The sequence below is a fragment of the Magnolia sinica genome, chromosome 13, assembly GCF_029962835.1.
Source record: "Magnolia sinica isolate HGM2019 chromosome 13, MsV1, whole genome shotgun sequence".
NCBI lineage: Eukaryota > Viridiplantae > Streptophyta > Magnoliopsida > Magnoliales > Magnoliaceae > Magnolia > Magnolia sinica.
Genome location: NC_080585.1, coordinates 40,014,092 through 40,086,180, shown reverse-complemented (window position 1 = coordinate 40,086,180; position 72,089 = coordinate 40,014,092).

Genomic DNA, 72,089 nt, shown 5'->3' with positions numbered 1-72,089 from the left:
AATATGGGTCCCTAGGGTTATTATAGGGTTATGAGAGGTATTCTAAGGTATATGCAAAGAATTTTTTCATTACATCTAAGGGGAAGAGGTTAGTATATTGCTTGTAATCTCATTTTTCTTCATAGTGGAAGTTTACACCCATGGTTTTTTACCCTTGTTGGGGTTTTTCCACGTATTTTCTATCTTGTGGTTTGTTTGGAATGCTTTGATTCTTCTTCTAGATTATATTTCTTTCTGTTTATCGTTTGTGGGTGAGACCGGAGATTGGATCTCAGTTCACTGCGTTGTTGGCATGCTGCGTAATAACTGCTATCAAAGTTATTGGTTTAGTTCAAGTGGGAGCGATGACGGAAGAAGGGAAGACTAGAATTGAAAAGTTTGATGGTTCAAACTTTGCCTTCTAGAAGATTTAGATGGAGAATTATCTGTATCAGAAGGACCTCTATATTCCTTTATGAGGAAAAGAGAAGAAACCAGAGAAAATGACAGATGATGAATAGTTTTTATTGGATCAGGAGGCTTTAGGAACAATCCGACTCTCTTTATCTAAGAGTTTCTATCGCCTTCAATATATCTAAGGTAAAGACCACAAAAGAATCAATGGAAGCCCTAGCTACGATGTATAAAAAATCCTTAGCGTCCAACAAGGTTCATCTTATGAAACAACTATTTAACATGAAGATGTCAGATGGTAGGAGCGTGACTGAACATCTAAGCAAGTTCAATACAGTCACGAGCCAATTGGATTCTGTTAGCATCACTTTTGAGGACGAGGTCAAGGCGTTATTGATCTTGTCCAGTTTGCCAGATAGTTGGGATGGTTTAGTGATTGCTGTGAGCAATTCTTCAGGGTCGACAAAATAAAATTTGATGATGTGGCCGGTCTAATTCTCAGCGAAGAATCTAGAAGAAAAACATTGGGAGTTTCAGGGGATTCAGGGAATGCTCTAAATGTTGAAGGAAGAGGAAGATCGCTGAACAAAGGAGGCAATAAACACGAACGTTCTAAGTCGAGGAAGAAGTTTAAGGGATCGAAAGACAAAGACGGGTGTTGGCATTGCGGGAAGAAGGGGCACATGAAACGTGATTGCATGACGCTTAAGAAACAAGAAGAAAGCTCTCAAGGTCGGAAGGATTCAGTGAATTTATCTGAGGAAAGTGACACAGAAGCGTTGATCTTGTCTCTTAATGCAAGGAATGAGTCTTGGGTCATAGACTCAGGTGCTTCGTTTCATGCCACTTTATGTAAGGAAGTTCTACATGATTATATGTCAGGTGACTTCGGGAGAGTCTACCTGGGTGATGATGAGTCGTGCAGTATTGTTGGAAAGGGAGACGTTCATATAAGTCAGAAAGATGGAACGACTTTGAAATTGAAGGATGTCAGACCGTTGGCAGATAAGGGATATGTGACGACCTTTGTCACGCCTCAAACCCAAAAATCGGATTCACAGGAATCCCGATTGCTGAATCTAGTGCCGACAGCCTCCGTAGTGCCCTATTCTTGGCTCCCAGCGCCCAAATGCCATGTTCCGATCGTAGGATCCTACAAGGAGGATTTTCTAACGTACATTTATCTCGTAAGAGGCATAACCACAAGTTTACCCAAATCACAAAGGCAACAACATCATCATCACATATCCACTAATATAAACATTTGAATACAATGCTAAAAGGGAAATACATATGTTAAAATCAAAACTCCAGAAGTGAGCTACATGCTCCACGCTCCACGCTGCTGCAACTTAACATCACCTGCACGTATCTATCGCGCATAAGCTTATAGAAAACTTAGAGGGCGGTGTAAGTGTGTGCACAAGATAAGTGCCAAGTATTCAATATAATGCCATAATCATACAATATCGAAAATACTAGTAAGATCATGAATCATATGATATCAGAGTAAGTGAAAATACTGACAAATCCATGAGTCAAACAATATCAGAGTATGCAATACAGATCAGCTATGCAAATGAGGAGTCATAAAGAACCAAATATCAGATGCCGTATCTAGACCATATAAATGCAGAAACACAATAACCCAAAATACCATATGCTGCGGATATAATGCAATATGCAATGTGAATGGAATGACCATGCCGGATTGTGAAGTCGGGATGATAGTACGTAGTATCGCAGGCTATGGGGTCCATCACAAGGGACTTTTATCCAAACCAATCCCATACCTAAATTTGAATAGTTAAACTCAATGTGGTAAACTCCTAATCTTAGGTTAGACGTGCGCCCCAATCGAAATCCTGGCCATTGCGAAGGCACACATAACAAATAGTTGCGCACCACCAGCCCGAGTGGATAGTGAATGAATATGTAACTCCTGCCCAATAAGTCCACATATCAGTACTGTTCATCTCTGGGATCATCACCGGGGTCTAGTACACTCTACACCAGCTTGTCACCCCATCAAGCGCACAACTGGATAAGTGGAAAAGATCTAAGATCGATACAAATGCGGTCCATTCGGCCCAGATGACTTCTGATTTGAATCTGAAATAGTGCTTCATGTAGATCATGTGGTAGCTACTTGTAAGACCCGTGTTCTAATCCGTACCATTCCGTTAGCTTCCGCGATCCTTCTGGTCAAATTCCGGCAACCTTCGCACCGTATTCGGTGTTTGCGCATGATCCTAAGCCAGGTCCCGCGCACCGACATCGGCTTGGTCTGAAAGTTATATCATAGCGACCGCGTCATCGCCGCGGTTCCAACGCCGTGACTTGCGCACCGAACCGATACCCAGGCAAGAAGATGCCGATCAGCGTTTATTCCGAAGAAACACCGCGCGTTGCGGATTTCGAGGGAATCTCTACAATTAGTCTCATCAATCAACCATTAAAGCATCCCATACCTTAAATACAACAACCCATCTCCACCTTTTACAAAAGTCTACCCTCTTTCCACCTCACCACTCCTCTTTTTCCCATTTTCAACATCAACCATACCTCCTTTTACAATTTTCAACCCAAACCATCCCCCATCACTCCATCACCCATCTCACTCCCTCTCTCTCTCTCCCTTACAAGTCTCTCTCATTTTCAAACCCTCCCTTAAGTAAAAATCCATACGTATGAGTCCCCCATGGTGAGAAAATTTTATTTGTGAGGTTCACCTTTCTCACCCCTTCATCTCTCATCTCAACCATCCATTTCTTATCTTCCTCCATCAAAGAGGAGCACAAGGAACTAAGGAAGCCAAGGGAGCAAGAAGATCAAGCGGTGGGTGTTTGGATAGGATAGTTTTTGATGTTTTTAAGATGGACCAAGTGAAGCCAACCAATCAATGGTTCGGATCTCACTTTGGACCCTAAGATATGGCCGATGGCCCATTTGGATCATCATGATCATTCCATGATGGGGCCATTCTCCATGGACCCCATCATGATGTTTATTTCTTTATATGCTTAGGGTCATCTAGACCATTTATTTTAGTGGAGAAGGGATCTTCACCGTTGGATTTCGATTTCATGGATCCACATGTAACGGGACCCACTTGATGTATGATTTAGTGCAAGGGAGGGCCCATAGTGCCGGGGTCCCTCCATCACACGGTCTCACTCTCTATCTCTCTCCCTTTTTCCTTTTTTCTTCTTTTTTTTTTATTTTATTTTTTTCTTTGTTGTTATGATGATGAGGTTATGTGGCCCACTTGAATGGACCCACCATGAGGTAGGTATTTATTCCAAACCATTTATAAGTGGAGCCCACCTTATATGTGTGGTTCCATGCCACCCATCACTTGGTGGCCCACCTAAGCAGGGCCCACCTCCAACCTATATGCCAAGTCCAGCGTCCAGGGACGCTGGACGTCTGTTGGGAGAAACACAAATACAAGCTTTTTCCCTAAGCTTGGAATGGTCCACTCATGTAGGCCCCACCTTGATGCATGTTTTCAATCCATGCCATCCATTCCCTTCCCAACCATCTTTTAGGCGTTGAGCCGAAATATGGGACCAATCAGACCTTCGGGCGGGCCATACCGTAGCAAATGGTGGTCTTCACCATTAAAACCTCCCCTATTGCTTTTATACGCCGAAACAGGCCCAATATTGGGCTTGTTTTGTTTGTTTAGAGCCATGGAGGGCCATTGGATGGGGTGGATTGCTTGGATGTGGACCCCACCGGTAAAATCCTCAAGCAAAGGGAAATCAAAAAAAAAAAAAAAAAAAAAAAAGACAACAGCAGCCGCTGCTGCTGTGTCAGGAGCGCAGCAGCGCTGCCAGCGCCCGGGCTGGCGGACGTACAGCCTCCCACGGCTGTAGCCATGGGCCCCACTTTGATGTTTATATGTTATCTAAACTGTTCATAGGGTGGGCCACTACCTGACATGGGCCCACCCCAAAAATCAGCCTGATCCAAGACTCAGGTGGCCCACACCGTGTGAAATAGTGGGATTGAACATTTACCTTTGAAACCCTTCCTGGGCCCACAGAAGTTTGGGATCAAGGTGAAATTTGTTTTCACCCTTCATTTGGGCCCATGTGACCTTATCAATGGTCTGGATGGATTATAAACATTATGGTGGGCCCCACATGGAGCCCACAGTGATGTATGTGTTTAACGTCCACCGTCCGCCCGGACGGTGGAGCCCACTGTGCTGTGTGCATGTGTGCTGTGTGCGTGTGTGCCGTGTGCGTGTGTGTGTGGGTGCGTGTGTGTGCTGGTGTGTGTGTATATATTTATATATAATATTATATTATATAATATTATATGTTATATGTATATATATAATATTATATTACATATAATATTATATGTTATATATATATATATATATGTATATATATTATATTATATATAATTTATTGATGGTGGGAGGCCCACCTCAGTACTTGTGGCCCATGGTCAAGGCCCACTTTGATGTATATATAGGGCCCATGGGTCGAGGCCCATTTAATGTATTAGGGGCCCATGGGTCGAGGCCTATTAAGATGTAATGTGGCTAATGGGTTGAGGCCCATTTGATGCACGTATGGGGCCCAACTGGCGAGGCCCATTTGATACATATAAGGCCCATGTGAGTAGGCCCATTTAATGCATATATGGGGCCCAACTGTCGAGGCCCATTTGACACATGTAAGGCCCATAAGATTAGGCCCATTTGATACGTTCTAAAACCCACGCGTTATGGCTCATTGCAATGCACATAAGGCCCATTGGTGCGGCCCAATGATGTGACCCACTTGATGAATACATGGCCCATATGATATGGCCCATTTGACGTATTTAAGGCCCAATGGGATGTGCCTAAGGTCCATTGCAATGTACGATCCCAACATGATGATGTTTACGTCAGGGCTATGCCTTGGGAGCAATGGTGGTTTGACGTCCACATTGCAAGTATAGTGTGGTTAAATGTCCGCATTATGACTTTCCTTAGGGCCCATTGTTAGGCTCGTGCGTGTTATGTGTAGGCCGTCTAGGCCCACCTTCGTTATGCGCATCATCCATCCTATATAGCATGTTTAATTCCATGATTCATGATCATATGCATCATACGTATGCTTGATATGAGAAATGACTGATCATAGCATATGCCTTTGGGCAGATTGTTTAGGGGCTCCCGTACAGGGGGTGCTGCCCTACATGAGCGCATGATACGCGCAGGATTGCTGTATGACTGGGTAGAGTGATTCATGCATTCGCATTGTGTGATATGGTTACTATACGCCCTAGCGACATCAGGGCCGTAGCCTCCACAGACGTATCGTGGTTGGCAGGATTGGATACCGGAAATACTGTTCTACATGGGGTGCGATAGATATCCCTGGGTGAAAGTCCCTAAACCCTTATGGTACCAGGAGGTTGCTCCAACGTCTAGACCGAGTGGGTGCATGAGCGCTGGGTGCCGATTACCAGACGGTTGCGCTTTCCACTGTGTCGTGGTCGGTTGGAAGGGGGTGCGGCCTTACCCGCCCGAGAGTAAGGGGCAATGCTAGGCTGAGTCTGACCAGCTCGAGGAATGGGTCCGCTATTGACGAGCCGAGCCCGATATTGGCAGGCGGATAGTGAGGTCTTTTTCACTCACCTTATTGCGCGCGATGGGGCGGCAATCTGGCTTGGAGTGTACTAGACCCCGGTGATATTCCAGATTTGAGCCGTATTGACATGTGGACTTAGATGAGGATTTGTATGCTTGACTTGCATTTTGCATTGCATGGCCTTGGTATGGCCGACATCATTCTTTGCACCGCATGGCCTTGGTACGGCTAATGGGATTCTTAGCATTCATCAGCATGTTCCGCATTACTCTGATACCGCATAACTACATTACCACCTTGAGCATACACTTTCACCACCCTTTAAGCTTTCTATAAGCTTATGCACGACCGTTGCGTGCAGGTGACGTTGGATCACAGCAGCGCTGAGGCTTGGACGCGTGGCTGATCTTCTTTTGGAGTTTTGGTCTATCTTCATTGTATTTCCCTTATGCTCATTGTACTTGTAAAGTTTTTCTATTATAGTGGAAATGTGATGGAGTTTTTGGTTGTTGTTTGTGGGTTATGCCTTTGGTTATGCTTATTACGAATCAAACTGAAGTTGAAAATCCTCCTTGTAGCATCCCAGGATCGGAACCTGGCGAATGGGCGCTGGGAGCCGAGAATGGGGTTCTACGGAGGCTGTCGGCGCCGGATTCGGCGATCGGGAATTTTGTGAGCCCGGTCTCCGAGTTTGGGGCGTGACACAAACCCCCTCCCAACCGACCACGAAAGAGTGAGAGATGTGGCCTACTGGCATACGCCCCTTGTATGCTCAAATGTATCCACTCGGTCTCGACGTTGGGGCGTCCTCTGGTACAAAGAGGGTTTAGAAATTTTCACCCAGGGCCATCTATGGTAGCCCAATGTTAATAATATATTTTTGGTGTCCCATCTGGCCATCCATAATATGCCTGTGGAGGCTACGATGTTGATGTCGCTAGGGCGTACAGTAATCACCACACATAATGCCAGATGCATGAGTTATACGATCCAATCATGCATCAATCCTGCGCATGTCATGTGCTCATGTGAGATAATCTCCGCCTATCAGGGAGTCTCATAATAACCTGCCCAATGACATATGCAATGATCAACCACATCTCATAACAAACATACAGATGATGGGTATGGGCATGTATCATGATGCTATGCTATCACGTACTCATAATCGGCATCAATAACTGACATCGACAATCGGCCTCGACAATGTGGACATTTAACCAACATTGTCTCCAAGGAATGGCCCGCATAGAGCCTAACATATAGTGGACCCATGGCCTCACATAAGGGCCTAATATACAATACTATGGACCTCACTTAAGAGTTTAATATACATTATGATGGGGCCTAATATTCAACACAACGGGCTCCATCGCCTGACCCTCAAATACATCACAATGGGCCTCATCACATAGGCCTCATATACATTACATAGTCTCAAATGCATTAAGCCGAGGCCGAATGCTTATCATAATAAGCCTTAAATACGAGCTGCATATACATCACAATGGGCCTCGACAATCGGCCTCGACAATCGGAGTTGGCCTCGATAATCAGAATCAGCCTCAGTAATCGGAATCGACCTTGATAATAATCGAAATTAGCCTCGACAATTGGAGTCGGCCTCAATAATCGGAATCGGTCTCGATAATAATCGAAATCGGCCTCAATAATCGGAATCGACAATCGGTCATGATAATCGGCCTCGATCGCTAATCAGTCAATCGACCACGATAATCAGAATCGGTAAACGGCCACGACAATCGGAATCGATCGATAATCAGCCTTGATACTCGGAATTGACAATCGGTCACGATAATCGACCTCGATCGCTAATCGGTCAATCGACCACGATAATTAGAATTGGCAATTGGTCACGACAATCTTAATCGATCAATAATCGATCTTGATAATTTGAATCGGCAATTGGTCACGATAATCGGCCTATATCGTTAATCGGTCAATCATCCACAACAATCAGAATCGGTAAATGGCCACGACAATCTGAATCAATCGATAATCGGCCTCGATAATCAGAATCGAAATCGATAATCGACCTTGATGAGAATGGACCAAACAAGGCCTAAGGAAAGGTCGCAATGTGGACATTAAACCATTATTGCCCATTAATGTGGCCATTTAACCAACATTGCTTCTAAGGAGTGGCCCACATAGAGCCAAATATAATATATAGTGGGCCCATAGCCTCACACAATGGCCTAATGCACATCACTTATGAGCCTCACTCATGGGCCGCACATACATCACAATGAGCCTTGGCACATGGGCCATAAATACATCATATCGGGCCTCATATACATCAAGTGGGCTGCTTCAACGGGTTGCACCAATGGGCCTCATAAACATCAAATGGGCCGCATCAACGGGCCGTACCAATGGGCCTCATAAACATCAAATGGGCCGCATCAACGGGTTGCACTAATGGGCCTTATAAACATCGAGTGGGCCGCACTACTTGGGTCGCACCAATGGGCCTCATAAACATCGAGTGGGCCGCACTACTTGGGTCGCACCAATGGGCCTCATAAACATCGAGTGGGCCGCACTACTTGGGCCGCACTAATGGGCCTCATAAACATCAAATGGGCCGCATCAACGGGCTGCACCAATGGGCCTCATAAACATCAAATGGGCCGCACTACTTGGGCCACACCATTCATCCATCAATACAGATCATTTTAAAGCATTATCCAAATAATGAATCGGATCAAAAGATCATCTGGACCATACCACAAATAATAGTGGTGATAATGATTTCCACCATTAAAATTTGAAGGGGCCCACCATAGCATTTATTGTCCATCCAGTCAGTTCATAATGTCACAAAAACCTGGACTGAGAGGAAAAACAAATTTCATATTGGTCCAAAACCTCAGTGACCCAAAGGTTGCAATGGTAGACGTTCAATCCCACTATTCTGCAGTGTGGTCCAAGTGATAATGGATCTGTCTTATTTTTATTCCCTAGCCTTGAGACACACTCGCCAGCTAGATGGATGGTTAGGATGCAACATATGCATTAGATTGTGGGGCTCACCATCCAACCATCTGGACGGTGCGGCTAAGACCCAAACATCACGGTGGCACCACATGATGGATGGACAGTAGGGATTACAACACGTGCATCATGGTGGGGGCCATGCTTGGCACGCTAATCTATCTAGCAAGTGGGTCCCACATGGGGGCCCACCACACACATGTATATATATATATGTACATCATATATATATATATAATATAATATATTATATTATAATGATATATGCACATCATATATATATAAATATAATATAATATTATATCCTTTTAATAGGACCAGTGTCCAGGCCCTGGACTAACGGCCTGCATGCAAATCACATATATCACGTAGGTCCCACGTACGTGGCCCACCATAATCACATATTTTAATGTATTTTACATTATATACTATAATATAATATATTGTATATATATATATATATATACCCTCTAAATCCACCGTCTAGATACATCTGGATGGTGCAGATGATGTAAATTAAAGGTGGGTCCCATGTAGGAGTGGCCCACCATATCCTTTAATATAAAATATTATATTTATAACATAACATGTATCATGATATAATATATTATATACGTATACATGAGTGTGTGGGAGGGTGGGATTGTCAGCGTCTAGCGTCCAGAGACACTGGACGGTCGGCCTGGATGAAGCTCATCCATCATAGTAGGCCCCACATGAATGGACGATCTGGATGATTCCATGCAACACGGTGGCCCCATATTCAGTGGGCCACGCAGTGGGACAAGTTGATTTTTGTGTTTTTACTTCATCTGGGTCTGTCACATGTGCGGATACAATGCATCCATCACGGTGGATCCTACCATTTCGACAGCGTGTGGATCATCCAACAAAGTGGGCCATCACACACACACTAGGTGGGCCACATACCTTACCATCATCAACACACAAAAAAATTAAATGAAAGAGATATAGAGAGAGAGAGAGTACGGTGGAGATGGGAGGGACCCCGCCATTATGGGTCCCTCTCAATATAATACATGATCAATGGGTCCCACATCAAGTGGGCCCTAAAATTTGAAAACGACGGTGGATCACCCACCCATCGGCCTTCTCCCTTAGTTCCTTGGACTCCTATGCTCCTTGCCTTCCATTTTAATGGAGGTTGATGGAGAATGAGTGGTTGAGATGGGAGATGAGAAGGTGGGTCACACTTAGTTTTTGGGAGAGAGAGCTTGGACGTTGGAAGCTCTCATGGGATTTGGGAATTGCTTAGAGAATGAGAGGGAGAGAGGAATAATTGATTGATATGGAATGAGTGTTATAAGGAGAGGTATGAGTTTATTTGAAATTTTGGTAAAAGAGGGATGGGTAGGGAGAGAGAGAGTTGACTTGTGGGAAAAGAGGGAGTGGTCATTTGTACTTGGGATAGGGTGAGGTGGCATTGAGGTATGGTGATATACTTGACTTGATAGATGTGACATGTTATAGAGATTTCCTTAGAATTCGCAACGCGCTGCGTTTTCCTTAAGATGAACGCGGGCCCATATCTCCTGGCCCGAGTATTAAATCGGTGCGCGAGTCACGGCGTTGGAACTGTGGTGATGGCGTGGTCGCGAGGGTACAAGTTTTGGGTCAAGCCGACTTTGGTATACAGGACCCGGCTTATAATCACGTGCAAATGTCGGATACTGGTTGAGGTTTACCGAAATTCGACCGAGAGGATCGTGGAAGCCTACGAAATGATACGGTCTAGGATACAGGCCTTACAACCTTTACAAGTGATTCCTGATTCATGGAAGATTACAAAAGGTGCCTTGGTGATATCTCGAGATAAGAAGGAAGGTGCTTTGTACATGACTTCAGGATCATATAGTTCACTCGCAGTTTCATCAACTGGAGTGAATGGGCAGTTATGGCTCAGAGTTTAGGATATATGAGTGAGAAGGGGATGAAAGTGCTATTGTCAAAAGGGAAGTTACCAAGGCTGAAGACTATTGACTTGGATTCTGCGAGGACTTGGCAAGCAGAAGAGGGAAAGTTTCAAAAAAATAGGACGCGCTCCAAACACACATCTGTTGGAGCTTGTACACACTGATGTGTGGGAAGCGGCATAGGTTTCATCTCTTGGTAGCTCACGTTATTTTGTTTCTTTTATTGATGATGCTATTAGAAAACTGTGAGTCTATTTCTTAAAACATAAATCTGATGTATTTGATGTATCTAAGAAGTGGAAAGTAATGGTAGAAAACGAGACAGGTAAAACAGTAAAACGTCTCAGATCAGATAATAGGGGAGAGTACTGTGATAAGAGATTTGAGGAGTATTATGCAGCAAATGGAATCAAATATAAGAAAATGATTCCAAGGACACCACAACTGAACGGTGTGGCTGAGCGCATTAACAGGACTATTCTTGAGCGCGCCAGGAGTATGAGGTTACATGCAGGGTTGCCTAAGATGTTTTGGGTAGATACTATGAATACTGCCACATATCTCATCAATGGAAGTCCCTCAGTACCATTGGATGGTGGGCTACCAGAAGAAACGTGGACTGGAAAAGAAGTGAACCTTGCACCTCTCAAAGTGTTTGGTTGCACTTCATATGTTCACATTAATGTAGAGCACAGAAACAAGCTGGATGCAAAGTCCAAGAGGTGCATGTTTATAGGCTATGGGCATCATGATTTTGGTTACCATTTTTGGAATACAAAAAACAGAAAAATCATCAGAAGTAAAGACGTAGTCTTTAATGAAAAGGTGATGTATAAGGACAATGTGCAGCAAAATAAGGCTGATGAGAAAGAATTCGTAGAGTTGGAAGAGTTATCAGACATGGGTGTTATAGTGCCATAGGATGATCATGCACAAGAGCATTATGAGGCAGAGCCGCAGACACCGGTTGTGAGGAGGTCTACTCAGGAGAGGAGACTTATGGTCTAATACTCACCCTCCTTACATTATCTACTGCTGATAGATAATGGTGAACCAGAGTGTTTTAAAGAGGCATTACAGTCAAATACACGGGTTAAGTGGGAGCAGGCCATGGATGATGAGATGGACTCTCTTGAGTTTAATCGTACATGGGAGCTAGTCATTCTACCTAAGGGTAAGAAAGCTCTTCATAACAAGTGGGTTTACAGACTGAAGGAGGAGCACGATGGTTCAAAACGGTATAAGGCTATATTGGATGTGAAAAGGTTCTAACAAAAGGCGGGTATCGACTTCACTGAAATATTTTCACCAATGGTGAAAATGTCTACGATTCACATGATCTTGAGTATAGTGGCTACAGAGGACTACATTCAAAGTAGCTAGATATTAAGACAGCCTTTCTTCATGGGGACCTTGAAGAAGATATATATATATATATATATATATATATATATATATATATATATATATATATGCATCAGCCGATAGGATATGTGGCACCAGGAAAGGAGAACAATGTGTGTAGACTGAAGAAGAGTCTATATGGTTCGAAGCAAGCCCCGAGGCAGTGGTACAAAAAGTTCAACAGTTTCATGTCGATAAACGGTTTTAGAAGATGTCATGCAGACCACTGTTGCTATCTAAAGATCTACTTGAAGATCTTTAGATACGTGGTAGGTACTAAGGATGTAAGGTTATGCTATGAAGGATTGAAAATCAAGCTACAAGGCTATGTAGATTCAAATTTGAAAGGAGATATCAACAGTAGAAGAAGCACTACAGGGTATGTTTTTACTCTAGGCAATGCTGCAGTTAGTTGGATCTCTCAGTTACAGAAGATAATATCTATCAATACCAGCTACAGAAGTATGCAAGGAGATGGTGTGGATGCAAGGTTTCATGAAAAAGTTGGAAAAGAAGCAAGAGGATTGCAAGCTATACAGTGACAGTCAGAGTGCAATAAACTTGGCTAAGAATTTAGCCTTTCATTCAAGGACCAAACATATTGACATCAGATATCACTTCATACGGTCATTAATGGAAGATGGATCGGTTGTTCTAGAGAAGATCTATACAAGTGAGAATCTTGCGGATATGCTGACCAAGGCGGTCACACGGGAGAAGCTGAAGCTCTATTCAGCTTTGATTGGTCTTCAGGCTTAAAGACGGGGAGGTGGTGTACTTTGGATGTAGAAGATGAATGTTTATGGTGATGTGTCTCCAAGTAGGAGATTGTTGAGATGTGAAGCCACATCTGGACAGGGCTGCTCGACTATTCGAGGGTTCGCTCGACTCAAAGTCCTGCGAGCTGCAATTTCTGAGGTCCGAGGTGATCGACCGGTCGAGGCCCATGCTCAACCAGTCGAGGGTCCGCTCGATCAGTCGAGGTTACACATATTTGTTTACGGATTTAATGCAGACTGTGTAAATTTGAGGCGGTTTCGCAAGGGTACGAAAGGAAAGTTACCTAAACTATAAATAGGGATCCCTAGGGCTATTATAGGGTCATCGGAGGTATACTAAGGTGTATACAAATGGTTTTTTTCTAAACATCCAAGGGGAAGAGGTTAGTATATTGCTTGTAATCTCATTTTTCTTCATAGTGAAAGTTTGCACTCGTGGTTTTTTACCCTTGTTGGGATTTTTTCACGTATATTCTATCTTATGGTTTGTTTGGAATGCTTTTATTCTTCCTTCTGTTTATCGTTTGTGGGTGAGACCGGAGATTAGATTTGGGTTCACTGCGTTGTTGGCGTGCTGCGCAACACATCCATGTCATCATCCCTACCATTATCCGTATCATCATCCATGCCATGATCCACATTATCATCCATGACTCATGAGATGGCATGGTCTACATCCAAGCTTAAGGCTCGTGGTAGCCGACCCTCCCCACATGCCTATAAAAGGGGGCTTTGGCTTTCACAATGAAAAATGAGGGGGGCTTTGATGTGAGGGCATGCATCATTACTTGCACTCCATTCTTGCATTAATAAAAGTAGCTAGGAAGTGATTTTTATGTTGCTTTATCATTACTGCTTCATTGACTTGATAACATATTAACCTTTGTCTTATAGTACCACTGAGTTGATCACTCACTCCCACTCTGGGACAGTATTTTAAAACACCAACCAGACTCTGGTTTAGATGCAAGTGATGATGAAGTCTATGCGACAGAGCAGGACTTCATGGACGAGGAGGAGGAGTTCTCCTACTGTCAGCTCTCAGGCGGGTCTATGTATACTTTGTGCTAATACGCGAGGAACACTGGGATTTTTTAGTTTAGATGGATATCTTACAGTTCCACATTTTGTATATTTTAAAACAATACATGTACATATTCAACCTGGTTACATCATCATACTCTTGAGGTTGTGCAATACTTCCGCTTGCTTAATTAAATTGTCTCTGGAGTATGATACGTTGTTTTAGTATAATTTCACTCATGCTTAACTCATTCATATAGACGAAAATTGAACATCATTATCCATATTGCATAAGTGATGTTCTGGATCTCAGGAATAAAGCTTTGCTCGACCCTCGAAATTCAGGGCGTTACAGGGACTGATCGAAAGAGGAATTTTGTTTCATTTTCCTGTGCTTTTACAGAATTCAGCTGACTATGAAGTTTCCTGTTGAGGCGTATCTCGAGGTGAAACAGAAACTATATTATTCACTAGTGCTTTGCCTTTCTCTTTTCTTGTCCATCAAGTCTTCATAACAGGTAATGCCGGGAAATCTTGTGATGTCAAGGAAGGAAAAGATCTCCCTGAATACAAGACCAGAGGAGCGAGTTCAGGATTGTTTTTATCCATATTCTATGTTATTGGTCCTCTAATCTTACGTAGAGATGAGTTCATCTTGGCAGTTACTGTGTTTCGGACCCTTATTCTTCGAGATGTTAGGACAATCCAATTATCATCATTCTCTTGTGCCAATGGCGAAGCAGATATAACGCCAACCATAGCTTCGAGCTTGTCATTCTTGTTTGTAGTAAGCTGGGCTTTGTGATTTATAAGCTGGTTCGTTGCATATTCTATTACAAACCCATTCGCTGTGAAGTAGAAGTTCGTCTTCTTCATTATGCTTTCCATTGATTGTAATTTGAAATTTTGTTTTCTTCAGATTCCTTCAAAATAAGAATATAAAATCAAAATTAGTATTTAGATAATGAAATATTCTATCTTAGAGATGAAGGGGAGGATGTTCCCATTAAGAGTTACCATTTTGGCGTCGGAAAGACGCTAAACTTATGACGAAAGTTCCCGTAACCTTCTCAATGTTGTTCTTAAATAAGACATCCCTAGTGGAGTCGCCATTTTATTTTGACAAGAAACAAATGCATTTGATTTGGGGGAATATCTTACTTAATCATAACAGAAAGAGTGCATGGAGAATAATCATCATATTTATTCATACTGAGTTCATTTACATCCTTTGATTTCCCTTGATTCTAAGATAGAATATTTAGAAGATTTAAAAGAATTCGAATATTGAATCTGAATATCCAATTCGGCCGCATTTCGGCTTCTATTTCGGCCATCTCATTGAGAGGAATGTTATACGGATTTGAACATCTGATCTCTCATTCAACTCATATCTATATCCTTGTGCAAGAGGAAGACCAAAAAACTGCATTTCATCAGACATTTCAGCAGCATTTCGGCCTATATACTGATACCTGCACAACCAATATGGTTTGCGCGGGCCGGCGCAACTGCCCTCTCCTTCTTCTTCTCTTGAATACTTTCAACTCTCTCTTCTTTTTCAGAGACCTGATCTTCCTCGGAATCTTCCACCTCCCAAATGAGAGGGGGAGTGGGGTAATTATAGGCCTCCACACGTGTGAACCCTCGATCTCTGTGCCATGGGCCCACCTTCCATCAGATCTAAACTGTCCAAGCCATCTTCCTCATGCTCCCTTTGTGCCGGTGCATGCAACCTATAAGGGTGTTTGCAGGGGTTCGCGCAAACACTACCCTTTGCGCAGGTCTGCGCAAAAGATCATGAATCTTCTCTTTCTTTTTCATGTTTTCTTCATACTTCTTCTTCTAGTTTCCTTTCTCTTTTATCCTTCTTTCTTCTTTCTTCCTTGTCTCTAATATCTCCTCATTATTCAAATTCCTTTCTTCATCATATGATAGAAACTTCATACATTTTTGTGCACCAACAGTCAATTTCATGAACTTCTCAGTGAATTTCAAGAAGTACTCGGTCAAATTCATGAAGTGCTCGGTCAAATTCATGAAGTTCTCGATTAAGTTCACGAAGTACTCGGTCAATTTCATGAAGTTCTCGGTCAATTTCAAGAAGTACTCAATCAATTTCAAGAAGTACCCTGTCAATTTTCTATGACATCGAACTTAAATGCAACATGGGACTACTTACCTTCTCTTTGGCATCTCTTGCATTTACGATTATTATTCTATTGCTTTGGTATACATTGGATCCCCCCTCTTTCATAGTCGCCTTCCTTCCCTTTATGAAATTCCATAGCTTGGGTACGACATATGTCACGTCCCAAACTCGGAAAACGGGCTCACAAAATTCCCGATCGCCGAATCCAGTGCCGACAGCCTCCGTAGTGCCCCCATTCTCGGATTCCGACACTCTCATGCCAGATTCCGATCCTGGGATCCTACAAGGAGGATTTTCAGTAGAAATTTTTTTTTGTAATAGAGCATAACCATAAGCATAACCAAGTCACAAAACAACATCACCACATATCCACTAAATCAAAAACTTTAAGTACAATGCAGAAAGGGAAATACAGGGTGATCAAAAGCTTCAAAATAAACTGATGTGCACTCCTGCCTCAGCGCTGCTGCTGTCCAACACTACCTGCACGCAACAGTCGTGCATAAGCTTACAAAAGCTTAGAGGGTGGTGCAAGTGTGTGTGCAAGGCCAGCGCCAAGTGTACAATATCAGAGTTATGCGAAAATATGCGATAAGTCCATGGATGCTATCAACTGTACCAACGCTATATGGTGCAAGACATGAATGCTATCGGCCATACCAAGGCCATGCGATGCGAGGCCTATATAGCCAAATGTCATATGCGAGATGCGAAGCAAGCATGTCAGTCCTCATCAAGTACACATATCAGTACAGTTCCTCTCTGGATATCACCGGGTCTATACAACCAAGCAAGTGGAAGAGACCACACTATCCGCCTAACCAGTAGTCTGCCAATACCTACCCGGCTCGTCGATAGCGGACTCATTTACGAGCTGGTCAAACTCAGCCTAGCTTATAGCCCCCTCACTCGGGCGGATAAGGCCACACCCCCTTCCAACCGACCACGAAACAGTGGGAGACGCCTCCTGGTATTCGGCACTCGGGCGCTCGTGTATCCACTCGGTCTAGACGTTGGAGCATCTCCTGGTACCAAAAAGGTTCTGGGACTTTCACCCAAGGACATCCTAAGTGCCCACAGTGCTAGAACCAAGCATTTCCGGTATCCGATACGGCCATCCACGATGTGTCTGTGGAGCCACGGCCCTGATGTCGCTAGGGCGTGCAGTGATCAAGTCACACATATGCAAGATGCATGAGTCACACCGTACAATCATGCAGCAATCTCATGCGTACCACGCAATCATGTGGGGCACTCCGTCTCATAAGGAGTCCCGTAAATGTCTCAGCCCAACGGCTTATACTATGATCAAGCATTCCTCATATCAAGCATACATATGATGCATATGGGCATGTATCATGGAGCTATACTAAGCATGTTATAAAGTCAGGAACTATCAACAAGTATGGGCCTATCAATGGGCCTTAAGGAGAGTTACAATGCGGACATTTAACCAACATTGTATTTACAATGTGGACGTCAAACCAACATCGCTCCCAAGGCATGGCTCGCCATAAAATACCATTACACAAACCATATGGAATCACACATTGCAATGGACCCTAAGGACATCCCATTGGGCCTCGACCCATGGGCCTTAGACACATTAAATGGGCCGTATCACATGGGCCTTACATTCGTCAAATGGGCCGCATTAATGGGCCTTACCAACGGGCCTTATGTACATTGCAAGGGGCTATAACCCACGTGCCTTAGAATATATCAGAATGGGCCTAATCACATGGGTTTTACATTCATCAAATGAGCCACATTAATGGGCCTTACCAACGGGCCTTATGTACATTGCAATGGGCTATATCCCACGGGCCTTAGAATATATCACAATGGGCCTTGTAACATGGGCCTCAAATACATTGAATGGGCCCCATCACATGGGCCTTACATGTATACCAAGGTGGGCCATACCAAAACACAAGTGGTGATGATGATTTCCACCATTAAAATCCCTAAGGCCCACCAACAAATGTATATTATATAATATAATATATAATATATACAATATAACATATATAATATAATATATATTATATACAATATAACATTTATAATATAATATATATATATATATATATATATATATATATAAATATATATATTTATATACACACACCACACGCACGCACGCACACAGCACGCACGCACACACGCGCACAGGGGGGGTCCCACCGTCCAGGGAGGACGGTGCGGACGAACACATACAGCAAGGTAGGCCCCACCGTCTGTCTGGACGGTGGGTACAACACATACATCACTGTGGGTCCCATGTGGGGCCCACCATAACATTTATATGGCATCCAATCCGTCCATAAGGTCACTGAGACCTATATGAAGAGTATAAACAAATTTCAGCTTGATCCGAAAACTGCCGTGGACCCAAAAAGGGTTTTAATGGTATACATTCAATCCCACTGTTTCCTTTGGTGTGGGCCAACTGAGTCTTGGATCTGGCTGATTTTTGGAGGGGACCCACCTCAAGGGGTGGTCCACCTCATGGACGGCGAGGAACATGAGGGGCCGTGGGTCCCTGCACGGACGCCCGCTGCTTGCGCAGGCAGCGCCTGCGCCTCTGGCGCTGTCAGCGGCAGCAGAGCTGCTGCCATTATATTACCTATATTTTTTTTTTGGAAAAACCGGTATTTCCATGGTTTTTCACGTGTGGGGCCCGCTTTAAGGTAATCCACTCTAACCATCAGATTTTATAGTCCACAACAAGTTCATCAAGCCCAATATCGGACCTGTTTCAGCGTGTAGAAAAATCTGGAGGACTTTAAACGGTGGAGATCACTGTTTTGAAAGGTATGGCCCGCCAGAAGCTTGGATCAGTTTCATCTTCTGGCTCAACGCCTAAAATGGTTTGGAAAATGGAATGGACGGTGTGGATTAGCCCCATACATCAAGGTGGGGCCTACATGGGCAAACCCCTTCCAAATCTCATGAACCAAGCTCACATTTGTGTTTCCATTTCAGTCCAGGGACGTCCTGGACAGGGATGCACAAGGTGGGCCTTGCTCCTGTGGGCCACCAAATGGATGAATGGTAAGGATAAAACATACATTAAGGTGGGGCCCATCCAAGTGGGTCACATGGCCACCCCATCACACACAAAGATAAGTAAAAGGATAAATAAAAGAGAGGGAGAAAGAGAGATAGAGAGAGAGATGGGACACGCATGATGGAGGGCTCCGCCACTATGAGCCCTCCCTTACAAGTAATCATACATCGAGTGGGTCCCATTGCATGTGGGCCCACCAAATCAAGGATCAACGGTGGAGATCCCTTCTCCACCAAAATGAAAGGTCTAGATGACCCTTTTCAAGCTAGAAAATAAACATCATGATGGGGTTCATAGAGAATGGCCCCATCACGGAATGATCATGAAGATCAAGGTGGGCCATCGACCACATCTTAAGGTCCCAAGTGAGATCCACACCATTGATCGGTAGGCCTCACTTGGTCCATCATCAAAACATAAAAAAACTATCCTATAAGGCACCCACCGTCCGATCTTCTTGGTCCGATGGAAAGCCGACCTCCTTGTGCTTCACTTTAACGGTGGAAGATGGGGAATGAAAGGCTAGGATGGAGGGTTTGGGATGGGAAAGTGGGCCACACACAAGCACCCTCTCACATGGAGAAGCTTGGACGTGAGAGCTCTCTTAGGTTGCTTGGAATTGAGTTGAGAAATGAGAAAGAGAGAGGGAGAGATGGGATGTAAAGAGAGAGAGTGATGGATGTGAGTGATGGGTGAGGTGATGTGTACCTAGCATGGGTGTGTAAGAGAGAGGGTGAGAAAGGGTTGACTTTGGAGAGAGAAAGCATGGGTTGCTTGTACTTGACATGAGGTGATGGATGGGATTGATTTGACACATTGAAGAGATTCTCTTGGGATTACCAACGCGCGGCGTTTTCTTCGAAATAAACGCCGGCTCACATCTTCCTGCCAGGGTATCGGATCGGTGCGAGAGACGCGGCGTCGGAACCGCGGCGACGGTGCGGTCGCAATGGTACAAGTCTTGATTTAAGCCGACTCAAATGCACAACATAAGGTTTAGGGTCGATCGTAACGTCGATTATACGTCACAGGTTGCCAAAATTTGACAGGAAGGATCGCGGGACTCGACGGAACAGAACAGACTAGGATACGGGTCTTACAACATATCATCCACTAGGATTTTATTCTTTTATATCCATCTAAGCTCTAGTTACAGACTTAAAAACTTTAACGCCCCACTTATTATTTAGTTCTTTTAGGTCTACATTATTCTCATATATTATTTCAGTGAGTTCTCGGTCAATTTCACGAAGTTCTCGATCAATTTCATCGTGTTCTCGATCTTTTTCACTGAGTTGTCAATCAATTCGCTGAAAATTGACCACGTAGTCACCGTAAATGACCGAGAACTAGGGCATATTTACCAAGAACTGCCTGAAAATTCATCAAGGTTTGGTAATTGACTAAGTAATTTATAAAATTCACGTAGTACTTGGTCAATTTCACCTAGTACACTGGTTAATCACCTAGTACTAGGTTAATTCACCTAGTACATGCATGTGAAAATTAACCAATTTTTATCTTATGGTATGCTTTTATTGTTTAACGATTCGTTGAGAATATGTCATTGTGTTTGTTTTCAGATAATAGCCATGAGAATTATCGTTTGTTATTATGGTGGGGAGGTAGTATGTGAAAACAATCGATACAAGTACAAGGGGGAAAAGTCGAAAAGTATTGTTGTTGGTGTCGAGACTACATATAAGGAGCTTGTATCTAAAATGTACAGGATTATTAAGAATACACCAAAGGATTTTGATATTAGGATGAAAGTATTTTACCCTTGCTCAAACCAATCAATCTTTCTAACTGAAATAAAAAATGACAAAGATGTGAGAGTGTTCTTAGTAGCATAGTTAGATCATTTAGATAAATTCATCCTTTTAATTATCGAGACAGTGCAATACATTAATGAGACAATACACGAAGACCCTGTGGGTGAGGAACATGATGTGAAATTGGAATATATGGCATCACCTTTACAAGTGGGACTAAGCAACACTCCACTGCTCGAGCCGCTTCAAACATCAAACTTCATGACTAGTCAAGTGAGTTGGGCAAGTGACCTTAACCTCAAATATGAATACATGACATCACCTTTATCTACAAGAGTAGATTTGCCTTCATCATGTACTACCAAAACTATACGTGTAAGCAACATTCCACTGCTTGAGCTAGTTGGAACATCAAACTTCATCACCAGTCTTAAGTTAACATGCTTTTCAAGGATGCGGATTCACCAATGCAGATCTGTCAGAATATTCAAATTCATTAGATGAGCCAATTGATATAGTCGTTGGCCAAACGTTTAAGGACAAGAGCCGGTGATAGTATCTTTTGAGCTAATTTGCAATTTGTAAAAACTTTCAATACAAGGTCTTGTACTCATCATCCAAAAGATTCACCGTAGTGTGTTTCGAAGATAAATGTGAATGGAGGGTTTATGCATCTAGGGTGAATGATGCTGGGATATTTAAAATAAGGACTTATATGTGTGTGTGGAATGTCATGGATGAAGAGCGATGACCGGCAAGTAAGCAATAAGTTAGCATGTGAGTTGGTTGTTAGTCGTATAGAGCGGTGCCCAAGGTCAAGGATGAGTGATATTTTTTTTACCATGTTAGAGAAATATAATATTCTTATTAGTTATAAAAAGGCATGGCGTGCTAAGGAGCTCGCAATCAATCGCGTAATGGGGTCTTATGAAGACTCTTACAATGAACTCCCGATGTATTTGCATGAGTTGAGGAGGGCCAACCTGAGGACGGTGACTGCCATGCTTATTAACCCATAAAAAACCAAGTTCGAGAGATATTTTGTTGCACTTAGACAATGCGTTAGAAGTTTTCAAAATTATATGTGAAGGGTCTTGGCCAATGACGGGACACATATAAAAGGTAAATACAAGGGTGTTCTATCCATTGCTAAAACTTTAGATGACAACAATTATATTTTTCCATTTACTTTTGGCATAAAAAATAGAGAATAGTAGCACTTGGAATTGGTTCCTTACCCACCTCAATTGTACGTTAAGGGCTCTTCTAGGTCTTATGATTAATTGATTATATCAGATCAACATAAAGGTTTAATGAAAGTTCCACAAGTCTTCCAATATGCAATCCATGAAAATGTACTATTGGCAGGCTGTAAAGACATATAGGAAGGCTACATTCGAAAAGTTGATGCATGATATCGAAATGGCTAACCCTCCAGTACATGTATGGTTAAAAGAAATAGGGTGCGAAAGATGGGCATTTTCGCACTTTCCAGGAAAAATATTCAACGTGGTCACTATGAACATATTTGAGTGCTTTAATGCTCTCTTTAAAGAAGGATGAGAATACCCTGTCACTATATTGATAAAGGCGTGAGATGTCTATTATCATGCAATTTCTCGTCATGAGTACTATATTGTGAGAGATTCTAATGATAGAGTTAAGCTCAGTGAGCTTTCATATACATGTCGCGAGTTTGACGTAAAGGGGTTCCTGATCAAGTACTTGGTCAATTTCATGAAGTTCTTAGTTAATTTTAAGAAGTACTCGGTCAATTTCATGAAGTACTCGGTGAATTTGATGAAGTACTCGGTTAAGGTCACAAAGTACTTGGTCAATTTCATAAAGTTCTCGGTCAATTTTATGAAGTACTCGGTCAATTTCAAGAAGTACTCGGTCATTTTGATGAAGTACTTGGTCAATTTCAAGAAGTACTTAGTCAATTTCTTGAAGTACTCGATGAATTTGATGAAGTACTTGGTCAACGTTATGAAGTACTTGGTCAGTTTCATGAAGTACTCGATCAAATTCGGGGAGTACTCGGGCTATTTCATGAAGTACGTGGTCAATTTTATGAAGTACTCGGTCAATTTCACAAAGTACTCAGTTAATTTTATTAAGTACTTGGTCATTTTCATGAAGTACTCGGTCAATTTCATGACGTACTCAGTTAATTTCATGGAGTAATCGGTCAATTTCATGAAGTACTCGATTATTTTCAAGAAGTACTTGGTCAGTTTCATAAAGTACTCGGTCAATTTTATAAAGTACTCGGTCAATTTTATAAAGTACTCAGTCAATTTCATGATGTACTCGGTCGATTTCATGATGTACTCGGTCGATTTCATGAAGTACTCAGTCCATTTCAAGAAGTACTCGGTCAGTTTCATAAAGTACTCAGCCAGTTTCATGAAGTAATCGGTGAATTCAATGAAGTACTCAGTCAATCTCACTCATTCTCCCATTATCTCCCAAACCCAGGAAATGAAAGAAATCAGCAAACATCTTTTTATAACCCCACTTGAAAATCACAAGTATTTTTGAAACTCGGAAGCTATTGGTTGGACCAACAAGAATGAAAAGAAGATACTCAAAGCTATCGTAACGTCTACTGTAATTTGAGTCACAATAAACCATTGAAAACTGAAATATTCCTTAAAATCAACTAGAAATCAATGAAGTCTAACATAAACATGAATCAAAGTAAACATCTCAATTACGCTACAAGCTTCACCTCTTAGCCCCAGCTAAGATATTTAGCCAACCATAAACATGATTGAACTAAAATCTCTTAAGGAAACATAAAAAACTAACTAAGGAAAAAGAAGAAAAACTCTTAGCGGCAACTCTCCACCCTTGTGATCCACTCCTTAAACCCTAGAAGATACCTAGGAATGTTGTAGGGACTCCTATTTATAGTTGTGAAGCCCCATCTTACGCAAATCATAGGAATTTTCAGAAACCGTCTTGAATTTACGCACTCCGCATAAGTCCCGCATTACGCTTCGGTCAGCTGAATTGGGTTTGGTTGGACCGAAATAAGGTTGAAAATCGCACTTTCTTGCTAGACAATTCTGTGCGATTTTGGTCGGACTGAAGTTAATGGTGAAAAATCTTGTGCAGAAAATCTATCAAATTTAGGTCAGACCAACTCCAACCGAAATCTCCAACTGAAGCTTTAGTCGGACCGAAGTTGGCTCAAGTCGGACTGAACTAAGCCTAAAAATCCTAATTTCTTGCTGGACAATTTTCTGCAATTTCGGTCGGACCGAACTGTCCTGTTTTTTGCTGCAGATTCTACATTTTTTCAAGTCCTTTCTTTATCCTTTTTACTTGGTTTCCTTGGATCTTTGGTATATGAATTCTTCGTTCTTAGTCTCCTAAGATCCATCTTTTGCCTTGGTGACTCTTGAGCATTAAATCCATGCCTTTAGCATTCTTTTCAATCCAAGCTCTTAGATTTACCTTGTAACACAAACATATATAAAATATACCATTAAGACTTATCATGTTCATAAAAATAAGATATAAATAGGAAAAATATGCAATATTTGACACTCAACACTTGGTAGAGGGGTTAGTTGGTCGGGACCATGATGGCGTGGGCTTGGAAGTATGGTCAAAGACGTCTGGATGAGACGACCAAGGCTAAGGCAAGTTTCTGGATGTCCGAGTACCTGCTTTCCGCCAATACCAAGTCCTTACTAACGTAGTATACTGGCAATTGTTTTCCTCCCTGTTCCCTAATGAGGGTCGAACTATCCATGATTGTTAGATATAGCAGGAGAGGCTCACCTTGCGCAGGTTTCAAGAGTAGTGGTGGAGGCCCCATGTATTTTTTAAGTTCTTGGAAGGCGAGCTCATATTCCTCCATCCAATCTTCTTTTTAATTCCCCTTTAATTGTTTGAAAAAAGGAAGGCATTTTTCGGTAGCTCAGGATACGAAGTGAGTGAGTGCAGCTATTCTCCCTATGAGGCATTGGATTTCTCTCGTCATTCTTAGTGAGTTCATGTTGAGAAAAGCTTGGATTTTTTTTAGGGTTCACAATAATCCCCCTTTGGCTGACTAAGAACCCAAGGAACTTCCATGAACCGTCTTCAAAAACACACTTACTCGAATTTAGCTTCATTTGATATTTTCTGAGGATTGCGAACATTTCCTCCAGATCGGAGAGGTGGTATGTAAGACCCACATCCTAGACCGTACCATTACGTGGACTTCCGTGATCTTCCCGGTCAAATTTCGGCAACCTTCGACCCTTAACCAGTATTTGCACATGACCCTGAGTCGCACGCCATCAACCTGAATCGACTCAAATCGAGACTTATACCATTACGACCGCACCATCGCCGTGGTTCCGACGCCACGTCTTGCATACCGATCCGATACCCTGGCAGGGAGATGTGGACCCGCGTTTAGTTCGAGAAAAACTCCGTGCATACGAATCCCAAGAGAATCTCTACAACATGTCACATCCATCAATCCCATCAATCACTCCATCAATCAATTAATCACCACATGTCAAGTACAAGAACAACCCATGCCTTCTCTCTCCAAAGTCAACTCTTTCTCACCCTCTCTCTTACACACCCATACATGTCAAGTACCATATCACCTCATATCCATCACTCCATCACACATCACCTCTCCTTACAACTCTCTCTCTCTCTCTCTCTCTCTCTCTCTCTCTCATTTTCTCAACACACTTTCCAAGCAAGGGAAGAGAGGAATCCCACGTCCAAGCCTTTCCACTCCAAGCCCTCCCAAGCAACAAGTGTGGCCCACCTTCCTACCCTCTCATCTCCCATCTCAACCATCAAAAATCCATCTCCTCCGTTAGGATCGAAGCTAATGAGCAAAGGAAGCCTAGGGAGCAAGAAGAAGGCGGTGGGTGATTTTGGATTTTATATTTCATTCATTTGTTTGATTTAAGGGTCCATATCTATTAAGACCCACCTTGATGTATGTTTTGTATCAAAGAGGGGCCCATAGTGGTGGGGCCCCTCCATCACCTCCGACATTGTCAATGCCTCTTTCTCTCTCTCTTTCTATGTTTATGGCCCACCTAATGTATGTGTATCATCCATGCCATCTACCGGTGGCCCCCATCCATGTGGAACACACCATGATATTTATGTGTCATCTTAATTGTCCATGGGCGGGCCCACCTTAATGTGGCTAGCAGTGGGGGTGGCTGCCAGTGAAGTGTGATCTGACGTGGGCCCACCTGGCTCCATGGCTCAGGTGGCAGATCGAGTGCAAGATGCCTCGTTTCAATCGTGGAGGTCTTGGTATTGATCCCTATGGAGGTGGCTGGCATGGAGTGTGTACTGACATGGAGTGTGTACTGACATGTGTGTGGACTGACAGTGGGGTCCATGGGACCCACCCACGTCATCCATCCCTTTTGGTGGGCCACACCATACTGTATGTGTTTTATCCAAACCGTCCATCACCCCTGGACGGTGGGGGCCACATCCGTGTGGGCCCTCCTTGGTGCGTGTACACGCCCAGATCCATAGCTCATCTAGCAGACGGAGTGAAAGATACCTCATTCAACGCTGAGGTCATGGCATTAATGGCCTAGGGAGGGTGGCTAAAAGTGAAGTGTGGCTGGAAGTGGGGTCCATGGGACCCATCCACGCTGTCCATCCTATTCCTCGGCTCATTTTAGGCATTGATCCGAGAAATGAGGCCAATCAGATAATCAAGTAGGCCATACCATAGAAAATTGTGTTTTATACCGTTTAAGGCTATTAGGACCCACTTTGTTGTTTCTACACACCCAACATGCCGAATATTGGACTTGTTTGGTGTGTTTTGAGCCCTAGAATCCATTGGACGGAGTAGATTCTCAAGAAGTGGCCCCACATATGAAAAACTTCAACAAAAAGAAGAAAATAAAAAAATAAACAAAACAAACGACGCTGCTGCTATCAGACGCGCAGGCAGCACCTGCTGCATGCGACGGGTGGACGGACTGGCAGCAGCCCACGGGCCCAGCCGTGGGCCCCACCATGATGTATATTTGATATCCACACCGTTCATCGGGTGCGCCACTCCCTGAAGTGGGCCCACTCCAAAAATCAGCCTGATCTAGAGCTCAGGTGGCCCACACCGTAGGAAACAGTGAGATTGAACGTCTAGCATTGAAACCCTTTTCTGGGTTTTTTTTCCTGTCGTCCAGGTCCGTGCGACCTTAGCAACAGGTTGGATGGGAAGCAAACGTTATGGTGGGCCCCACGTGGGACCCACATTGATGTATGTGTTTTATTCACACCGTCCAGGTGGATGGTGGAATCCCACAGTGATGTATGTGCTTTAAGCACACTGTCAACGGACGGTGGGCCCCATGATGTATGTGTTTTGTTCACACTGTCCATTGACAGTGGGACCCACCATAATGCATGTGCTGCATCCCATTCACCCAACCATTTTAAAAGCTCATTTTATGACAGGAGTTAAGGAATGAGCCAGATCTAAAATTCAAGTGGACCCCACCATTCAAAGTAGTGGTCAATGACGCCCACCGTTCAAAATTTCCAAGGGCCATAGTAGTTTCCCATTAAGTTGATATTGTTCCCACTTCATCTATCACTATGTAAATTATGAAAGGGGTTGGATGGGAAACATATTTCATGGTGGGCCTTAGGAATTTTAATGGTGGAAATCATCACCAGCACTTATGTTGGGTGTGGCCCATTTAATGTGCATGGGGCCTAATTGGTGTGGCCCATTTGATATGCATGAGGCCCTTGTGATTAGGCCCATTGTGATGTAATCTAAGTCCCATGGATTATGTCCAATTGCAATGTACATAAGGCCCGTTGGTGAGGCCCATTAATGCCGCCCGTTTGATAAATGTAACGCCCATTAATGTGGCCCATTTGATGAATGTAAGGCCCATGTGATACGGCCCATTTGATGTATTGAAGGCCTAATGGGATGTACCCAAGGTCCATTGCAATGTGTGATCCCAACATGGTTTATGTAATGATGTTTACAATGGGCTATGCCTTGGGAGCAATGATGGTTTGATGTCCATATTGCAAGTATAGTGTTGGTTAAATGTCCGCATTATGACTCTCCCTAGGGCCCATTGATAGGCCCGTACATGTAATGTGTAGGCCGTCTAGGCCCATCTTTGTTATGAACCGCATCCATTACCATATAACATGTTTAGTATAGTTCCATGATTCATGATCATACGCATCATATGTATGCTTGATATGAGAAGTGACTGATTATGGCATATGCCTTCGGGCAGATTGTTTATGGGCTCCCGGATAGGCGGTGCTGCCCTACATGAGCACACGATATGTGCAGGATTGTCGCATGATTGAATAGTGTGATTCATGCATTTTGCATTGGGTGATATGGTTACTGTACGCCTTAGCGACATCAGGGTCGTAGCCTCCATAGGCATATCGTGGTTAGCAGGATTGGATACCGAAAATCTTGTTCTACATGGGATGTTATAGATATCCTTGGGTGAAAGTTCCTAAACCCTTATGGTACCAAGAGGTTGCTCCAACGTCTAGACCGAGTGGGTGCATGAGCGCCGAGGGCCGATTACCAGATGGTCGCGCTTTCCACTGTGTCATGGTCGATTGGAAGGGGGTGCGGCCTTACCCAGCCGAGAGAATGGGGCAAAGCTAGGCTGAGTTTGACCAGCTCGAGGAATGGGTCCGCTATCGATGAGCCGAGCCCGATATTGAAAGGCGGATAGTGAGGTCCCTTCCACTCACCTTATTGCACGCGATGGGGCGGCAATTTGGTTGGAGTGTACTAAACCCCAGTGATATTCCAAAGTTGAGCTGTATTGATATGTAGGCTTAGATGAGGATTTGCATGCTTGAGTTATATTTCGCACCGCATAGCCTTGGTACGGCTAATAGCATGCATGGATTCATCAGCATATTTCACATTACTCTGATATTGCATAATTGTATTACTACCTTACGCACACACTTACACCACCCTCTAAGCTTTCTATAAACTTATACATGACCGTTGCGTCCAGGTGACGTTGGACCGTAGCAGTGCTGAGGCAGGAGCGCATAGTAGATCATCTTGGAGCTTTTTGTTCATTATCATTGTATTTTCCTTTATGTTCATTGTACTTGTAAAGTTTTTTATCATAGTGAAAATGTGATGGAGTTTTTGGTTGTTGTTTGTGGGTTATGCCTTTGGTTATGCTTATTACGAATCAAACTGATGTTGAAAATCCTCCTCGTAGCATCCCAGGATCGGAACCTGGCGAATGGGCGCTGGGAGCCGAGAATGGGGTTTTATGGAGGCTGTCGGCGCCGGATTCGGTGATCAGAAATTTTGTGAGCACGGTTTTCGAGTTTGGGGCGTGACATGATATTTAGCATTGATGCTCTTGACTAAAATGTCATCAACATAGACTTTCATAGTACACCCAATCTGTTAGGCAAACATCTTGTTGACCAGTCGCTGGTACATGGCTCCAGCATTCTTTAGCTCGAAGGGCATGACCTTATAGCAATAGAAGCCCTTGTCAGTGGCGAAAGTTGTCTTCTGCTTATCATGAGGGTGTGTTGCAATTTGGTTATAGCCTGAATAGGTGTCCATGAAGCTTAAGAGCTCGTGTCTAGCTGTGTTGTCGACGAGTTGGTCGATCCTTAGGAGGGGAAAGCTGTCTTTGGGGTAGGTTTTATTCAGGTCGGTGTAATCTACACAGACCCGCCACTTCCCATTGATCTTTTTCACCAAGACGACGTTGGCTATCCAGTCTGGATAGTATATCACTTCCATGAATCCTGCTTCGAGTACTTTTCCGACTTCCTCCCCAATGATAGTGCATCGTTCGTCTACGAATGCTCTCATTTTCTCCCTGACCGACCGGTGGTCTAGGTTGACATTCAGCCTATGAACCATTACCCTTAGATCAATTCTAGACATGTCCTGGTGCAACTAGGAGAACATGTCAGAATATCGTCGAAGTAGGTTCATCATTTCTTCTTGTTGTGCTGGAGATAGAGATGACTCGACCTGGACAGTTCGAGCCAGGTTAGATTCGGCGAGCGGGATTGATAGAAGGTCCTCCATAGGTTGTCCTCTCTTGGCAGAATCTTCTCAGGGGTCGAGAGAAGTTATTGTCATCATTTGTTGATTTCTCAATGCCAAAGAGTAGCATTGTAGAGTTTCTTGTTGATCTCCTTTGATTAGCCCAGTGTTGTGGTCAGTTAGGAACTTCATTGCAAGATGTTACATTGACACAACTGCTTGGAGAATGTTGAAGGAAGGTCGTCTAAGGATGACATTGTAGACAGAGGGAAGTCAACTACTAGGAAGTTGATCATGGTCGTTAATTGATTTTTCCATTCTCCTGTGGTGACCAGGAGCTGAATTGACCCCTTCGAGGTGATTTTATTCCCCATAAATCCGAGCAATGGAGTTTTGATAGGTCGGAGTCAGAACCTCTCGATACCTACTTTTTCAAATGCTTCAACGAAGAGGATATCGACTGAGCTGTCAGTGTCCACCAAAATTCGAAACACCCTGCGGTTGGCTATGGTCATAGCCACCACTAGCACGTCATCATGAGGGTGATGGACACCTTAGGCATCCTCTTTGGTAAAGACTAGATTGCAGGTTACCATTCTCTGCTCCTTTGGAGGTCTATTGGTGACGCAGATCTATTGTTCTGAGCCACTGCAGTTAATACTTCTAGCGTGGGCTCTCCTAGCTCTGTTTGAGTTGCCTCCCCCAGTGAGTCCGCCGAAGATAGTGTGAATTTTCCCAATGGGTTTGTTGTTGATGGGCTGCTCATTCTTCATATCAGCTCATTCTTCCTTTCTGCTAACGTGTTCACGCAGGTGCCCATTGCAAATGAGAGCTTCAATTTCCTCTTTCAAATTGTAACAGTCACTAGTTGAGTGATTGTGGTCCTGATGAAAGTGACAGTACTTTCGTTTATCTCGCTTATCCGCATCATACTTCATCTTCTTTGGCCTTGAGGATACTTTTATCTCTGACTTCCATAAGGACCTACTCGGTCGTAGTGTTCAGAGGGGTGTACAAACTTAACCTACTATCAGGTCATTTGCACGGTCATTGGATTTTAGGGAGCTCATCGTCTTTCCTCCTCTTGTTGTTGGTAGATAGACTTGGCTCTTCCTTTGGTCACTTCTCTTTAACTGAGTTTTCCTTGTGTCGTGCTACTCTTTGTAGGCTAGCTACTTCCTCGATGTTGGAGTATTTTTGAGCTATGTTGAGGAGGTCAACCATTGTCGTAGGAGGGCTTTTGTCGAGTGAAAAGAGAAACATCCCTTCTCTTAGCCCTCACATCATGGTGGTCAGAGCAATGTCCTCTGAATGTGCTTGTACTTGCACTATTTACAGGTTAAAGCGCTTGATGTAGTCCTTGAGCAATTCACATTCCTTCTTAATGATATGGAGGAGATGGGAAGCCGGCTTGAGGCTTTCTTTCCCCCCAATGAAGTTGGTAATGAAGGCTTTGCTGAGCTTTGTGAAAGAACTAATTGATTGTAGCTTTAATTATCGAAACCACTTCCAAGCTGCTCATGTCAGAGTTAGCGGAAAAGCAATGGCGGTCATAGCAATGTCCTCTGAATATGCTTGTACTTGCATCGTTTACAGGTTAAAGTGCTTGATGTAGTCCTTGAGCAGTTCACATTCCTTCTGAATGATATGGAAGAGATGGGAAGCCGGCTTAAGGCTTTCTTTCCCCCCAATGAAGTTGGTAATGAAGGCTTTGCTGAGCTTTGTGAAAGAACTAATTGATTGCGGCTTTAATTATCAAAACCACTTCCGAGTTGTTCATGTCAGAATTAGCAAAAAAGCTCGGCACATAACCACGATGGATACACTATGCAACTCCATCCAAACCCTGAAAGATTCTAAGTGCTTGGCAAGGTTGGTGGTTCTAGAGTATGAGGTGATCTGGGGCATATGGAAACTCGATGGGAGCTGCTCTTGCATGATGTCAGTAATGAACGGGGGCTCTTCCACAATTGCTTCCACTGAAGTCGGCTTCTTGGGAGTCAGGTCATTCGATCGATAAGCTTGTCTTATGTCACCGATTTGACCTCATAGGTCTTTGAGCTCAGCTTTCCAGGGGTTGCCGCTCTCAACTATGGCCTCAATGACTGCCTCGAGTGCCTTGTCACGCTTTCTCCTGTCCAACTCACACCTTAGATCGGAAACTGCTAATGCGGCAGTGCCAAATGCATGAGACGGTATCGGCCTCGAAGTCCTAAGTTGCCGACTCTTGTGGGAGGCGGCAGGCGCCTCGGATGGCTCGTGGAGTTCTCAAGTGGTTAGTCCCGCCATTAGCCCGGTCCCTTGTGTATGGCGGGGTTGGAATTGTTCCAATAGCTGTTTCATGGAATTCATGTTATTATTTAGCATCTCAACTTATTGCTCGAGGGAGACGAGTCGTCCTCGACTCCAAGATCGTTGCGTCAGCCTCGCAAGTGCATAATCAACCTGCACTTGGGAAGAGGAATCCCGTGGCTGGCGGACTGGTTGGGTGGTGCGAGATCGGGCGCAGCAAAGGATGTAGGGACCTTCTTCTTCCCCTTTGCCATTGTTTGAGATATTATGGTGGGATGATAATGGCTTTCAATGTTGTTCCCAAAGAAGGCGTCAAATTATTGATGCAAAAATCTGGTTAGCCCTCCCTGGCTCATGAACCTGCACAAAGAACGTACAAAGGAAACCCTAACTCATGTCTGGGTTTGGTTGAGTGTCGAGGGTTTAGGGTTATAAATCGTGTGCACCTCTCACCATTGGTGGCCTTCTTATTTATAGGTGAGGAGAGGTGGTGCCGTAGAGGGCACATATCCCTATTTAGTAGGGACCGATTATAGTAGGATTTAGATTCCTTGTGCGGTGGATCTTTCTAGACACTTGGCTAGAATCTTGAGGTGGTCCATGTGGAAGTCGGTTCCCATGATCTTCGCTTGGGAGTGCGGACCAACCCAATTGAGGTCAGGTTGGTCCTCACAGAGGGTGGGTTCGGCTGTCCTAAAGTAGTCTGGGCTCGATCACGGTCGAAGTCGTTGTTGTGTTTGCCTAAGGATGGGTCTCACCGTCCTGAGATGAGCTCACCTTGTATTGTCGTTAATTGGTAAATATTCCAACCTTGTGCCTAGAGGTCGAGCTTGGCCTTCTCTCACAATTGAACGGGCAGATCGGGCTTGACCTTTTCCCGTGTTTGGTCCAGGGGGCCAGCTTGACCGCTCTTCACACTTGGTCAATTAGGCAGGGGTCTATTCATTGGAAGCCACCAGTCACCATGTAAATTGTTGACCTGGTCAATTGATGGAAGGTCGGCCTGTTTTTCCCGTATCACTGTATCTTTAGAAAATGACCGAGTAATTGATTAAACGTTTACCCCACTTTTCTCAAAAGATAGGTGAAACAATTTATATTTCTTGAGGCAAGTAAAACACATCCATCACGGTGAGCCCCACGTAACTTGGACCACGTCATGCCACGGGATATCACAATGAGATGTTAGAATTGCTCAACCAATCTGAGCTTGGGACCCTGACTGAGTCAAAGTAGGTTCTACAACTTGGTTCTTTTAATTTTAGATAATGTCTTCCACATGTACAATTTATGAGTACAAGTGCAGTATGTGTCATACTCTGCCAGAGTATGAAATAACTCAATGGGACAATCCAAACTCTTTCTCCTGATGGCCCACTAATGAATGGCTAGGGTATTTCTAGGGCATGGAAAACCTGTGGGGTCCATCCTTTCCCAGATCCAGGCCACCGGACATTGGTCCCACCTGAACAAAATGATCACCTGCAGGCAATCGTATCAAAATCTGTGGCACCGTAGCATCTTTCCTTCGGCATGCCACTTTCATTACAAAATCGGTACCACGTAAACGGTAGGTGTCACCATGAAGACCCTATTAACAAAAATCAGGTTGATCGCCACAAATGTATGTTAATTCGGACGGATGCTTGTCCGTTGATCCCCAAAATATGGCCCACCTGATAATCAGACCATTCTGATATTTGTTCCAAGTGATCTGCATGGTGGGGCCTACCTTTTCCATGGTGCTGATTTCCTACACAAGAGACGTGTTGACGAGAAAGATGGTGTTGTTGTACCTTGACTGTACGTGGTCAGTTCTCCAGTGGAAATGAATGGTTCGCCTGCCGGAGCGGATTCCGTTAGAGCCCGGATCCACCGACGTGGGTGGGACCACAGGTTCCACTGTGATGCATGTGACTACATCCACGCCGTCCATCCCTATTGAAAGCTTATTTTAGTGCATGATGCAAAAAAATTGAAGCAGTTCCAAATCCCAGATGGACCATAGTAAAGGAAATAATGGTGATTGACCACTAAGAACTTTTTGTGGGCCACAAACGCTTTGTATGAAGATGATATTTGTGTGATCTCTTCATCTAGGTGTTTGTGACCTTATCAAAAGGTTGGATGGCAAATAAACATTCCCGTGTTTTAATGGTAGTGATTCAATAATGAATTTTTCTTGTAGTGTGGTCCACCTAAGATTTGAGTCAGCTTCATTTTTGGGATCATGCACTAAAATAATCTTTCAAAATGGTTGAACGGTGTTGATTTAAGGCACATACATCACTGTGAACCCCACAGTCAGGGGTCCCACCCACCAGAGTAGATCCGGGGTCTCACCTAATCCGCTCCCTCCGTCTGCGGAGGGATCATGGGATCATCAGCACACGGATATTCTAAAAAATGGGGCCTGAACCATCCTGGCGATTGAAAGATCGGGCCACGAAATTTGTTATGCAGATTGTGGCCCACCTGATGCGTTGATCAACCTCAATCTTGTGCGAGGGTGTCATTATAGTTTTTCCCTTGTAATGAACGGATTGGATCTCTGACTTACATGCTATGCTGGCGCATACGTCGCATGTGCATGAGCTTATTGCACACGCGTGTGAGCTTAGCAAAGCTCCCTAAAACCCTTCATTAGAGGCATACAACCAAACGACTAAAAAAGCAAACAACAGAGGTCAAACATTAGATGGTTAGGATCTACCCGGAGGCCCATCAGACCAACGGTATGGATCATCTAAGAAGAGCCCCTTTTTAGACTCAGATCCCGACGACATATGGTTGTACGGTAGGTGAACATGGGTCCGTGAATACATGCACTTGGAATTGTATGTTTTTGACGTGAACTCAGCGATTTGTCGGCTTGACCTGGACGCAGTGATTTGTATGCCATGCACACAGTTTCAACGGATACAATGTCAAACCTCCGAATTCTTCGTATTTGAACGGCTGATGATTGTAGAAATTCGAGTCATGGGCCCCACTGTAGAAAAGTGGGTGTAGTTGATCCTTATGCCTTTAACGAAGACAGTGAACCGTAGAACTCGTTCTCATGCATTTAATGCAGATAGTGAACCGTAGATCTCGTTCTTATCTATATAAAGGCTTTTCAATAATATATCATTTTCATTCTATTCAATATAGGCCGTTTATTCAGATGGCCATTGATTGGATGCAAAGAATCACCTGGATTCCAGGGGCTGTTTTTATGTACATATAGTCACGTAATACACATGATGCACTAAATTGATACTATGTATACCGTTGGCTAAGGACCCTTTCCCACATAAAAGGAGGAAAATGAGTACAAGCTGATTGGATATCCTTATTTCAAGTGAACGGATTAGGTGAGATCCCGGACGACCTTGATGAATGTATTATGTATCGACGCCGTCCATTTTTTATTTTTTATTTTTTTCAGATAAAAAAATTAAGCAGATCCAATTATCAGGTAGACCATATCATAAGAAACAGTGGTGATTGACTGTCCTACCATTAAAAACTTATTAAGGCGCGCCCTAATGTTTCCTTAGTGTTTATGTACCATCCAATCTGTTAATAATGTCACATAAGCCTGGATGAAGGGGAAAAACAAATATCAGCTTGATCCAAAACTTGTGGCCTATTAATGGTCTGTTTCTTATGGTATGGTCCACGTAACAATTGGATCTGCTTCATTTTTTACATAATACCTTAAAATGGTATGGAAAAATGGATGGATGGCCTGGATACATAATACATACATTAAGGTGGGGCCCATGGTAACCCCACAGTAGGGGCTACACAATCTTGGGTGAGGATGGGTAGCACCCAATCCACTGTCTTATTTCAAAAGGTTAAATAATGTATGCCAAGGGTTTTGCACGGTGTATATGGTAATATAATGGGAAGCAGACAGCACTGACCACGCTGGTGTTTTGACATCACCAAGTTCTTTGGGCCCCACCATAACATATGTGTTATATCTACACCATCCGTCCATTTTCGGAGATCATTTCAGGGAATGATCAGCCTAGATGAAGCAGATCCAAAGCTTCAGTGGACCACACCACACAGCAGTTTTGATAATGATGTTCTCCCATGAGACTTTCCTAGGGCTCACCATTATGTTTATATGCCATCTAACCTGTTTATAAGGTCATACAGACTAAGGTAAAAGACATACCAACTTGATTCAAACTTTTGTGGCCCCGAGAAGTTTTTAATGGTAGACGTTCAATCCTCATTGCTATCTATGGTGTGATCCACTTGGGTTTTGGATTTATCTCACTTTTTAACCTATGCCCTAAAATAATCTTGCAAATGAATGGACAATGTGGATACGACGCATACATCATGGTGGGGCCCATAGAATTTGGTATCGTCAGCACATCACTAAAGTGGACACACCATGCAACCACCTTCAATATAATATTTCATTCATACATCACATATATAAAACGTTCTACAAGATATAACTATTATTCTTATATTCTATAAGATGTAAGCATTTATGTGTAAGCTTTCATATTTTAGAGCCATATGTCAACCGATGTACAAATGTACTATAATGCTGGATATGTTATACACTGCACAAGTATTATAATACTACATATGTTATCAACCATCTTAAGCTCTCTACATGCATTGAAAAAAAAAAAAAAGCTCCACCTTAAAGATGCCTCTTTCCAAAAAATTAAAAATTAAAATGACCCATTGATGAAGTTATTTGAAAGCATGAGAAGTTTTTAAGTTTGATTTACATGCTACATAGTTGGTTCTCATCCATCAGATAGATACTACGAGTGTAATAAGAGCATTCATGACAAAAGGATCACCCTAAAATGATCATCTTATGGCGATTCTATAGAAGAATTTCTTAAAAAAACCACAATTTAATTAGTGGAGTGGGACCCAACTAATGGATGGCATATTCACACACATTGTGTGTAGATGTACTTCCTTGTACCAACTGCGCTGTTCGGACTATGAGGAGGCACAAGGGGCATACCTAATACATAGGGACGCCGATTGCATCCTACCCCGCTCGTCTATAGCCACGGACGGGCAGTTATGTTGGCAAGCCCACTGTGATGTATTGGTTTATCCATGCCGTCCATCCTACTTCTTATATTATTTTATGGTATGTGAACAAAAATGAGACAAATCCAACGATCATGTGGACCACACCACATATGACTCTTACATTTAATGCAATTGACGTTTAATACTTTGTGCATTTAATGCAACCAATCTTATTATTTGGTGTGGTCCACTTGACCCTTGATCTAGCTCATTTTTGTTCACTTACTATGAAATGATCTGAGAGGAAGGATGGATGGCATAGACAAACTGATACATCACAATGGGCCCTCCCATAGAACAGACTGTTCGGGGCTAGATACACCCTGCTCATTAAGTGCATTATCTTGTGTTTGGCGTGGAATCAGTCTAGTCCAAAATCAGAAAGTCAATGAAATAATGAAGAGTAAGAATGAGATCCACACCGTTAATTGAGAGTGTGGGGGTATATGGTAGTTTACATGTGCCATCAATTCATTTATCTAATTCGGGTAAAAGGATGTTCTAAAAATGACGTTGTTCTGGAACTCAGGCGGGCTGTATTTACTTGAGTTTTGGGTTGGTGTGATGTTTGTTGTTAAGTAGGTGGCACACGTAATGGACTGTGCAGATCTCATACACATGAAGCAGTTCACCCCCCATAAGCTACAGGTATACCTCTCTATGCCTATGTGTTGTTAAGCCAGAGTTTTTCTCCATGCTATTACACGAGAAACATTATAATATGTTTATTTCAATGAGAATGACGGGAAAATATAAATGATATGGGAGATCTATAGGGATTTACAAAAGATCTTACCATATCTACGTTACCTATCCCATTCTCTAACAACACATGTACCAAGTTGACAGATGAGCGTGTGGAAAGGCACTTTTCTACATGCATATGGACGCTACCAAGTTGACAGATGGGCGTGTGGATGATGGGCACTTTTCTACATGGATATAGACGCGGATTAGGTAAAGACGCTGCTAATGGCTACTTTTTCAATGCTTGGTGGCCCCACAGTGATGTTGGGAAGCGCGGAAGGTGAGCTCTCAAGATCTGACGATCTACATGAGTTTTGGAATCCTCACAAAGCAGAAGATTGACGCTCCAACGGCCCGCCTATCCACTACTGGAGCAGATGGATCTATTCGCACTTCTGATCCTATGGTATAAGTGGCCCCATATCGCGATTGATAGATTAGATCGTCCCAAGGACAAGCTAAAATGGACAGACTACTGTGCACACTATATCTATCTCTGTATACTCTCGGTGTTTCTTATAGTTGATTACGAGAGAGAGTCTCATCCTTTATATAGGAAGGAATGAGAGTTTGAATGAGATTGGATAAGACCATATCATCCGATCACATCCCTATCTCCCATCAAAAATCCAATTCATATTTGAATTTAAAATTTAACTAAAAAGAAGATGCTAGAAAAAGCATGGGATGTACCCACTAGTGATTGCTCACCAGTGGGCCCCACTGGCCTAAGTCCAACAAATGATGTATGTGTTTTGTTCATGCCATACATCTATTTTTACACATCATTTCATGGTATGAGCCGAAAAATGAGTTAGAGATAAATCTCGCGTGGAAAACATCACGGGAAACAATCTTGATTGTATACCCACCACTAAAAACTTAACATGGAAACAATCTTGATTGAATACCCACCACTAAAAACTTAATATGGACACAAAAGTTTTGGATCAAGCTAGGCCACAAAAGTTTTGGATCAATCTGATATATGTTTTTTCCCTTCATCCAGGTCTTTATGACATTATCAATGAGTTAGAGGTAAAATAAACATTATATGGGCCCTAAGAGGTTTTTAATGGTGGACATTCAATCACTACTGTTTTCCCATGGTGTGGTCCATCTGACATTTGTATCTGCCTCGTTTTGGAGATTAAGTCTTAAAATATCTAGAAAAATGGATGGAAGGCATGGATCAAATATATACATTATGGTGGGGTCCACATAGCACTAACCAGTAGCCACCTGGTGACTAGGCCAAGACACTCGCCGAGTCATGCCGTGGATACAGTAGAGGTGAAAAGGAGCAATGAACTTCTCCAAGTACACCGTACACTTGGTTATGTGTATTTTAGCTATTTTATTTTCTTTATCGTATAACAATCATTTAAAATATCTATTTTTTTTTATTTTTTAATTTTTTTAACACTATTGATTTGAATTAAGTATAGACTCAGCCATCAACGCAACCTGGTTGGACATTAAATCAAGTCGAGTTGCATGTCATTAAACTATGGTTACAGTGCTTCCATTCCAATTGTCATGGTGTACGTAATGACTGTATCCGTGGATCCCTCAATCATCCAAATCTGTGTACGATGGGCCTTATATATATATAAGAGCTCCACCTCATGGAGCTTGCCATTAGGTTGAGCTCTATGGCCCACCGTGATCTATGTTGGACATGCACTCCATTAATCAGATGCACTATTTCATGGTGGACCATGGGCCTAAACATCGGGTTAAATACATGACTTGAGTAGGCCACACCAAAGATGGTAATTGAGAGTGGATACCCATGTATTAAAAATTTCATGATCATTTATAAGACCCACTAAAATGTGGACATTCGGCTCATCCATTGTGTATCATCCACTTCGATGAGAGGTCACACCAAAGTTTAAGTAATATCTAAAATTTAGATCCTCTCAAAGTTTAAGTAATATTTAAAACTTAGATGGACCCCACTGTAGATACCCCACCCTAGGTTGATAAGTTGATTGAGTTTGAATTGATGGATTATCAACCAAACCCCAATCTTGAACTTTAACTCTAGGAACCACAATCCTGAACCCTAAATTCAACCCATTCAACCCAATCAACCTAGTCAATCTAAACCCTAAGAACCTAAAACCCTAAAGCCTTGGGTCAGCTCGACGAGTCAACTCACCCAGTCAACTCGCTGAGTCAACTCACCTAGTCAGCCTATCCAATCCAACAACCTATTCAACTCGCCTAGTTAAGTCCAAAACCAAACCCGTGCCAAAGCCCAACCGAAGAAATAGGCAAAACATCAAATTAGCAACCTTCATAGCAAAGCCTACACACGCTTAGAGGAGGTTGTCTGTCAAAGTAGGGAGTTCAAGTAGGGACCAACGACAACCAGCTTACCGCAGGTTAGTAACACTCCCCCTCTTTGGGGTGGCATCCCTCAAGCATGTGGAATCTCCCCTTTTCAGACCCTAAGTGTGCGATTGAGGTGTATTTACTCATATGCGCATCTTCTTATTCAAAATTACCATTTTACCACCTCATCTAACCCATGAAATGATGTCGTGTGATAATCTCCAATCTTAACCCTTTAACCACCTTTTACCCCTAGGATCACCAGCAATTACTAGAAAATTGGGTTTGAAGGCTATAAATAGCCCCCTCCCCTTCTCATTTCACATATCCACTCCCATTTTAAAGCATCAGAAATTTAGAGGGAGTCCCCCATTACATTCATTAGATCTAAGATATCCACTCCCATTACAAAGCATAAAAAATTCAGAGGGAGCTAGTCCCCCATTACATCCATTAGATCCATAACATCCACTCCCATTTCAAAGCATTAGGAATTCAGAGGAAGTCCCTGTAACGCCCTGAAAATCGGGGGGTCGAGTAAAAGTCCAACTCCCGAGTTTCAACGCATCATTTATGCAACATAAATAATAATGATTAAATATTGTATGTGTTAGTGTATTAATCATGAGTGGGATTATACCAAAACAGTAATTCATACTCCAGATCAATTCATATAACGCAAGCGGAAGACTGGAAAATATATATAAACGAGTATGAACCAAAAGACTACGATCGATCTCCAGAGTATGAATACATCACTGAGTCATCATATATATGTAATAGTTCAAAATAGTTCAACTACAAAAATAAACCCTGTAGCCCCGTCGATCCGGATGGCCTAAGTGAAATTCCCGGGAACTGCATATATGAGAACTCGTCTTGATCATCATAGAAATTAGGCTCCGCCTCCTGAGTCACATCATCATCTGCAACTAAGACAGCGTCTGGTGGGTGTTCAAAACACCATCCCAGAACGTGGGAGTGAGTGATCAACTCAGTGGAACAATAAAGCAAAGGTTAACATGTTATCAATTCAGTCAAGCAGTAATGATAATGCGATACAAGCAAACATCCCTAAGTACTATGATTAATGCAAGAATGAGATGAATAATGATGCATACCCTCGCCTACGCTCCCTCAGCGACTTCATCTTACGTTCACGCATGCAACACTACCACAGTGCTTGACCTGCTACGCCAAATGCACAGGTAATGTGGTGCATGAGCGTGATTACCAAGTTCTTATTAGTCCTTTTCATACAGCAAGATTGGGAAGCTAAGGTACCTCCCTTATATCAATTCCCAAACAATGATCTATTCTAGGGTCGTCAATCCTAATAAATCTCATACGATGATACGGTCCTATGTCGCTGCAAAGGGTTCGTCACCTTATCAGTGCAAGCATAGTGTACTCTTGTGGTTACGTAAGGGCTCGTCGCCTCTACGCAGTCCTAGTGTACGCTCGAGGTCACTACAAAGGGCTCGTCACCTTATCAGTGTAAGTCGACAGCTTGAATACAGTGTCTCATACCACCGTATTCAGCTCACGAGTCTGGGTTGCTCACTGGTCACTACGGGGAGGCTCGTCACCCCAACGTAGGCCGACAGCTCGACCACGATGTCCCATATCACCATGCCCGGCTCATGAGTCTTAGCAGATCGAGGTACCAAGGTTTAAAAAGATTTTCACTGGTGAGTTTGGTACTTTAGATTCAAGCAGTAGCGTCCATACATGGTGAACATACATCGGGTTAATCAGGTTACTTGCCGAGCTCTATTAGTACGAGCGCAGGTTGAGTTGATTGACATGAAGTGCGTAAGCACTCCGTGTAGCCTAATTACTGCCAACATCCCAAATACGGCTCGGATTCATCGATCACATCCTATGTGGCGAAATCAACCTCAGCCACCTATTCAATGCCTGTTACCGATTGCCTGGACTATTCTATAGTCCCAAACAAAATCAACTATAACAGATAATCATACAAGCAAAGCAGAACAGTAATGGATCAACAATTCCATTCATACAAACATGTGAGCATTTGATGGATTTCAATTTAAACATGAATTCACACATAAGCAATGTCTAAGTTAAGCAGACAAAAAATGTGAGTTGCATGGAGGAAATCATACACATCATTAAGGTAGTTGAGAATCTCTCCTCAACGCCCATATAAAGTACAATATAGTACACACTTGTTCATTCAGACATTTCTACAAACACTTGGACTACATATTCCAACATACATGACGTATGCTGGTGATAGCGCGTATTAGGACAGATCCTTTCGCCAAGGAGTTGTTACACATACAACTAGCATAAACATACGACAATTAATCATGACAAGCACATGTTCATATTTCATACGTATAAGATACTTTCTACATATACATGGAATATACAAATCTCAATATAGTTCATATGTATCAGAAACGCAATACAAACATCGCATTTTGCATGTGAAATTGCACCCATATCAATACTAAACCATTAACTGACATTGAAAGCTTTGAAAACCATAACCTATACGTTTATAGTCTGCACCTTTCGCCGGTAGACTTGTAACGAACTCAGTTTTAAAGCTAAGTCTTTGTCTACGACAGATTTGGTAACCTATAGCATAAATTAGGTTAGCTATTTTATAACTTCCACTATCTAAAACCCTAAAACAGATTAGGGTTAGGTTTTCTTACCTAAGAACGGGATTGGTATTGCCCGTATAGCGACATAAGCACGGGAAGAGGCAGGGTAGAATACCAGGAACCTTCTCCAAGTTCTCTCACTTTCTCTCTCTTTACTCTCTTCTCTCTCCTAGGGTTTTTCTCAAATTCGTATGGAGTGAATGAGAGAGGGTTTAAGGTCCTTATATAGGCCCAGGTTTGATGGAAATGGCCCCAGGGCCAAGGTATACTTAGGTTATAACCAAATATGGGTCGTTCCGATCCAACAGAGCACTTCTGGTGGCCTCTTTTCCACGTGTGGTCAGAATTAAGCTCCCTGTCCATGGATCTAGGCCAGGCTGAGTTTTTATTTCGATCGGATTTACAGATCAGCCGTGGCAGACCAGTTTCAATTCAGCGGTCACGGTCACTCGATCAGGACCACAAGTACATCGACATGTGTGGGACATTTCTCTTGATCCAAGGGTGTATTTAGGTCAGATTCTGACGGTCTGAATCCTTATATTTGTTTAAATTCAAATTTTATTTCAAAGTATTTTCATGTTTCTCACCCTCTTCGCTCCGGCTCAAGTTATGCATTTCTAGACACGTTAGGACTTGAGTTCCGAGGGGTTGTCAAGTCCAGAATGCGGTCATAATCGTATAGTTTCGGGGTAATCGGACTTTCGACATACGGTCCAGTCCGATACGGAGTTTCAAGATGCTCCCAGAGCAACCGGGTTTAAGGATGGATTATAGATTTAAGGGTAATGTAGCCAATGATTCTACACGTTTTGGGTCTTGCATATCATATTTAAAGTGATTAGTGCTAATTTTATAAGCACTCTAGTTTATCACTTGTTAATATTAACCTAATTTCTAGAGGATTTGGTCCTGGGTGATCTAGCCGAGGTGGTACTCGGGTCTTTGTACGGATTTTTCGAGACGTTACAATCTACCCCCTTAAGAAAAATTTTATCCTCGAAATTAGTATCTTTTCATACTCCTCGAGAATATGAGGGTAGTTCTTTCAACCTCAGCTTCAGTCTCCTAAGTACCCTCTTCTTCCGTGTTATGCGTCCACAGCGCACTTTCACAAGTGGAATGACCTTACTACGCAATACCTGCTCCTTCTGTTAGTACGCGTCGGTCGCAGGATATATGTAGCGTCCTCGCTCAACTGTGCTCCCATCCGATAATGTGGGAAGGATTGGGAACGTATTTCTTCAAAGAATAGAAACATGAAATACGTTATGCACGCCCGCAAGTGGTATGGGCAAAGCAAGGCGGTATGCTACCACACCCACTCGATCAAGTATCCGGAAAGGGCCAATGAATCGAGGTGTAAGCTTCCTCTTCTTGCCAAACCGAAGAACTCCATTGGGAAACTCTGAGAAATACATGGTCCCCGACCGCGAACTCTAGCGGCCGCCTCAGACGGCGTAGCTCTTCGTCTTCGTCCACACGAATCGGGCGCCGATAATGTCGACTTTCTCAAGTCGCCCAACTAACTCCGCCAATCAAGCTCTTCTCACCAACCTCGAATTGTGGCACTCTACACGGGCGCCCATATAGTGCCTCGTAAGGAGCCATGCCTATACTCGCTGGAAGCTATTATTATAGGTGAACTCTTGCATAGGGAAGACAATCGTCCCAACTGTCCTTGAAATCCAAAGACACATGCCGCAACATATCTTCTAGAATCCGATTCACCTGCCTGCCTCCGCCCCGGGGTGAAACGCGATCAACTTCAACTTTACACCCATCGCTTCCTGGATGCGAGTCCAAAAAATGGATGTAAATCGCGTGTCTCGGTCCGACACGATCTCCAAAGGAACTCCATGCAGACGTACAATCTCCTTGATGTACAACCTGACCAACTCGTCTGCAGAGTTCGAAACTCTGATAGGGAGGAAGTGAGCCGATTTCGTCAACCGGTCCACGATCACCCAAATGGAATCATAACCCTTCCTCGTCTTGGGTAGACCTGAAATGAAATCCATAGAGATGAAGTCCCACTTCCATTATGCTATGGGCATGGGCTGAAGTAAATCAGGAGGTAGGCGATGCTCTGCTTTGACCTGCTGGCACGTGAGACAACGGGACACGTAATCTGCTATGTGAGCCTTCATATTGTCCCACCAGTACAACATCTTCATGTCGCGATACATCTTCGTGCTGCCTGGATGCATAGCCATCCTAGAATTAAGAGCGGCCTCAAGAACTTCTTTCCTCAAGTCAGGAAGGTTCGGGACGCATAGGTGGTCACGGTAACGTAAGCCCCCATCCATACCAATGCTCCACTCTGAGTCCTCGTCGCTGCTAGCCTGCCTTCTCATCTTCGCCAACAGCTCATCGTCTGCCAGAGCTACGATAATCCTGTCATCAATGAGGGGTTGTACTTGAATATGTGCGATGCCCTCATACGGCTCTTCCACCATGAGTTTCTGCTCAAAGTCTCGCACAAACTCTACCATGTCCCACTTTGTTATCATCAACGGAGCCGCGAATGCGAATGCCTTCTTGCGGCTCAGTGCGTCTGCCACAAGGTTGGCCTTGCCAGGATGGTAAGAGACTTCGAACTTGAAGTCCTTCAAGGTCTCCATCCATCGCCGCTGCCTCATATTCAGGTCCCGCTGAGTGAATATGTATCTGAGGCTCTTGTGGTCGCAGAAGAGCTCGAACTCCTCTCCGTAGAGGTAATGCCTCCAAATCTTCAAGGCAAAGATAACAGCAGCTAATTCTAAGTCATGAGTAGGGCAGTTTTCCTCGTGTTTCCTCAACTGTTGTGACAGGTAAGCAATAACTCTGTCCTTCTGCATCAAGACACTGCCCAAACCGACGCCAGACGCGTCCGTATACATCGTATACTTGACCCCTTGCTCTGCCAATACTAGCATAGGGGCGGATGTCAACTTGTCCTTCAACTCCTAAAAAGTTGCTCCTGCCTTTTCATTCCAGGTGAACTTCAAATCCTTCCGTGTCAACTGAGACACTTCGAGAAATCCCAATAAATCGGCGATAGTAACTGCGTGCCAAGGAAACTCCTCACCTCGAAAATCGAACCAGGCTCCAGTCCTGAACTGCGCCTACCTTAGCAAGGTCCATAGCTATCCCTTCTCTGGACACCACATGTCCTAAAAACTTGACTTCCTCTTTCCGTAAGTCACACTTCTTGTCCTGCAAACAATCGGTTCTTCCTGAGAGTATCCAAGACTACTCTTAAGTGTTCATCGTGCTCTTCCCGACTCTTGAGTATATGAGGATGTCATCAATAAACACGATGACGAATCGAAAAAGGAATGACCGAAATACCCTGTTCATCAATACCATGAACACGACAGGTGCGTTCGTAAGGCCGAACGACATAATTAGAACCTCATATTGTCCAAAATTGGTCCTGAAGGCCGTCTTTTGCACGTCTTCATCCCTAACGCGTAACTGATGATACCCTGATTGCAAGTCGATTTTCGTGAAATACTGTGCTCCTCTCAACTTATCAAACAAATCGTCTATCCTGGGCAGAGGATAATTGTTCTTCACTGTCACTTGGTTCAATTTGCGGTAATCAATACACAACCGCATTGACCCATCCTTCTTCTTCACAAATAACACAGGTGTTCCCCAAGGAGATACACTCGGTCGTATGAAGCCAGCATCTAATAGATCATCGATTTGTTTCCTCAACTCCTCCATTTCACACGGAGGCATGCGATACGTCGGGAGTGAAATGGGCGTTGCACCAGGTGCTAGATCAATGGTGAAATCAATCTCACGACGAGGAGGTAGCCCTGGTATCTTACTGAACACTTTCCCAAAATCCCGAACTACAGGCGTATTTTCAAGTGTTGGGCCATCAATATTCTTCAGTAAGGAAGCGTAACAAAGAACTTGAAAAGGGAAACTGACCTGCACGGGAAATGTAAAGGGCTTGCCCTCAAGTCCGTATGTTGTCACTAGACGGGTCTCGCAGTCAATTTCGGCCCTCACTTCAGTTAACCAATCCATACCAAGGATGACATCGAAATAGTATAGTGTGGTGACAATCAAGTCAATGCATATTGTCCTACTCCCTAGATCTATTAAACAACCCGTACACATTTTGGTGGCATCTGTAAAAGTCCCTTGTGCTGTGATAACTCGCACCCCAACCATCGGGGTCGTCTTCAGCCCTAAGCGCTGGACTGCAGAACATGATATCACAGATATAGTGGATCTCGTATCCACCAACAGATATGAGCTATAACATCAAAAGCCATAGGTGGCAGAGGTGCTGCCTCTGATGCCTCTGCTGTAAGTGAATGCACCCGAGCCTACTGAAAATGATTGGGCTGAGGTGTCATAGGCCGTTGAGGCGACCTAGATCGAGATGCAGGGGGCCTGAAAGAAGGATGTACAGGTGCTGTCTGTAGGGGTGGAGCCGATAGAGCCTGACGGTGTGGGCGGTTGATTCTCTGTGGTGGCGAGTACCCACTATCTCTCATGCGTGCAAAACAACTCTCCACCATATGACCTGGTCTGCCACAATACGTACACGTCACTCCAGGTCACCTCATCAGAACTGATGGCGTCGCGATCCTGGGAGGAGAGTCGGTACGGGATCTCTTGCCAAGGAATGGTCTGCTCGGCAAATCTGGTCGTGGTCCGGTGTCCATAGGCCCATGAGAACGTGACAATCGATCCCCATCCTACTCCGCCCTCATAGACATGTGTACTAGCTCAGCATAGGAGGGTATGCTAGCACAACACATCTTCGAGCGAATATCAGGTCGCAAGCCCTCTGAAAAATGCCACATCTGTATTTGCGCGTCAACAAGTACTGTAGGTACGTACCTGCCCAACTCTGTAAATCGGTACTCGTACTCTGTCACTGACATGCCCCCCTGTTTGAGGCACAAAAATATGTTTTGGATTTTCTCATAGAGACTAGTCTTCTTGGTACTAAGCCAATAGATACACCCAGAGCTGTACACGAGCAGACTAAGGCTCGAGTACTCGCTCGACTCGACTCGGAATACTCGACTCGTACTCGACTCGTCTGAGTTAGAGCCGAGTACGAACGGGTTTCCACGACTCGTTTAGATTACGAGTAGAGTACGAGTCTAGAAGTACTCGACTCGGTACCTGTGTATATAACTCCGCCCGAAAAAAAAAGCCCTACCCGCCCGTCATTTTCCACAGCGCCCAAACCCTACCCCCACGGCCCCACGGCCCCACCCGTCCTTTTCAAGCAGCGCCCTAAACCCTTCCCTCCCAGCCAGTGTTTAAAAAAAAACTCTCTCTCTCTCTCCTCTCCCTCTCCCAGCGCCCGTCTGGCCGTCCCTCTTCTTCCCTCTCTCTCTCTCTCACTCGCCCATATCCCCTGTCCAGCGGTGCTTGGTTCAAAAAAAAACTCTCTCTCTCTCTCTCTCCTCTCCCTCTCCCAGCACCCGTCCAGCGGTCCCTCTTCTTTCCTCTCTCTCTCTCACTCGCCCCTATCCCCTCTCCGGCGGTGCCGCTCGTCCCTGCGGCCTATCCGGTGCCCCTGTCCGGTGACGGAGCTCGTCCCTGCCACTCGTCCGGTGTGCCGCAGCTCGTCCCTGCCAGGCTGCCACTCGTCCCGTCGTCCGTCCTGCCCTGCACGCAGCTGCCGGTCGTCCCTCTTCTGCTCGCCCGGTAAGGTGTGGCCGTATGGGGTTTATTTTTTTAATTTTTAATTGCTAATATATGTTAGAAATTGTTAATATAGTTTGAAATTAACCTGATATTTGTGTTTTCTCTTGATATCATGGTGAATTGCTAAGTTCAGTTTCCATTTGCATACATGTTGTATCATTGAGTGAATGTAAATATTTTGTAAATATTTATATTAAGTGAATGTGATCCGAGTTGAACTGATTTGAATCGAGTCAAGTTTGAGTCAAGTTCTAAGCCTACTCAAGTTCGAGTTAAGTTCTAAGCCGAGTCGAGTTGACCGAATTAACCAAGCTAACTCAGTTCATGTACAGCTCTAGCGTACAAATATAAAAGTGGGGCATTTTAAATTGACTGAAAATGGATCACAGATCTAAGGGTTAGGATTTTCCACGATAGAAGATGCTTGTGCATCCACCATTCATGTTTTAGCCATTAGATCAATTGTCTGAATCATGAACGTGGGACTCACTCCAAAAGCTCAGACAACGATGCACGTAGAGTTCGTGCATACATGTTGTATCATTGACTGTATTGGTCTCATTGTTGATTTTCCTTTTCTCCAACTATAATTTACATTACATGTACTTGGTTTTCTATGGTACGAAATATATTGCAACAACCCCAGTTCATCGCGGTAGGCGGTAGCCCACTCTTGATTATCGCCGTTCATCATTGTACACAGGGCAGGGCTGTGGATTTGAAAAGGTAAATTACACAGTCCTATCACTTGATGTACGTGAGAGTGCAAACCCAGGACAGTCCGGATCCATACTGATAGGAATGCAGATTAAATGGTATTGAATTTCATTAGGTAGAATTAAAATTGTATATGAGTCAAACCAAGTTGGCCATCAAAATTCCTAGCCTGCCCTCGGTCTCAAATTGGCCATGTGGGCCCAGGTCAAAATATTCAATTTGATCCTGTATGGTCAAAATATAGTTTTGGGATTAACCTGATATGTTAATATAGAAATTGTTTAACATATGTTAGAAATTGTTAATATAGAAATTTTTTAATCAAAGGTGAACATCTCACTCCCAATTATTTACTTTAGTGTGTGGCCCACCTCAATTACAACTTACAAGTCATCATTTTGTTTGTTTGTTTATTTCTAAGCCTATCGTGGGTCTTCAATTAATATCATGGTGGGCCTATCAAAGTCAGAGTAGCTTTTGTTTATAAAGATCTTTAAATGTGATCCACTTAATAAGTGGATAGGGCTAACAATTAATGAAATTGTTAGTGTTGAATGCTACCACTTTAAGATGCCTTTGGTTTTTTATTTGACATTTTGTTATTAGTTAGCTAGATGATAAATGTCAATTTCAGCATGCTCCATTGTTTGCATAGATATGAATTATTTGTATTGTTTTAGTTGTAGACTTGTAGTATAAGATAATCGGTTGCCCATTTGAGGATTTCTATGTTGCCAGACATAGATTCAGTGTGTTCTTGGATGCATAGAAATTCTCAAATTGTCCCTTTTTGGACAATTCAGGGTTAGATAGATTGTAATGTCTTCATTTATTCTAATTTAATGATAACAGCTTTCAATGTCGTTCCCAAAGAAGGCGTCAAATTATTGATGCAAAAATCTGGTTAGCCCTCCCTGGCTCATGAACCTGCACAAAGAACGTACAAAGGAAACCCTAACTCATGTCTGGGTTTGGTTGAGTGTCGAGGGTTTAGGGTTATAAATCGTGTGCACCTCTCACCATTGGTGGCCTTCTTATTTATAGGTGAGGAGAGGTGGTGCCGTAGAGGGCACATATCCCTATTTAGTAGGGACCGATTATAGTAGGATTTAGATTCCTTGTGCAGTGGATCTTTCTAGACACTTGGCTAGAATCTTGAGGTGGTCCATGTGGAAGTCGGTTCCCATGATCTTCGCTTGGGAGTGCGGACCAACCCAATTGAGGTCAGGTTGGTCCTCACAGAGGGTGGGTTCGGCTGTCCTAAAGTAGTCTGGGCTCGATCACGGTCGAAGTCGTTGTTGTGTTTGCCTAAGGATGGGTCTCACCGTCCTGAGATGAGCTCACCTTGTATTGTCGTTAATTGGTAAATATTCCAACCTTGTGCCTAGAGGTCGAGCTTGGCCTTCTCTCACAATTGAACGGGCAGATCGGGCTTGACCTTTTCCCGTGTTTGGTCCAGGGGGCCAGCTTGACCGCTCTTCACACTTGGTCAATTAGGCAGGGGTCTATTCATTGGAAGCCACCAGTCACCATGTAAATTGTTGACCTGGTCAATTGATGGAAGGTCGGCCTGTTTTTCCCGTATCACTGTATCTTTAGAAAATGACCGAGTAATTGATTAAACGTTTACCCCACTTTTCTCAAAAGATAGGTGAAACAATTTATATTTCTTGAGGCAAGTAAAACACATCCATCACGGTGAGCCCCACGTAACTTGGACCACGTCATGCCACGGGATATCACAATGAGATGTTAGAATTGCTCAACCAATCTGAGCTTGGGACCCTGACTGAGTCAAAGTAGGTTCTACAACTTGGTTCTTTTAATTTTAGATAATGTCTTCCACATGTACAATTTATGAGTACAAGTGCAGTATGTGTCATACTCTGCCAGAGTATTAAATAACTCAATGGGACAATCCAAACTCTTTCTCCTGATGGCCCACTAATGAATGGCTAGGGTATTTCTAGGGCATGGAAAACCTGTGGGGTCCATCCTTTCCCAGATCCAGGCCACCGGACATTGGTCCCACCTGAACAAAATGATCACCTGCAGGCAATCGTATCAAAATCTGTGGCACCGTAGCATCTTTCCTTCGGCATGCCACTTTCATTACAAAATCGGTACCACGTAAACGGTAGGTGTCACCATGAAGACCCTATTAACAAAAATCAGGTTGATCGCCACAAATGTATGTTAATTCGGACGGATGCTTGTCCGTTGATCCCCAAAATATGGCCCACCTGATAATCAGACCATTCTGATATTTGTTCCAAGTGATCTTCATGGTGGGGCCTACCTTTTCCATGGTGCTGATTTCCTACACAAGAGACGTGTTGACGAGAAAGATGGTGTTGTTGTACCTTGACTGTACGTGGTCAGTTCTCCAGTGGAAATGAATGGTTCGCCTGCCGGAGCGGATTCCGTTAGAGCCCGGATCCACCGACGTGGGTGGGACCACAGGTTCCACTGTGATGCATGTGACTACATCCACGCCGTCCATCCCTATTGAAAGCTTATTTTAGTGCATGATGCAAAAATTTGAAGCAGTTCCAAATCCCAGATGGACCATAGTAAAGGAAATAATGGTGATTGACCACTAAGAACTTTTTGTGGGCCACAAACGCTTTGTATGAAGATGATATTTGTGTGATCTCTTCATCTAGGTGTTTGTGACCTTATCAAAAGGTTGGATGGCAAATAAACATTCCCGTGTTTTAATGGTAGTGATTCAATAATGAATTTTTCTTGTAGTGTGGTCCACCTAAGATTTGAGTCAGCTTCATTTTTGGGATCATGCACTAAAATAATCTTTCAAAATGGTTGAACGGTGTTGATTTAAGGCACATACATCACTGTGAACCCCACAGTCAGGGGTCCCACCCACCAGAGTAGATCCGGGGTCTCACCTAATCCGCTCCCTCCGTCTGCGGAGGGATCATGGGATCATCAGCACACGGATATTCTAAAAAATGGGGCCTGAACCATCCTGGCGATTGAAAGATCGGGCCACGAAATTTGTTATGCAGATTGTGGCCCACCTGATGCGTTGATCAACCTCAATCTTGTGCGAGGGTGTCATTATAGTTTTTCCCTTGTAATGAACGGATTGGATCTCTGACTTACATGCTATGCTGGCGCATACGTCGCATGTGCATGAGCTTATTGCACACGCGTGTGAGCTTAGCAAAGCTCCCTAAAACCCTTCATTAGAGGCATACAACCAAACGACTAAAAAAGCAAACAACAGAGGTCAAACATTAGATGGTTAGGATCTACCCGGAGGCCCATCAGACCAACGGTATGGATCATCTAAGAAGAGCCCCTTTTTAGACTCAGATCCCGACGACATATGGTTGTACGGTAGGTGAACATGGGTCTGTGAATACATGCACTTGGAATTGTATGTTTTTGACGTGAACTCAGCGATTTGTCGGCTTGACCTGGACGCAGTGATTTGTATGCCATGCACACAGTTTCAACGGATACAATGTCAAACCTCCGAATTCTTCGTATTTGAACGGCTGATGATTGTAGAAATTCGAGTCATGGGCCCCACTGTAGAAAAGTGGGTGTAGTTGATCCTTATGCCTTTAACGAAGACAGTGAACCGTAGAACTCGTTCTCATGCATTTAATGCAGATAGTGAACCGTAGATCTCGTTCTTATCTATATAAAGGCTTTTCAATAATATATCATTTTCATTCTATTCAATATAGGCCGTTTATTCAGATGGCCATTGATTGGATGCAAAGAATCACCTGGATTCCAGGGGCTGTTTTTATGTACATAAAGTCACGTAATACACTTGATGCACTAAATTGATACTATGTATACCGTTGGCTAAGGACCCTTTCCCACATAAAAGGAGGAAAATGAGTACAAGCTGATTGGATATCCTTATTTCAAGTGAACGGATTAGGTGAGATCCCGGACGACCTTGATGAATGTATTATGTATCGACGCCGTCCATTTTTTATTTTTTATTTTTTTCAGATAAAAAAATTAAGCAGATCCAATTATCAGGTAGACCATATCATAAGAAACAGTGGTGATTGACTGTCCTACCATTAAAAACTTATTAAGGCGCGCCCTAATGTTTCCTTAGTGTTTATGTACCATCCAATCTGTTAATAATGTCACATAAGCCTGGATGAAGGGGAAAAACAAATATCAGCTTGATCCAAAACTTGTGGCCTATTAATGGTCTGTTTCTTATGGTATGGTCCACGTAACAATTGGATCTGCTTCATTTTTTACATAATACCTTAAAATGGTATGGAAAAATGGATGGATGGCCTGGATACATAATACATACATTAAGGTGGGGCCCATGGTAACCCCACAGTAGGGGCTACACAATCTTGGGTGAGGATGGGCAGCACTCAATCCACTGTCTTATTTCAAAAGGTTAAATAATGTATGCCAAGGGTTTTGCACGGTGTATATGGTAATATAATGGGAAGCAGACAGCACTGACCACGCTGGTGTTTTGACATCACCAAGTTCTTTGGGCCCCACCATAACATATGTGTTATATCTTCACCATCCGTCCATTTTCGGAGATCATTTCAGGGAATGATCAGCCTATATGAAGCAGATCCAAAGCTTCAGTGGACCACACCACACAGCAGTTTTGATAATGATGTTCTCCCATGGGACTTTCCTAGGGCTCACCATTAGTTTATATGCCATCTAACCTGTTTATAAGGTCATACAGACTAAGGTAAAAGACATACCAACTTGATTCAAACTTTTGTGGCCTCGAGAAGTTTTTAATGGTAGACGTTCAATCCTCACTGCTATCTATGGTGTGATCCACTTGGGTTTTGGATTTATCTCACTTTTTAACCTATGCCCTAAAATAATCTTGCAAATGAATGGACAATGTGGATACGACGCATACATCATGGTGGGGCCCATAGAATTTGGTATCGTCAGCACATCACTAAAGTGGGCACACCATGCAACCACCTTCAATATAATATTTCATTCATACATCACATATATAAAACGTTCTACAAGATATAACTATTATTCTTATATTCTATAAGATGTAAGCATTTATGTTTAAGCTTTCATATTTTAGAGCCATATGTCAACCGATGTACAAATGTACTATAATGCTGGATATGTTATACACTGCACAAGTATTATAATACTACATATGTTATCAACCATCTCAAGCTTTCTACATGCATTGAAAAAAAAAAAAAAAAAAAGCTCCACCTTAAAGATGCCTCTTTCCAAAAAATTAAAAATTAAAATGACCCATTGATGAAGTTATTTGAAAGCATGAGAAGTTTTTTAAGTTTGATTTACATGCTACATAGTTGGTTCTCATCCATCAGATAGATACTACGAGTGTAATAAGAGCATTCATGACAAAAGGATCACCCTAAAATGATCATCTTATGGCGATTCTATAGAAGAATTTCTTAAAAAAACCACAATTTAATTAGTGGAGTGGGACCCAACTAATGGATGGCATATTCACACACATTGTGTGTAGATATACTTCCTTGTACCAACTGCGCTGTTCGGACTATGAGGAGGCACAAGGGGCATACCTAATACATAGGGACGCCGATTGCATCCTACCCCGCTCGTCTATAGCCACAGACGGGCAGTTATGTTGGCAAGCCCACTGTGATGTATTGGTTTATCCATGCCGTCCATCCTACTTCTTATATTATTTTATGGTATGTGAACAAAAATGAGACAAATCCAACGATCATGTGGACCACACCACGTATGACTCTTACATTTAATGCATTTGACGTTTAATACTTTGTGCATTTAATGCAACCAATCTTATTATTTGGTGTGGTCCACTTGACCCTTGATCTAGCTCATTTTTGTTCACTTACTATGAAATGATCTTAGAGGAAGGATGGATGGCATAGACAAACTGATACATCACAATGGGCCCTCCCATAGAACAGACTGTTCGGGGCTAGATACACCCTGCTCATTAAGTGCATTATCTTGTGTTTGGCGTGGAATCAGGTTAGTCCAAAATCAGAAAGTCAATGAAATAATGAAGAGTAAGAATGAGATCCACACCGTTAATTGAGAGTGTGGGGGTATATGGTAGTTTACATGTGCCATCAATTCATTTATCTAATTCGGGTAAAAGGATGTTCTAAAAATGACGTTGTTCTGGAACTCAGGCGGGCTGTATTTACTTGAGTTTTGGGTTGGTGTGATGTTTGTTGTTAAGTAGGTGGCACACGTAATGGACTGTGCAGATCTCATACACATGAAGCAGTTCACCCCCCATAAGCTACAGGTATACCTCTCTATGCCTATGTGTTGTTAAGCCAGAGTTTTTCTCCATGCTATTACACGAGAAACACTATAATATGTTTATTTCAATGAGAATGACGGGAAAATATAGATGATATGGGAGATCTATAGGGATCTACAAAAGATCTTACCATATCTACGTTACCTATCCCATTCTCTAACAACACATGTACCAAGTTGACAGATGAGCGTGTGGAAAGGCACTTTTCTACATGCATATGGACGCTACCAAGTTGACAGATGGGCGTGTGGATGATGGGCACTTTTCTACATGGATATAGACGCGGATTAGGTAAAGACGCTGCTAATGGCTACTTTTTCAATGCTTGGTGGCCCCACAATGATGTTGGGAAGCGCGGAAGGTGAGCCCTCAAGGTTGGTGCGGAAGGTGAGCCCTCAAGATCTGGCCGTCTACACGAGTTTTGGAACCCTCACAAAGCAGAAGATTGACGTTCTAACGGCCCGCCTATCTACTACTGGAGCAGATGGATCTATTCACACCTCTGATCCTACGGTATAAGTGGCCCCGGATCGCGATCTATGGATTAGATCGTCCCAAGGACAAGCCAAAATGGACAGACTACTATGCACACTATATCTCTCTCCATATACTCTCGGTATTTCTTATGATTCATTACGAGAGAGAGTCTCATCCTTTATATAAGAAGAAATGAGAGTTTGGATGAGTTAGATGAGACCATATCATCCGATCACATCCTTATCTCCTATCAAAAATCAAATTCATATTTGAATTTGAAATTGAAAACAAAAGAAGAGGCCAGATAAAACATGGGACGTACCCACTAGTGATTGCTCACCAGTGGGCCCCACTGGCCTAGGTCCAACAAATGATGTATGTGTTTTGTTCATGCCATACATCTATTTTTACACATCATTTCATGGTATGAGCCGAAAAATGAGTTAGAGATAAATCTCGCGTGGAAAACATTACGGGAAACAATCTTGATTGTATACCCACCACTAAAAACTTAACATGGAAACAATCTTGATTGAATACCCACCACTAAAAACTTAATATGGACACAAAAGTTTTGGATCAAGCTAGGCCACAAAAGTTTTGGATCAATCTGATATATGTTTTTTCCCTTCATCCAGGTCTTTATGACATTATCAATGAGTTAGAGGTAAAATAAACATTATATGGGCCCTAAGAGGTTTTTAATGGTGGACATTCAATCACTACTGTTTTCCCATGGTGTGGTCCATCTGACATTTGTATCTGCCTCATTTTTGGAGATTAAGTCTTAAAATATCTAGAAAAATGGATGGACGGCATGGATCAAATATATACATTATGGTGGGGTCCACATAGCACTAACCAGTAGCCACCTGGTGACTAGGCCAAGACACTCGCCGAGTCATGCCGTGGATACAGTAGAGGTGAAAAGGAGCAATGAACTTCTCCAAGTACACCGTAGACTTGGTTATGTGTATTTTAGCTATTTTATTTTCTTTATCGTATAACAATCATTTAAAATATCTATTTTTTTTTATTTTTTAATTTTTTTAACACTATTGATTTGAATTAAGTATAGACTCAGCCATCAACGCAACCTGGTTGGACATTAAATCAAGTCGAGTTGCATGTCATTAAACTATGGTTACAGTGCTTCCATACCAATTGTCATGGTGTACGTAATGACTGTATCCGTGGATCCCTCAATCATCCAAATCTGTGTACTCGTGGCCTCTATATATATATATATATATATATATATATATATATATATATATATATATATATATATATATATATATATATATATATATATATATATATATATAAGAGCTCCACCTCATGGAGCTTGCCATTAGGTTGAGCTCTATGGCCCACCGTGATCTATGTTGGACATGCACTCCATTAATCAGATGCACTATTTCATGGTGGACCATGGGCCTAAACATCGGGTTAAATACATGACTTGAGTAGGCCACACCAAAGATGGTAATTGAGAGTGGATACCCATGTATTAAAAATTTCATGATCATTTATAAGACCCACTAAAATGTGGACATTCGGCTCATCCATTGTGTATCATCCACTTCGATGAGAGGTCACACCAAAGTTTAAGTAATATCTAAAATTTAGATCCTCTCAAAGTTTAAGTAATATTTAAAACTTAGATGGACCCCACTGTAGATACCCCACCCTAGGTTGATAAGTTGATTGAGTTCGAATTGATGGATTATCAACCAAACCCCAATCTTGAACTTTAACTCTAGGAACCACAATCCTGAACCCTAAATTCAACCCATTCAACCCAATCAACCTAGTCAATCTAAACCCTAAGAACCTAAAACCCTAAAGCCTTGGGTCAGCTCGACGAGTCAACTCACCCAGTCAACTCGCTGAGTCAACTCACCTAGTCAGCCTATCCAATCCAACAACCTATTCAACTCGCCTAGTTAAGTCCAAAACCAAACCTGTGCCAAAGCCCAACCGAAGAAATAGGCAAAACATCAAATTAGCAACCTTCATAGCAAAGCCTACACACGCTTAGAGGAGGCTGTCTGTCAAAGTAGGGAGTTCAAGTAGGGACCAACGACAACCAGCTTACCGCAGGTTAGTAACACTCCCCCTCTTTGGGGTGGCATCCCTCAAGCATGTGGAATCTCCCCTTTTCAGACCCTAAGTGTGCGATTGAGGTGTATTTACTCATATGCGCATATTCTTATTCAAAATTACCATTTTACCACCTCATCTAACCCATGAAATGATGTCGTGTGATAATCTCCAATCTTAACCCTTTAACCACCTTTTACCCCTAGGATCACCAGCAATTACTAGAAAATTGGGTTTGAAGGCTATAAATAGCCCCCTCCCCTTCTCATTTCACATATCCACTCCCATTTTAAAGCATCAGAAATTTAGAGGGAGTCCCCCATTACATTCATTAGATCTAAGATATCCACTCCCATTACAAAGCATAAAAAATTCAGAGGGAGCTAGTCCCCCATTACATCCATTAGATCCATAACATCCACTCCCATTTCAAAGCATTAGGAATTCAGAGGAAGTCCCTGTAACGCCCTGAAAATCAGGGGGTCGAGTAAAAGTCCAACTCCCGAGTTTCAACGCATCATTTATGCAACATAAATAATGATGATTAAATATTGTATGTGTTAGTGTATTAATCATGAGTGGGATTATACCAAAACAGTAATTCATACTCCAGATCAATTCATATAACGCAAGCGGAAGACTGGAAAATATATATAAACGAGTATGAACCAAAAGACTACGATCGATCTCCAGAGTATGAATACATCACTGAGTCATCATATATATGTAATAGTTCAAAATAGTTCAACTACAAAAATAAACCCTGTAGCCCCGTCGATCCAGATGGCCTAAGCGAAATCCCCGGGAACTGCATATATGAGAACTCGTCTTGATCATCATAGAAATTAGGCTCCGCCTCAGGGGTCGCATCAACATCTGCATCTAAGATAGAGACTGGTGGGTGTTCAAAACACCATCCCAGAACGTGGGAGTGAGTGATCAACTCAGTGGAACAATAAAGCAAAGGTTAACATGTTATCAATTCAGTCAAGCAGTAATGATAATGCGATACAAGCAAACATCCCTAAGTACTGTGATTAATGCAAGAATGAGATGAATAATGATGCATGCCCTCGCCTACGCTCCCTCAGCGACTTCATCTTACGTTCGCGCATGCAACACTGCCACAATGCACACGTAATCCTGTGCTTGAGCGTGATTACTTTGTTTTTATTAGTCCTTTTCATACAGTAAGATTGGGAAGCTAAGGTACCTCCCTTATATTAATTCCCAAACAATGATCCATTCTAGGTCGTCAATCCTAGTAAATCTCATACGATGATACGGTTCTAGGTCGCTACAAGGGGCTCATCACCTTATCAGTGCAAGCATAGTGTACTCTTGTGGCTACGTAAGGGCTCGTCGCCTCTACGTAGTCTTAGTGTACGCTAAGGTCACTATAAAGGGCTCGTCACCTTATTAGTGTAAGCTGACAGCTCGAATACATTGTCTCATACCACCGTATTCGGCTCACGAGTCCGGGTTGCTCACCGGTCACTACGGGAGGCTCGTCACTCCAACATAGGCCAACGCTCGACCACGGTGTCCCATACCACTAGGCCCGGCTCATGAGTCTTAGCGAACCAAGGTACTAAGGTTTAAAAGGGTTTTCACCGGTGAGTTTGGTACCTTAGATTCAAGCGAGCGTCCATACATGGTGAACATACATCGGGTTAATTGGGTTACTTGACGAGCTCGATTAGTACAAGCGCACGTTGAGCCGATCGACATGAAGTGCGTAAGCACTCCATGTGGCCTAACCACTGCCGACATCCCAAGTACGGCTTGGATTCATCTATTGCGTCCTGTGTGGTGAAATCAACCTTAGCCACCTATTCAACGCCTGTTACCGATTGCCTGGACTATTCCGTAGTCCCAAACACATTCAATTATAACAGATTATCAGCAATTCAGAACAGTAATGGATCAACAATTCCAATCATACAAGCATGTGAGCATTTGATGGATTTCAATTTAAACATGAATTCACACATAAGCAATGTCTAAGTTAAGCAGACAAAGATTGTAAGTCGCATGGAGGAAATCATACACATCATTAAGGTAGTTGAGAATCTCTCCTCAACGCCCATATAAAGTACAATATAGTACACACTTGTTCATTCAGACATTTCTACAAACACTTGGACTACATATTCCAACATACATGACGTATGTTGGTGATAGCGCGTATTAGGACAGATCCTTTTGCCAAGGAGTTGTTACACATACAACTAGCATAAACATACGACAATTAATCATGACAAGCACATGTTCATATTTCATACGTATAAGATACTTTCTACATGTACATGGAATATACAAATCTCAATATAGTTCATATGTATCAGCAACGCAATACAAACATCGCATTTTGCATGTGAAATTGCACCCATATCAATACTAAACCATTAACTGACATTGAAAGCTTTGAAAACCATAACCTATACGTTTATAGTCTGCACCTTTCGCCGGTAGACTTGTAACGAACTCAGTTTTAAAGCTAAGTCTTTGTCTACGACAGATTTGGTAACCTATAGCATAAATTAGGTTAGCTATTTTATAACTTACACTATCTGAAACCCTAAAACAGATTAGGGTTAGGTTTTCTTACCTAAGAACGGAATGGAATTCGCCGGAATAGCGATCCAATAGCGATGAATAAGCACGGGAAATGGCAGGGTAGAATACCAGGAATCTTCTCCAAGTTCTCTCTCACTTTCTCTCTCTTTACTCTCTTTTCTCTCCTAGGATTTTTCTCAAATTCGTATGGAGTGAATGAGAGAGGGTTTAAGGTCCTTATATAGGCCCAGGTTTGATGGAAATGGCCCCAGGGCCAAGGTATACTTAGGTTATAACCAAATATGGGTCGTTCCGGTCCAACGGAGCACTTCTGGTGGCCCCTTTTCCACGTGTGGTCGGACTTAAGCTCCCTGACCATGGATCTAGGTCAGGCTGAGTTTTCGTACCGATCGGATTTACAGATCAGCCGTGGCAGACCCATTTCAGTTCAGCGGTCACGGTCACTCGATCAAGGCCACAAGTACATTGACATGTGTGGGACATTTCTCCTAATCCAAGGGTGTGTTTGGGTCAGATTCTGATGAAAAATAAATTGCTTTTTTCTAATACCAAATTATTTAAATTCGAATTTTATTTCTAAATATTTTCATGTTTCTAACCCTCTTCACTCCGGGCTCAAGTTGTGCATTTCTAGACACAGTTAAGACTTAAGTTCCGAGGGAGTTGTCAAGTCCAGTAATGCGGTCATAACTGTATAGTTTCGGGGTAATCGGACTTTCGACATGCGGTCCAGGTCCGATACGGAGTTTCAAGATGCTCCCGAGAGCAACCGGGTTTAAGGATGGATTCTAGATTTCAGGGTAATGTAGCGTCAATGATTCTGCACGTTTTGGGTCATGCAGATCATATTTAAACTGATTAGTGCTAATTTCATAAGCACTCTAGTTTATCACTTGCTAATATTAACCTAATTTCTAGAGGATTTGGTCCTATGTGATTTCTGCCTGAGGTAGTACTCGGGTCCTTGTACGGATTTTTCCGAGACGTTACAATCTACCCCCCTTAAGAAAAAATTTCGTCCTCGAAATTAGTACCTTTTCGTACTCCTCGAGAATCTGAGGGTAATTCTTTCGAACCTCAGCTTCTGTCTCCCAAGTAGCCTCTTCTTCTGTGTAATGCGTCCACAGCACTTTCACAAGTGGAATGACCTTACTACGCAATACCTGCTCCTTCCTGTCTAGGATACGCGTTGGTCGTAGTATATATGTAGCGTCCTCGCTTAACTGTACCTGCTCCCACCTGATAATATGGGAAGGATCGGGAACGTATTTCTTCAGCATAGAAACATGAAATACGTTATGCACGCCCGCAAGTGGTGTGGGCAAAGCAAGGCAGTACGCTACCGCACCCACTCGATCAAGTATCTAGAAAGGGCCAATGAATCGAGGCGTAAGCTTCCCCTTCTTGCCAAACCAAAGAACTCCCTTCATAGGGAAAACTCTGAGAAATACATGGTCCCCGACCGCGAACTCTAGCAGTCGCCGCCTCGTATCGGCATAGCTCTTCTGTCTACTCTGCGCTGTCAGCAATCGGCGCCTGATAATGTTGACTTTCTCTTAAGTCGCCTAAACTAACTCTGGGCCAATCAAGCTCTTCTCGCCAACCTTTGCCCAGCAATGCGGCGCTCTACACGGGCGCCCATATAGTGCCTCGTAAGGAGCCATGCCAATACTCGCCTGGAAGCTATTATTATAGGCGAACTCTGCATAGGGAAGACAATCATCCCAACTGTCCTTGAAATCCAGCACACATACCCGCAACATATCTTTCAGAATCTGATTCACCCGTTCCATCTGCCCGTCAGTTTATTGGTAAAACGCGGTACTGAACTTCAACTTTACACCCATCACTTCCTGGATGCGAGTCCAAAAAATGGATGTAAATCGCGTGTCTCGGTCCGACACGATCTCCAAAGGAACTCCATGCAGACGTACAATCTCCTTGATGTACAACCTGACCAACTCGTCTGCAGAGTTCGAAACTCTGATAGGGAGGAAGTGAGCCGATTTCGTCAACCGGTCCACGATCACCCAAATGGAATCATAACCCTTCCTCGTCTTGGGTAGACCTGAAATGAAATCCATAGAGATGAAGTCCCACTTCCATTCTGCTATGGGCATGGGCTGAAGCAAACCAGGAGGTCGAAGACCCGTGTCCTAGTCCGTCTTGTTCCGGGCTTCTGCGGTCCTTCCGGCCAAATTCTGCAACCTTCACACCATATTCGGTGTTTGCACACGATCCTAAGTCAGGTCCCGCACGTCGGCTCGATCCGAAAGTTGTATCATAGCGATCGCGTCATCGCCGGCGGTTCTAACGCCGTGGCTTGCGCACCGAACCGATACCAGGAAAGATGCCGATCAGCGTTTATTCCGAAGAAACACCGCGCGTTGCGGATTTCGAGGGAATCTCTACACAATTAGTCCCATCAATCAACCATTAATGCATCCCATACATCAAGTACTACACCCATTCCCTCTTTTTCCAAAAGTCCACCATCTTTCCACCTCACCATTCCTCTTTTACCTCATTTTCAACTAAGGCCATACTTCTTTTACAAAATTTCAAAACTCATCCATACCTCTCATCACTCCTTTCTTACAACCATCACTCCACCCATCCCTCCATCCATTATTTCTATCTCTCCCTCTCATTCTCTAGCAATTTTTCCAAATCCCATGAGAAATTTCACACATCCAACACACTCTCTCAACTTCAAGTGTGGCCCACCCTCTCATCTCCAATCTCAACCATTCATCTTTCATCAACCTCCATTAAAAGTGAAGGTAAGGAGCTAAGGAGTCCAAGGGAGCAAGGAGAAGGAAGATAAGGTGGGTGATTTGTCATTATTTTAAATTTTAGGGCCCACTTGTGGGTGGGACCCATTTGGATGTATGTGATTTAATCAAGAGGGCCCATAGTGGCGGGGTTCCTCTATCTCACCGTATATCTCTCTCTATCTCTCTCTCTTTCTTTCTTTGTAATGGTGTGGATCCCACCAATATGTGTTACATCTCCCCCGTCCATCTACATCAGACGGTGTGGCCCACTCTATTATAGGTGATGATCCGCACCATCCACTGTTTGGATGGGCCCAATGCATCTTTATATATATATATATATATATATATATATATATATATATATATATATATATATATATATATATATATACACACACACACACATATATGTTATATTTTATATAATATATGTATATAATATATAATATAATATGTATTTATATACATATATAATATAAGTTATATTATATATATATATATATATATATATATTTATATTGGTGGGCCACGTCCACGTGGGGCCCACCACAATGAAGTGATTATGTAAGTCGTCCAGCGTCCACTGGACGTTGGCGAACAGTGAAGTGTAAACTGACATGGACTATACTAACGAGCTAGCCAAGAGAAGGGAGTGGTGGGCCACTCATGCAGGCCCCACCTTGATGTATATATAAAATCCAAGCCGTCCATTTTGTTCCCCATCTCATTTTAGGCGTTGAGCTAAAAAATCAAGTTGATCCCCTTCCTTGGCGGGCCATACCATAGGAAACAGTGTTCCTACCTTCGGTTTACTCCCTGACGCTCCTGTATATTAAAAATAGCCCAATATTGGACTTTATGGGCTTGTATCAAGCCACAGGGACCCATGGCTGGAGTGGATCTTGTGGATGAGGGCCCCGACTATGAAAATCCGCAGAAAAACTGCTTTTCAAAAAAAAAAAAAAAGAGAGAGAAGGAAGCTGCGCTGGATGCCCGGACGGACGGACGGGCTGGGGCTCACGGCCCCAGCTGTGGGTCTCACCTTGGTTCCTTTTGACCATCAACACCATGCATTTGATGGGTACCCACGGACTGGCCGTCCACTCCAAAAATCGGCCTTATACGGAACTCATGTGGGCCATACCATTTTAAATCAGGTGAAGACATGCCAAAACATATAAAATTACTTGGTGGGGCCTACCTGAGTTTTGGATGTTGCTGAAACTTGGTCTGTACCGTCATTTAGATGGGACCCACATAATGGATGGGCTGGATTTGTGAACCACATTTCGGTGGGCCCCACATCCACCCCAAGGTCCAATGACCTTATCAATAGGTTGGACGTTAAAATAAACGTCATAGTGGGCTCCCTGCCCACATGACCGGCCCAACGGGTTGTATGGAAAATAAACATTACGGTGGGCCCCTTCACCACGTGGCCCTGTGCACAGGTTGTATAAATAAATAAATAAACATATCAGTGGGCCCTTGGTCCACACCACCCTGTCAACGGGTTGTATGGAAAATAAACATTACAGTGGGCCCATTTTGTGTGGAAAATAAATATTACAGTGGGCCCTATCCAGGCCCACGTGACTTTATGAACAGATTGGATGATCTTATGAACAGTTGGGTGGAAAATAAACATTATAATGGGCCCTAAGTTGGGTGGAAAATAAACATTATAATGGGCCCTAAGTTGGGTGGAAAATAAACATTATATTGGGCCCTAGGCTGGGTGGAGAACAAGCATTATGGTGAGTCCTACTTAGGACCCGCCTATGTATGTATTGTAAATCACGCCCTCTATTAGTGTGGGCTCCATCATGATGTATGTGTTTCATCCAACTGTCCAACTGTGTTGGAGATAATTTAAAGCCCATTGTGGAGGCCCATCTTCATGTATTAGTGGTCCTTGTTGAGGCCCGCCTTGATTTGTATTAGGCCCGTATTATGAGGCCCATTTGATGTACTGGAGGCCCACGGGTCAAGGCCCAATAGGATGAACATAATGTCCCTTATAGTGTGACTCCACCATAGCATATGTATTGACACTTATAACGGGCCACGCCTTGGGAGCAATGCTGGTTTGACGTCCACATTGATAATGTTGGTTAAATGTCCGCATTATAGCTCTCCCTAAGGCCCACTGATAGGCCCAAACTTGTGGTAAGTAGGCCGTCTAGGCCCATCTCCATTATACCTAGAACCCATCTCTTATTACATGTTTAGTATAGATGCATGATTCATGATCATTCGCACCATATGTATGCCTGATGTGAGGAATGACCGATCATAGCATATACCTTTGGATAGACTGTTTATGGGCTCCCTGATAGGTGGAGTTGCCTCATATAAGTGCATGGTATATACAGGGCTGTTGCATGATTGATAGTGTGATTCATGCACTTGCATTTGTGTGATTGTAGTTACTGTATGCCCTAGCCACATCAGGGCCATAGCCTCCACAGACACATCGTGGATGGCAGGATTGTAAACCGAAAATATTTGGTTCTAGCATACGGGAGCATCGGGGCGCCCTGGGTGAAAATCCCTAAACCCGATGGTACTAGAGGATGACTCCAACGCCGAGACCGAGTGGATATATGAGCGCATGAGGGCCGAATACCGGAGGCCGCGTCTCCCACCGTGTCGTGGTCGGTTGGAAAGGAGTGTGGCCTTACTCGCCCGAGGGTAGGGGCAATACTAGGCCGAGTTTGACCAGCTCGCGAATGGGTCCGCTATCGACATGCCGGATAGGTATTGGTAGACTATTGGTCAGGCGGATAGTGAGGTTTCTTACGCTCACTTGGACTGTGCGGCTAAGAGAGCGACAGTGCCATTTGGAGTGTATTGAACCCCGGTGATTATCCAGAATGAGAACTGTACTGATACATGATGAGGATTGGCATGCTTGAGTTGCATCTCGCATCGCATGGCCGTATTATGGCCGATAGCATTCATATATTGCACTGCATAGCCTTGGTACGGCTGATTGCATTCATGTACTCATCGCCATGATTCCGCATCACTCTGACCTTGCATTTTGAGCACGTTTATATTGCGCACACACTTACACCACCCTCTAAGCTTTCCATAAGCTTATGCACGATTGATGCGTGCAGGTGACGCCAGACACGATCAGCCATATCGCCGTAGTTGGAGTGTGCAGCCGAGCTTCTGGAGTTTTGTTTCTTTTATTACATTGTATTTTCCCCTTTCAGTCGCATTGTACTAAAAAGTTTTTTATCATAGTGGATTTTATGGTGGTGTTCTTGTGCTTATTGTTTGTGGGTTATGCTTTTGTTATGCTCATTATGAATCAAACTAATGATTTGAAACCCTCCTTGTAGTATCCCAAGATCGGACTTGGTATATGGGTGCCGGGTCCGAGAATGGGGTTCTACGGAGGTCGTCGGCGATTCCGCGATCGGAAATTTTGTGAGCCCGGTTTCGAGTTCGGGGCATGACATCCTATCTCCCCTTGACTGCTGGCACATGAGACAACGGGACACGTAATTTGCTATGTGAGGCTTCATATTGTCCCACCATACGACATCTTCATGTCGCGATACATCTTCATGCTGCCTGGATGCATAGCCATCCTAGAATCAAGAGCGACCTCAAGAACTTCTTTCCTCAAGTCGTGGAGGTTCGGGACGCATAGGTGGTCACGTAACATAAGCCCCCATCCGTACCAACGCTCCACTCTGAGTCCCGTCACTAGCTCGCCTTCTCATCTTCGCCAACAGCTCATCGTCTTAAGCCGCGATAATCCTGTCATCAATGAGAGGATGTACTCGAATATGTGCGATGCCCTCATACGCTACTCCACCATGAGTTTCTGCTCAAAGTCTTGCATAAACTCTACCATGTCCCACTTTGTTATCATCAAGAGCCGCGAATGTTAATGCCTTCTTACGCAACGCGTCTACCACAAGGTTGGTCTTGCCAGGATGGTAAGAGACTTGAACTTGAAGTCCTTCAAGGTCTCCATCCATCGCGGCTGCCTCATATTCAGGTCCTCTGTGTGAATATGTACTCGAGGCTCTTGTGGTCGCAGAAGATCTCGAACTCCTCTCCGTAGAGGTAATGCCTCCAAATCTTTAAGGCAAAGATAACAACTAATTCCAAGTCATGAGTAGGGTAGTTTTCCTCATGTTTCCTCAACTGCCGCGACAAGTAAGCAATAACCCTGTCCTTCGCATCAAGACACCGCCCAAACCGATGCAAGACGCGTCCCATGTATATCGTATACTTGACCCCTTGCTCGCAATACTAGCACAGGGGACGTCAACTTGTCCTTCGCTCCTGAAAAGCTGCTTCTGCCTTTTCATTCCAGGCAAACTTTAGATCCTTCCGTGTCAACTGGGACAAAGGTTTAGCTATCTTCGAGAAATCCTGAATAAATTGGCGATAGTAACCTGCCAGACCAAGGAAACTCCTCACCTCAATAACTGAACCGGGTTGCTTCTAGTCTTGAACTGCGGCTACCTTAGCAAGGTCCATAGTTATCCCTTCTCTGGACACCACATGTCCTAGAAACTTGACTTCCTCTTTCCAAGTCACACTTCTTTTTGCAAACCTGGTTCTTCCTCGAGTATCCAAGGCGCGGTGTTCATCGTGCTCTTCCCGACTCTTGGAGTATATAAGGATGTCCAATAAACACAATGACGAATCGGAAAAGGAATGACCGAAATACCCTATAACCATGAACACGGCCGGTGTGTTCGTAAGGCCGAACGACATTATGAGAAACTCTTAGTGTCCCCTGTCTTCTGCACATCTTCATCCCTAACGCACAACTGGTAAACCGCAAGTCAATCTTTGAAAAATATTGTGCCCTTCGATCGAAAAGATCATCTATCTTGGGCAAGGGATACTTGTTCTTCACTCTCACTTGGTTCAATTTGCGATAAATCGCAAGGAACCATCGTTCTTCTTCACAAACAACACGGGTGCTCCCCCAAGGAGACACACTCGGCCGTATGAAGCCTGCATCTAAAAGTCTGTTTCCTCACTTCCTCCATCTCACATGGAGCCATGCGATAAGTCGGAAGGGATATGGGCGTCGCACGTGCTAGATCAATGGTGAAATCAATCTCACGCTGAGGGAGCCCGGTATCTTACTAAACACTTCCTCAAAATCCCAAACTACTGGCGTATGTTCAAGTGTCGGGCCATCAATATTCTTAAAAGAAGCCAAAGAACTCAAAAGTGCAAGACTCCCCCAGTCCGCGCTACTAGAAAGTCTCGTAGTCAATCTCGGCCCTTGCTTCTTAACTAATCCATACCAAGGATGATGTCGAAATGGTATAGTGTGGTGACAATCAAGTCAATGCATATTGTCCTGCTCCCTATATCTATCAAACAACCCGCACACATTTTAGTGGCATCTGTAAACCGATGCGATAACTCACCCCAACCATAGTCGTCTTACCCTAAGCGGGAGAACATGATATCACGATATAATGGATCACGTCCACTAAAAATATAGGGTACCTTCAATATGGGGTGAGCTCAAAGGCCATCGGGGTTTGTAAGTCCGGGCCGCAAGTGCATGAGCGCCGAGCTCGGAAAGGGAGGCACCATGGTCGGAGGTGGCCTAAATCGAGATGCGGGGCTTGAAAGAAGGATGTGCAGTTTTGTTGTGAGGTGGAGCGATAGAGCCTAAGGGCGGGGCGGTCGATTCTGTGGCGACAAAACCCACTATCTCTCATGCGTGTAAAACATCTCTCCACGGCTGGCCTACCACAATTCTACCGTCACTGGTCACCTCATCGGGGTGGCGCCGCGATCCCCGGGAGGAGAGTCGGTGGGATCTCTTGCCAAGGAATGGTCTGTTTGGCAAATCTGGTCGAGGCTAGGGATCATAGGTCCACGAGAACGTGACAGTCGATCCTCATCCTGTTCCGCCCGCATAGACATGTGTACTAGCTCGGATAGGAGGGTATGATAGCACAACACATCTTGGTGCGTATATCGCAAGCCCTCAGAAAAACGCCGCATCCGCATCTGCGCGTCAGACAGTACTGTAAATCGGTGCTCGTACTCTGTCACTAACATGCCTCCCTGTCTGAGGCGCAAGAACTCATTCTCCTTCTCGTGCCGGTACGTCTGGGGGTAATACTTCTTATGGAAGCAGAACTCAAAAGCTGCCCACGTCCATACATAGTCGACTGCAATAGTCCGCAGGACACTATCCCACCACAAGCTGGCCTCCTTTTCAAACATAAAGGTGGCTAACTCAACCTGCTCTAGCTCCGTACAATGTAGCATCCTCAGCATCTTAGAGATGCGATCTAGCCAATATTCGGCCTCCTCGGGTCTGTAAGAACCCGCAAATGTAGGAGGCCGCAAGCGCTGGAATCGCTCGAGAAGGCCACTCATACCCAAATTTCCCGTAGGGTATATAGCAGGAGCAGGTGAAGGCACACCCTCATCCTGAGCAGAAGGCCCCGCAGTCTCAGCATGACGTACAGATGGTGAAGGTGGAGTCGCACTTCCACCCTGAGCTAAGGCTCCTGCAATCGTGGTCGAGAGCTGCTGGTGCTGCTGATGCATCATCATCATCAACTGCTCCAACCTATCAGTAGGTGGGGCCATCTGAGGCTCATGCTGCTTCGAAGAAGATGCACGGTTTTGATCACGAATCGGTGGTGTGTAAGGTGGCGGCCCAACTGTAGGACCAGCAGAAGGCCGAGGCTCAGGAATAGCCTCACGAACTGGGCCCAAACCAGGGTCCGTACGACCATCACTCGGGGGAGGGGCCTGGTCCATCAAATCAAATAGTGTGAGGCGTGCTGTGCTCCACGTGACCTTAGGTGGCATTCCCTATATGAAAATAGGGTTCACTTACGTAAGATGTAGCATAGCAATACACAATCCTTTAAGCATTCCACACAACTTCTTTCAAAAGGGACCACACGCATTTCATTTACCAAAATTTGTCACAATTACATGAGATACATCTTACATGAATCATGACAGGAAATGCATGAAAGCTATTACAAAGCAAGATTACCAACGTAAAGCAACTGCCAAACACAAACACACTATCAACCCACGATGCTACTAAGCTCCTAATCATTAAAACACAAACATCCCTATGATAGCAACGAAACAACAACAAGGCAACGACTAGGATGACTAGGCATCCGAGTCTGGCGACGAGGGAGGTGCACCCTTATCTTGTAGGCAGCACAGGATGGACTTCAGAGTGCTAGTCACCTTCTTGAACTTATGTTTCACGAGGCCCCGAAGGTCCATTATATCCTGTCGTAGGATAGCCTGACCTTCTTTAAGTTGAGCTAAGCGAGCTTGAACAGTGCCATGCTCCGATTTCACAAGAGGGGAGTTCTCATCCGTATCCTGGGCCTCCTCTTCTTCCTCGCTCTGATCTTCTTCTATTTCAGCTCTCTCTTCTTCCACACTCTCTTCCTCTTTGCTCTCTGTCTCAGCCTCACTCTCTTCAAGTAGGGCTTGTCGTTGCTGCGGCCCGATTCCCATCTGATTGAGAGTCGCTTCATTGATGTAGTGGATCGGCACCGGCTTCTCCGCCCCAAGTCTGTAGCCAAACTCATGTGCAATCTTGCATATGAGTCGGCCGAATGGGAGTGAATTCGACCTTCTGTTAGAGCATGCTGTGAGAACTATCTGTCGCAGAACATAAGTGGGCACACACAACTTCTCTCCCTGCCCCACTTGATATAGAAAATCTACCATCAGGATCGTGCACTCACTGCGGTTGCTCCACCCAGGGTAGACGTTGAACGTGAAGATATGATGAAGCAGACGGAAGTCGCCAGACATATGGGTCACTAGGAGGCTATTGTTGGATTGCCACTGAACCAGTTGGCCACAAAGGGCCCGTGTGCGGCTATTTCTTTCACGTACACTCCTCAGATTTTTCTCAATTGCATGTACCTCGCTAAGAGGCACATTCATAAGCCGAGATATTAAACCAACGTTGATGGTGGCTTCCCGATCTCTTCCACAAGGGATCTTGAACTGCAAGGGCTCCAGCATAGGCTCTCGAATGTGGGCATAGAACGCTCGGACAGTGCTCACATTGGCGCTGTACTCGCCCTCAAATAGCGGACCCCACTTGGCCTCTTCTAGGCGCTCGAGCAAGAGGTATTCTCCAAACAGCCTTGCATCCACA